The 72,089-nt window shown below is 37.1% G+C and overlaps 6 protein-coding genes across 6 annotated transcripts; 3 read left to right on the top strand and 3 right to left on the bottom strand.

The window, feature by feature from the left end:
* Positions 1-2,194: 2,194 nt before the first annotated feature.
* On the bottom strand, positions 2,195-3,130 carry LOC130873756 (olfactory receptor 10G7). Its single transcript, XM_057768700.1, has one exon. The coding sequence runs from the start codon at positions 3,128-3,130 to the stop codon at positions 2,195-2,197; it is 936 nt and encodes a 311-aa protein (XP_057624683.1).
* A 14,526-nt stretch (positions 3,131-17,656) lies between these two features.
* Positions 17,657-18,625, top strand: LOC130873479 (olfactory receptor 958-like). The gene has a single exon (XM_057768346.1). The coding sequence runs from the start codon at positions 17,681-17,683 to the stop codon at positions 18,623-18,625; it is 945 nt and encodes a 314-aa protein (XP_057624329.1). The 5' UTR covers positions 17,657-17,680.
* A 10,252-nt stretch (positions 18,626-28,877) lies between these two features.
* On the top strand, positions 28,878-29,846 carry LOC130873651 (putative olfactory receptor 10D4). The gene has a single exon (XM_057768520.1). It carries the CDS (start codon positions 28,908-28,910, stop codon positions 29,844-29,846), a length of 939 nt encoding a protein of 312 aa, XP_057624503.1. The 5' UTR covers positions 28,878-28,907.
* Positions 29,847-35,208: 5,362 nt separating this feature from the next.
* Positions 35,209-36,141, top strand: LOC130873653 (olfactory receptor 958-like). The gene has a single exon (XM_057768522.1). The coding sequence runs from the start codon at positions 35,209-35,211 to the stop codon at positions 36,139-36,141; it is 933 nt and encodes a 310-aa protein (XP_057624505.1).
* A 6,380-nt stretch (positions 36,142-42,521) lies between these two features.
* Positions 42,522-43,457, bottom strand: LOC130873478 (olfactory receptor 8D2-like). The gene has a single exon (XM_057768345.1). The coding sequence runs from the start codon at positions 43,455-43,457 to the stop codon at positions 42,522-42,524; it is 936 nt and encodes a 311-aa protein (XP_057624328.1).
* Positions 43,458-58,654: 15,197 nt separating this feature from the next.
* On the bottom strand, positions 58,655-59,587 carry LOC130872937 (putative olfactory receptor 8G3). The gene has a single exon (XM_057767344.1). It carries the CDS (start codon positions 59,585-59,587, stop codon positions 58,655-58,657), a length of 933 nt encoding a protein of 310 aa, XP_057623327.1.
* Positions 59,588-72,089: the final 12,502 nt, after the last annotated feature.

The following is a 72,089-nucleotide window of genomic DNA, read 5'->3' as shown; positions in this document are numbered from 1 at the left end:
AGGGGACCAGCCTTGTACTTCCCTCAACCATTGCAGTATACTTGCAATCAGACATTTATTGTTAATAATTCTTTTTCTTATGTTTCTGCACCTGAAGGATTCTATTTTGCCTGTTCCTTGGGTCTCACCACTTATATAGTTACCAATAATTTTTTGTTCTATGACGATTACTGTGTGCAGTGCGGTTGGTACCTCGTCTGACGATACATGAGTCAGAGAATCTCCTCCACTTTTGGGAACAGGGCGCTATTACTCCCCGATACAAGAGGGAACCTATTTCAGCCATTACCTTGGCTGTTATTTTGGGATTAGGAGCCACAGGTGCAGGAACGGGGATTGCCTCTCTTATCACCTCCCAACAGCAATATGCCCAACTTAGCCTGGCGGTAGACAGAGACATCCAGGAATTACAAAAGGGTCTGGAAAACCTAAAGGACTCATTAGTTTCTCTGTCAGAGGTGGTTCTGCAGAATAGACGAGGCCTTGACCTAGTTTTTCTTAAAGAAGGGGGACTTTGTGTTGCCCTTAAAGAAGAATGTTGTTTTTATTCAGACAAAACAGGCCTAGTACAGGATAGCATACAAAAGGTAAAAAACAGTTTAGAAGAAAGAAAAAGAAACAGAGAAAAGCAGGAGTCTTGGTACCAAAACTGGTTCTCCACCTCCCCCTGGTTGTCCACACTTTTGCCTAGTTTACTGGGCCCTCTTGTGGGACTATTACTACTATTATCCTTTGGCCCTTGGGCTTTTAAAAAACTAACCCGCTTTATTAAGACCCAGATTGACGAAATAACAAGGGACTCCATTGCTGTTCATTACCATCGCCTGAACACGCGAGGCTCCACGGAGGACCTGAGAACTCCAGAGGCAGAGCAACCTGCAGCCGCTCTCCAATTTTCTACCCTCGCTACACACCCCAAACCCCTTAGGTCTTGGAATCCCTGGAAAAGAATGTTTGGCAGGCAGCACTCGTAATCTTATTGTGGAGTAGGCATCTAGGAAGGAGGATACCTTAGGCCAGACTAAACGGTGAATACTGGGTTTGGAAAACGCCCTTTCTTCTGGTCTGGAGGATGGAGCTATTGGTGCCAAAATTATATCATTATATCTTTTATTTGAGGAGCTCCTCGTAGACTTTTCATTAATGACAAATGCAGGGGCCCAATGACGGGAGTTAGTGTGGACCCTCGCCTGAACAGCACACCATACAGAGGTTGTAGAAACCGGCTCAACAAGGCATGGTGCCAGGCACGAGGATTGCCCTCCACATGGCCTAAGACAGGGTGCCCTGTGGTCAAAGATCTGCTTACTTTAGGTCTTGCTAGATACCCTTTATTTGAGGAGCTCCAGGGACGGGCAACTTATGGCAGGACATCCCCCAACCTAAGACAGGGTCCTGGGAACCCGAGGACGGGTAAGGGGGAAAAAGGACCTGGTCCCCACTCGACCTAAGACTCATAAGGCACCCCTCTGTTCCCAGGAGAGGTAAATTGCTCCACCATCCGGGAGGAGGGTCCCTCCTTGTCCCAGTCCCTTCTCATTTAGACCTGACACCGGGGTTAGACTCTGACCTGGTGCCCTCCACTTGATAGATGCCTGCTTTTATAAAAGGAAGGGGGATATGTCAGGAGCCGTGTCCCCCCAAAATTTACAGGAAGCACCGCCGCGAGGAGTTTTTGCAGAGGGCTTCACTTCTCAATTGTATTGAGAATAGTCTTATTGACCAAGCCTATCCCACACCCAAATTAACTGTTAATAGAGAGTTATCTCTTAGCAGAACCTGCCTCACATTCCAAACTATCTAGGCAACTAGGTGTGTCACCTTGTGACTTCCCGACCAAGGAATCGTGACCCGACCCATCGTAACCTCTCAGACTCTGTGGACCACGTGGCAAGATCCCGTGCCCCAGCCCCCCAAGCTATTCAGGGGCTATATAAGCTGTAACCATGACCCTAATAAACGGAGGCTTTGACAAAATAAGCTTAGCCTTCTTCCTCTCATCAGCCCTTGCCTTTCAGGTGGTGCCTCTCCGTGACCCTGGAATAACTGGCCAGCCAGGCGGGTTACACACCCTAGACAGAGTGACCCGTCGAGGCGGCTACATTGAAGTGGTCTTTGAAAGTCTCATAGTGACATTGGAAGCATAATCTAATCAGAGATTTTGAAGATGTTAAACATTTTCTTCTTTACTTGATTATTTACCCCGAGTAAACACTGACCCATATTTTAATTTCAGCAGGGCTTTTTTCACCTCTTTGTTCCTTAAGGTATACACGACAGGGTTGAGCAGAGGTGTCAGCACAGTGTAGAAAACAGCCACAACTCCATCCACAGCATCCCTGGAGCCTGGCCTCAGGTAGATGAAGAGACCAGGACCAAAGAAACAGAGGACCACGATGCAGTGCGAGGCACAGGTCTGGAAAGCTCTGTGTCGGCCATCTGAAGTGCGGATCCTCAGGATCGAGCAGACAATGGACACATAGGACAATACAATCAGCATAAAACAGCCTGAGGCCACCACCCCGATATTCACAAAGATGACCATCTCATTGGCCGAGGTGTCTGCACAGGCCAGTTTGAGGATGGGAGGAGCATCACAGAAATAATGGTGGATCTGGTTGGGTCCACAGTAGGGCAAATGGAAGGTCAGTGTAGTCTGGACAGCAGAGTGCAGGGAACCAGTGAGCCAGGTGCCAGCTGCCAGGAGGGCACACACTCTCCCGCTCATCAAGCTGCTGTACCTGAGTGGGTAACTGATGGCCAGGTAGCGATCATAGGACATAACTGTGTAGAGGAAACACTCAGTGCTACCCAGGAAGTGGAAGGAGTAGAACTGTGCCACACAGCTATAGAAGGAGATAGCCCCACCCCCTGGGGTCACCAAGGTCATCAGCATTTTGGGCACTGTGACTGTGGAGAACCACATGTCAATAAAGGAAAGGTTGGTGAGAAAGTAGTACATGGGTGTGTGGAGGTGGGAATCCACCCTGATCACCATCAGGATGAGGAAGTTGCCCAGCACAGTGAGAATGTAAATCACCAGGAAGATTACAAAGAGCATGGTGTCCAGGGCTGTTGCATGGGGAATACCTGAGAGGAAGAACGTGGTCACTAGGGTCCCATTTGACATTTCTTCATATGAAATATGCTCATTGAATTTCCACTGATGGAGACCACAAAATACAGTTTTAAAATATTTTTATATAGTCACCCATACAAAGAAATGGTTGCTTCCTTATTCCAGCCATACCCTGCAAGAGTGTGAAATTTATATGAAATAGTTGACTTTTAACAAAAGGGTCCAATTTAGTATTCATTGTTTTCTAAAATCATAAAAATATGCTCAAGTAATAACTAGTGCTGATAACTTCTCCCACAACCAGCCTTCATTCTAATGCCTTTTCTTGTTTCTTTTAACATGTGCATGTGCACACACACACACACACAGAGCGAGAGAGCGAGAGAGCGAGAGAGCGAGAGAGAGAGAGAGAGAGAGAGAGGAAGAAAGAGAGAGATCTTCAGTCATTTATTTCCCCTATGATCATTAAATAATTTCATTTAATTGGATATTATACAACGACCTTCCTGTCTGGTCAGATACTGAGACTGAGTGTGGCTGCAATATTTTTGTGTTACAGAGAGCCTGTTTATAATCTGTTTCCTGTATTCTTGATCATATGAAGAGCTGGAAGCTACTACAGTAATGGTCAGAGCACATTTACTCCACCCGGTCTTATTTCACCAGAACTTTAAGCTCATGTTTATTCTACTGAAGTGTAGTCATACGATCTCTGTGCATTTTGAGATGCTCATGACGAATTGTGCTTAAATTGTAAAGAGAAGTAAACACTTTCATCTTTGAGTATCAGGTCTGAATTAAATATAATCATATATTTTGGTGGGAAATCTAAACATACAATCTGTATACACAGTCTGAAATCACTTTTATTTGCTTGCAAGATGTCTATTATTTCAGAGAAGAGAAAATGTTTTTTTTCTTCAAAGAGAAGACTATGTGTCTTTTAAGCAATATAGTTAAATTTAAAAAGTAGTGAAAAGTCATGGAACCTCAGTGGAAATCAGGTCAGAAATCTAGAGCTAGTCAATTAAAAAGGAGCATCACTTACCCAATTATTAGGGACTTCTGCCCTTTTCATCTTGGCCTCTCTGTCAGAAATAGCCTTTTCCTGTGTGGAAGTCAGCGGGAGCTCAGTTAGATGTTCCGAGGTGTAATGCTGTGGATATAGAGAAAGTAATTAATTGACTGATGTATTATATAAAAGACCTTTATTAAACTACACAGTGTTAATTAACTAAGGTACAATTAAGGCAATATGAACTGATTTTAAAGAAGACTAAAGAACCCAAGAGTTTACATATTAAATACTTTGTAGACTTTCCAGGAATGGAGTGTTGAATTTAGACAGTTTTAACTGCTTGCCAATTGTGGAACTCTGTTTTGGATCACAAGGCAGATATTAAGGTTTTAAGAAGTCCTTGATGAGTAGTAGCAGTTATTTCCCTGCCTTTTTAAAAACACAGAAGAAAAACTACAGAAACAATATCCTCTTGAAGTAGAATTTAAAATTGGGTTGATATCTCAGGAGACAATATGTTGGCCCTAGATTCTTCATATGCAAACATATTTCGACAGTATTATAAACATTGAGAATTCTAGCAAAATGCATATGTGTAAGGTGGTTCTGCTTTGATGAGCCATCATTCTTTTAACCTTTCAATTTTGCTAAAATGTAATGAATAACCATCAAAGTCGTCTTCAGGACTTCTGCAGCGAATGATTAATACTAGTCTTGATTTCTTCTGTGATTTCACAAGTAGAAAATAAGGGATTTCATGCCCTAGGGGCAATTCTCTGTTGTGGCTCCAAGTCTCTTTGATGAATCTTTACTTTTTGTGCTCCAGGGATCCTCAGAGGGTTATTCCTGAAGACATATCTTACTAATTAAGCCCCTCCTCCCCAGGGCTTTGGTCCTGGAATGATGTTATCTGACATTTGCATGCTCACAGATTTCTCTGAAACTGCTGCCTTTATTTCTTCTTTACATTTAAAAATATGTTTGGATTTTATGTGAAAGTGTTTTTCCTTGTTTGTTTTCACATGAATTAATGAAACTAAAGAAAAGGAAAGTGTTTCCTTCTGGAATTAATGCATGTCTTAACTACCAGGACAAAAGTGCCCATAAACTAAAAGGCAATCTAAAGCCTACACTGTTCTAAAAGCAATACCAGCAACTATAGATGAACTAGATTCTTCTCTCTGGAAGAGATTTGAGTACCCGAAGCCCCTTAAATTAACATTCCCAAAATTAACCTATCACAACACTCAATTTTCTAACACTTGGTGTCTACATAAATGAAGACATATTTGATCTACATAAGACCATCACATTTTTTAGAATGTTTATTTTAATAATCATTGACAGTTTAGTTCTACTTAGCATATCTCAATATTACTTTAGGAAATGCACACAGTTTTGGTATTTGATTCTCATGAGAGATGTATATCTTGTTCAGTATAGGTTTTTCAGCCAGAGGATCTCAATGATGGCATTGGATGAGTTTTATCTTTTTAGTAAAAAGAAAGGAAATTTTCAATTACTTTAGGCTCGCCTTTACAATATGGCAAGAAACTATATGATACACAAACTAGAACTTCCAGCATCAATAAGAGTTCTGCACTCAGGCAGGTGAGATGACTCAGTAGGTAATGTGCTTGTTGAACAACTTTGGCAAACAGAGTAAAGAGAACTGGCCTCCAAAATTATCCTCTGATGTCCACAAGTCCACCATGATGTGTGCACAGCATCGCATGCATCATACATATACAATAATGATGACAATACTAAATAAAATTAAAATTATGTATAATTTTTCACTTAAAGATTTTATATAAGGTAATGTTCCATACCCACAGACCATTCCCATGTGATGGTGCCCTCCTCTGATGCTCTGCAAATGACTAGATAAGAGCAGGGTTCTATTTGCATGTATTTAGCAACCATATTCATCATTGGGCTTGCTCTGCCAGTGTTTCTCCTTGAATATTTATTTTTTTAAACAACAGCTTTTGCTGTTCAGCATTCTTTGCACTTCCTTGTTAATTTTGAATCAACTTTCTAATTTCTACAGAAAGATTTGTTTAGGTTTTAGTTGGCATTGCATTGAACATATAGAGTGATTGTGGGGGAACTGACATTTTGGAAGCACCATATCTGATTAATGGATACCACATATGTCTTTCATATCTCTCAACAATGCTTGTGATTTCAGTGCTCATACCCGGCTCAGCTTCCCAGATTTATCATTAAGTATTTTCTGACTTGATATTTTAAGTGATAATTTTTATACGTAGAAGAATGATAGATGTTTTATCTCAGTGCTATATCAGTTCAGCTAAACTCACTGATTTCAGATATTGCATCAGATTCCCTTCTTACTTAACTGATCATGATGTCTGTTTGTTCTCTGTCTGAGACCTCTGACACCACAATCCAGAAAATTCCCCAAAACAAAACTGTTCAGATTCTAAATTTTCCTTCCTTAGAAATTTCGGCTATCTGCACTCATCTCATATCTGAAAGCACTTGTTTGTATGTATTTGGTCTAGTTTATTGCTGTGGGACGATGGTCTGTACCCTGTCACTTATATTTTAAATAAATTCTGATTGGCCAGTAGCCAGGCAGGAAGTAGAGGTGGGCAATGAAAATGCTGGGAAGAGGAAAGTGCAGTCTGCAGTTGTGACCCAGCCACAGAGGAAGAAAGACAGCAAGATATGACTGTCTCACCGAAAAAGGTATCAAGCCACATGGCTAACACAGACAAGAATTATGGTCTAATATAAGTTATAAGCGTTAATAAGAAACCTGAGATACTAGGCCAATCAGTTTATAATTAATGTAGACCTCTGTGTAATTTTTTGGGACTTAATGACTATGGGAACTGGGCAGGACACAAAACTCAGTCAACAGTTTATTATTTATGCGGGTTGGTTGATTAAATATAAACCCTGTTAATGTGTGGACCAGGATATAAAAGCTATAGCATATCTATTTTTGTCATTTGCTTTATATAATCACATAAAAGCATATGGATAAAATTTTATAAGGTTACTTATGTGGAACTATGAACTACATAGTTCATATTTATTATGAACTAAACATTCTTGTAATTATCATTGACATTAGAATGTTATACATTGCCAACTATCATTGGACATCTCATTTCCACTTTGTTTTAATTTCATTTTGATCTCACTTGTCTTTGTTCATCTATTCTTATGATTTCTTTATAGTGATTCTCAAATACTTTTCAAGGTTTTGCTATTTTATATTCTTAAAATGTGCATTTTTGAAATTTAATTAAGTAGTATCAAAAGGCAACATTAAAACACACAGTTTCTGTTACTTGACATTGTATTTTGAAGACATTTACATACTGATATATTGAATTAATGTTCTGTTGCTGAGACAAAATAGCTAAGATGATAAATTGCAAAAGAGGAAAGATTTACTTTTGTTTATTATTTCAGACATTTTATTTTATGGTCATATGATTTCATTGCTTTGTGATAATGGCTTGACTGATCTCTGTGGCCAGACATAGCAATTGTGACTGCTTGCCTCAAATGGCAGGAAGGCAAAAGAGTGATTCAATATTAGTATACCCTTGCTGGGCACACCCTTAGTGATCTCCTTGAAACGAGGCCCTGTCTTCTAAAACGTCTACATCTGCATAGTGTCATTGGCTGAGAATGAAATCTTTTACACAAGGAACTTGGGAAACTAAGTAATGAGAAAATAGAAATACATTTGCATGTATATGCCTCTTGAAAAAAAAAGCTCTCCTGTGGTAGAAAATGGGTTACAGAGGGAGATAATCTCTAATCTTTATAACTGAAAGACTGAATTTCCAAACAAAGAATCTTTTTGATTCCATGTCTTCATCCTTCCCTCTAGAAACCTGTTTTGTGAACACACATGTGCACACACACACACACCCACTCACACCCACACACACCTCCCTTAATATACACATATATAGTTTTATCCCCAGCATGTGTCCACTCCACTCTATTGTGTCTTCAGTGAGGACTTACTGATAGGTCCTGGAATTTGCCATGTGTAAGAATTTCTGCTTCCACTACTTCTTCAAACTTGCCCATAATTACACTGAGATTTTTATCCAGGGAAAAAGCTATTATCCAGGTCAAAGTGAAATAAAACAGGAAATGATAAGAGTAACAATTTATAACACAATGTGAATAAACTTATCTAATTGTTTCCTGTAGAAAACCTGATTACAGAAAAAGACGGCCATTTAGCTATAGGGGCACCACATGAAGGATTAAGATAAAACTGAGAAGATATTGAATCAGAAATCATAATTTCTATGAAATTCTCAAAGCCTCTGTTCAACTGGTGCTATACTATTTGGCTCATATGATGCCTGTGTTGACTTAGGCAGGCTATTGCTTTTTGGGGAAGATAGTGGGAGGAAGAACTGACTGCTGGCAGGTGTCAGGAAGCCTGATGGTGTTGTGAATGCTCTGGGGCTGGGCAATGTTTGCAGGAAACTACAAATGTTCTAAACACAATTCAACTTTCCATTTAAAGTAGGTAAATTTTATTACTTATAAATTATTCTTTAAAATATGCTAATAATAAAAATAAGTTGGTACTGATCAGAGAGTACATAACTATTGTTCTAGGGAGAGATGCGTGATAAATTTCTTTTCCCCCAAATTTTTATTGAAAATAGATTATTTTCTCATATAATATATCCTGAATAAGATTTTTCCTCTTTTCAGTACTACTTGTTTCTCTCCACCTCCCTTGTCGTTTCAGTCTCACTCTCTTTCGGTCTCTCCTTAGGAAAGAACAGCCTTCTAACAGATAATACTAAAACAAAAAATTTCTAAGATAAAAAAACCCATCACGTCAAAATTAGACAAAGACAACTAATAGAAGAAAAGAGACTAGAAGAAGGCATAAGAATCAGAGACCCCAATATCTTGCATATCACCATAGAACCTTCATCTGGCGATTGACGGAGATAGAGACAGAGACCCACATTGGAGCAATGGACTGAGGTCCCAAGGTCCAAATGAGGAACAGAAGGAGGGAGAACATGAACAAGGAAGTCAAGACCGCAAGGGGGGCACCCACCCACTGAGACGGTGGGGCTGATCTATTAGGAGATCACCAAGGCCAGCTGGACTGGGACTGAAAATGCATGGGATAAAACCAGACTCACTGAATATGGTGGACAATTAGGGCTGCTGAGAAGCCAAGGACAATGGCACTGAGTTTTGACCCTACTGCATGTACTGGCTTTGTGGGAGCCTAGCCGGTTTGGATGCTCACCTTCCTAGACCTGGATGGAGGGGGGGAGGACCTTGTACTGCCCACAGGGCAGGGAACCCTGACTGCTCTTTGGAGGGGGGAGAGGAGTGGGGAGTAGGGAGTGGGGGGAGGGGGAGGGAAAAGGGAGGTGGGGAAGAGGCGGAAATTTTTAATTAAAAAAATTTAATAATGAAAAATAATAATAATAAAAAAAGAATCAGAGACCCACTCTTTCACACACCCAGAAGTCTCATAAAAGCACTAAACTGAAAACTGTAATGTGTACACAGAGGACTTGGTGCAGACCCATGCAGGCCTTGTGCATGCTGCCTCATGGAAAGCACACTAAGGTGGTGAAGAAAAGACTAAGCTGAAAGCGAATTAGTAAGTTAATATTTGAATATTTGAATAATCCAATTCATTTGGCCTTAACTATATCCTCAAAGAAGTCTCCCAGGAATCAATTCTACAGTTCATGTTTGCACAAAATAAATTATATGGCTCACTAACATGTGTGTGCTTGGGAGCACAGTATCATATTCATCCTTGGAAATTCATTATTTGTTTCAATCTATATAATGCACAAATGACATAGTCATTAATTCTTAGCATGAACTACATAGAAGTCTTGGTAAGCAATGGTCTTGGGCTATAACCCTGCTTCATCTTGGCTGACTGACAAATAAAACATTTGCAGAGGAAACTTGCTTAATGTATGAAGGATTTGAGACTAAGAAGCAAAATTGTAACAAGTGATACCATTTCCAGCTATTACTAGCTGTACATTGGACATGGGAGTGTGGATGTATTTTTGACATAGACTTTTCTTGCTTTGTGTATGAATGAGATTGCCAGATCATATGGATCCTATTATTAATTTCTGATAACCCTCCAAACCACTTTTTTTATAACGGTTGTACTAATTTTTATTTCCAGCAATGCACAATGTTTCTCTTATTTTGAGTATCCTCACTAGCACCTGTTTTCCTTAATTTATTTAATGATAAATAGTCATTCTTCATGGGTAAAATGTTGATAAATGATACTGAATGCTGTGGGACAATGGTCTTTTATCCTGTCACTGATATTATTTTTAATAAAATGCTGATTGGCCAGTAGCCAGGTAGGAAGTATAGGCAGGGCAGGGCAATGAGAATTCTGGGAAGAGGGAAGTTTCAGCCTGCAGTTTTGACCCAGGTGTAGAGGATGCAAGATGTGACTGCCTCACTGAAAAAGCCACATAGCTAACACAGACAAGAATTGTGGGCTAATGTAAGTTATAAAAATTAGTTAATAAGAAGCCTGAGCAAATGAGCCAATCAGTTTATAACTAATGTAGACCTCTGTGTGATTCTTTGGGACTTAATGGCTGCAGGACTGGGTGGGACAGAAAAACCTCTGTCAACAAATGGTGCCCAACGTGTAGACAGCTGCATCCATATAAAGCCTGAGACAGGTTGTGAAGTTATTCTAGATAGAAAAGAATAGAGTTAAGCACGGCTTCTTGATAGCAGCACTTTCTCAGGAGGGCTCTGCTTGCTAGAGGCAAGTGCTCTCATTTAAGATAGGCTTCCTGACTCAGCTTTAGCTGCAAAGCCTTGCAGCTCTTTTAAGAGGTTCTGCCATGAAACACTTAAATGGTATTGATTAAAACCTGACCACATGCTTTTTGATGGTAGCAGGGACCTTGAAACACCATTGAGTTGTGGCAATAAACATAGCTCTGGCTGGTATCTCTACTATGAGGCTGGAATCTCAGAAAGCTAAGGAATGGATTGGATCCAGCAGTCAAAGCCAAAGCTTTGATTCTAGCCATAGTTCATAGCAAATTAAAGACTTGTGTAGTCAGAAAAAGAGAGCTATACAGTAAAGATAGAATCAAAAGCAAAGAAAACTTCTAAATGGTTTACAGTGTGTTTAAAAATATATGTAGGCTTGGAAGACAAAGGAAAAGGATAAAGTCCTTAAAATAAGAAAGAGAGTAGTTGGGTGTGGTGGCACACACCTCTATTCTTAACACTTGGGAGGCAGAAATAGGCAGATATCTGTGAGTTCAAGGACAGCCTGGTCTAAAGAGTGAATTCCAGGACAGACAAAGATACACAGAGAAACCTTGTCTCAAAAACCCAAGAATTAAAAATAAAAGAAATAGAGTTTAAAATAAAGCCACATGAAGATGTAAAATACACAGATTGTCTGGATACTGTATATTATTGAGTTGTCTTTGAATTATTTGATGGCTGAGGAAGGAGCAACAGCTGTTAAAAGACTTTTGTTTATAAATCCTCTGAATTAATCCAAGATAGGTATTTAAGAAATACCTTGACTTCAAAATTGAAGTCACAAGATAGCTTACTTTGGAGAAGAGGTTTTATTTTTGTTTCCACAGGAACTGAGAGGCTGTGGATTCATTTTGGATTAAGAAAAATAAGGTTAGATAAAGGTAGACCCCCCCTGAGAAATCATTGGTAGGAGCAGATGGCCCAGATGTCTGAGTTCTACATCCAGTACAGTTCAAAGACTGCTGCCTGAGATGATCAAGCCTCACAGGATACTCCAGTCAGGACTTGATCACAATTATAAATTTTCCTTAAGTCCCCATAAGATTATCAGTGCCCCCGATCACATTGCTAAAAAAATGGCTTATGGATGTTTGCCTTTGTCTAGAATATTTGTTACAAGTTGTTATAGATAATGGTCAGGAGAAAAGCTAAACAAAAGATATTAGATTCAGAGTTCTTGTTTTCTTATTTAAAAAAAGGGAAAAATGCTATGGGACAATGATCTTTTATCCTGTCCCTTGTATTATTTTTGATAAAATGCTGATTGGCCAGTAGCCAGGCAGAAAGTATAGGCAGGGCGGGATGATGAGAAATCTGGGAAGAAGGAAGTTTCAGTCTGAGGTCGTGACCCAGATGCAAAGGACACAAGATGTGACTGCCTTACCAAAAAAGGTACCAAGCCACGTGGCTAACATAGACAAGAGTTATGGACTAATATAATTTATAAGAGTTAAGAAGAAGCCTGAGATAATAGGCCAATCAATTTATAATTAATGTAGACCTCTGTGTGATTATTTGGGACTAAATGGATGTGCGACCTGGTGGGACAGAAACCTCTGTCAACAACTGAAGTATAATTAGATGAATTATGCTATGCTATTGGTGGTAGGATGACTATATACTAACACACTGTATATTTCTGTAAAAGAAAAAAACACATACATTTTCATAGTACTTCCATGATTAAAGTATTAGATTATAAAATTATGAAAAGAGCAATGGAAACAGTATAAGGCAAAAATTGAAAGCCTATAATTATGCCCTTTGTTTTTTCAAGCTTCTTTCATCTAGGGATAGAGCCATTGGGGACATTGTCTCAAAAGAAATCATGTACTATAATACTCAGCAACTTGAAGGCATTATAAAGTCAGACATTTGAGACCATATTAATAGCAGGTTTGTGTATAATCAATGTCTTGAGTTCAAGAGGAGAAGATGTAACCTCTTGCCTCTGTGCTATTTTATCTTATACAAAATAAAGCTTTCGATTAGAAACCTATTTTTCTCCCCTGACGACTATAGGAAGAACATCTCTATTTGTTTGCAGTAAGCTGGTATGTGGTTAGAGTTCTTCCTGTTTCTGATTGTTACTCTTGCTTTGTTTACTTGGCTCTTTCTTTATTCTCCTCTGTAATACAGGAACACAGTATGTGTCTGGTCATTTGACCTGTGTAAACAATGGAAGGACGAGAAACAGAGGACCACAGAGAACTCTTACATATGGACAGATTTTATAATGATTATCAAGCCCTCATAGGCAAAGCACAGAAGGAAGACATGTTGGGAATAAAGTGGTGTGTGTATGTGTGTGTGTGTGTGTATAGAATGGCTAGTAGGGAAAAATGGAAGACAAAGAAGGAGATAAGGTAGATTCTTTGTTTGAAAATATGAATTTTCAATTATAAAATTAGAAATCATTTCTCCCATTAACTTCTATTCATCTTACGTAAGAAGGTATCCTTATGCATGTGCTCATCTTACAGAACATACTCATCTTACATGAGTCTGTTCATAGCCAACAAATACCAAGAGAACAAGTCCAACTCGGTGACTATGGTGAGAGTGAAACTCACAACCTTTCTATGTCAGTCTGGCTTACCCTCTTTGTAGAAAACGCCAAACTCTTCTGTTTCCCTGAGATAGCCTAGCGGGTTTGAGTCATCCGCGATGGATACCCAGTACATTTTCAATTGACTCTCTCAAACTCAGGGAGAGCAGGTCTGGGATGTGTTTCTAGTAGAAGGACACCAGAGTCTTTCTTGAGAAGGGTGTGCAGGGGAGTGCAGTATTGAGTCAGACTTCAGGAGATGAGGATTTAGTGAAGTGATGGGATGTTTAATGTGGTAATTGCTCTTGTCCAATGCAATGTGCAGGAGATACCCATATCATTCAACACTGTGAATTTGACCATTGAGTTAGAAACAGAAAGGATCAGGTTAAAGAGAGTTTCTGAACTTTTAGCAGATATGGTGACCTTTATTTCTGATGGCATACTAACAACTAATGTTTAGAGTCTGAGGGAAATAACATTTTTCCTGACCTTGTGCACCTAATCCTATGACCTTCAGTAATAATCAGACCCAACAAACACACAGTTTTGATGTTTCAATTTACCAAATACCTAAGTAGACTGGTGCTCCAAGTCATAACATTATACGGTAATTTCTCAGCCATATTTTCATAGTTGACTTATCAGAACTAAGGGATCTGGTAAAGGCTAAACCAACAGGCAAGACTTTTTAGCATTATTGCTTTGTTGAGTAAAGTGGCTGTCTTTTGCTATCAATTTTTTTGCTGCAGCTGACTCACTTTTTGTTACATATTTAGGGATCAATTCCCACAGTTCAGAACTGTTTAGTGAAAACAGTTTCCCACTGCCAGACCTTCATTCCTCTCTCTTAGGTAAGTGCAGAGATCTGCCTTTCTGCAATTATCTTTATCAGCAGGCATTTGGTCAGTTTAGGGTATAGGCAAAGAGCATCACATTTAAGACATTAACAGATCTCCTAGGACATAGAATTACTACCTGCCCAAGCTGCTGTTCTGGTTTCATCCCATGATGAGAACGACTGATAACAACATAGCTCGAGGACAGATAATTTAGAGGCCTGGATCTCTTCTTCATTAAGTCTAACTCCAGACCTAGGCCCTTAGGAACTGCAGCATCTGGTGTGTGTGCTATCTGATCCAGAGCCATGGCTTCTGCCTGACTGTTTACGTAGATTGCTTGGTTATCTGATTCTATGCATGCTGGGAGAGGAAAAAAGTGGTGTCCTACATTTACTAAAAATATAGTATAGAGCACGCTATCCTTCTCCTCTAGAATTCCACGATGATTTAATTTCTTTCTTATCTAACTTTCTCCACTAAGGAGTACACTGGACATGTCCTAGTAACTCTCTCTCTCTCTCACATGTCCTAGTAACTCTCTCTCTCTCTCTCTCTCTCTCTCTCTCTCTCTCTCTCTCTCTCTCTCTCTCTGTGTGTGTGTGTGTAAACCCTTATTTGATTTTATATGGAGCAGAAGGATTCTGGCCCTGGAATCTGCTAGGGTTGGGGAATGGCTGGTTTTAAGGATATATATGACTGGGAACATTTGTAATGGGTAGAACTAAGGACAAGGAAGAATGATGTAGAACTCAAAACAACGCAGAACTAGAGAGAGCAAGAAAGAATAAGGATCGAGAGAAGAATAAAGAAACACAGATAGATGATTCCTGTTGTGAGTAGACTTTTCCACTCTCAGATTTCTACCCCCCCCATAGTTATTTGTGGCATCTTTAGTTAAATACTGTACGGGAGTCCTAAAGGCTAACCCCTTAAGGCTCTCTAAAGACTAGGTTCCTAGGCAGCACATGTCTGTTGTCCCAGCTACTGGGAAGGCTAATGCAGTGAAAGACCTGAGGACACAACAATATCTATTTTGAAAAGCCAGATTGATGAAATAATACTTTTACATAAATAAATAAACACTTTTAAATGCTACAAATACTTAAACATCAATTTCTAATTTATTTTTATAACATATGCAGCTTTTCTGTTTTTACCATATTATTCTGTGTTGCATTACAAGATTTAGTTGTTAAAAGTAACTTTCTTGTATATACACTCATTAGTGAGAAGGATTAATACAAGCATTTTACCCCAGTCTTCACAAAGAAGCTTATAGTTTAAAAAAATTCATTTTCTACTATCTGAAGGAAGGAGCTTAAAAGTTCTAGAGGTAACAGATAGCTCCCAGGTCAAGGCTGGACAGCAAACTGGACGGTAAATAAAGGATTTGTTGTTTATTTATTCAAAACAGGTGTTACTATGTAGCTCAGGCTGACTTCGAACTAGCAATCTTATTACTTCAGCACCCTCTGGGCTGGGATTACAGGTAGGGTTTATGATCTCAAACCAAATATTCATTTTATGTAGATCCACAATGAATTCTTCAGAAGATATGTAATTTATTCTTTTCCTAATATGTGTGAAATTGAGTTGATTACTGTACTCCAGAGTCAAATATGTTTTATTGTATAATTAACTTTGTTATATGATGTTTTCACACCTCCACCCCCACTATGATACACTGCTCATCTTTGTCCCCTCCCCCTTCCCACTGTTCATTACTCCAAACAGTTCCCTGTTTGTCTTTATATTATATGGTAGATTATTTTCAGTCTTTTGAGGAGTCCCCATAGTGGTCAAGCCAATTTACATTTCCTGCCGCAGGGTATAAGTGTCCCTTTCCTATACACCCTCACTAGCATTCATTGTCAATTGTATTCTTATTCATAGGCATGCTGAGTGGGAATCTCAAATGCAGTTTTGATTGACATATTCTTGATACGTAAAGATGTTAGTTACTTATTCATTTATTGGTCGTTTTTGTTATTCTGAGAGCTGCCTATTCAATTCATTTATTTGGATATTGTATGGTTTGATTGTATGAATGCATTAAATATTCTAGATTTTAAGCATCTCTAAGGTGCAAATGATTTGTTCCCCTTCTGTAGAAGAATGCTCGCCAGAGTACATATGAATAGCATCTTGTTTGGGTAATAATTCTATATACTAACTGTCTGTGTTTTGGGTAGAATGCCAGTTTATTCCAACATGTTGATAAGCAGTAGCTTTAGCCAGGACTTGGCTCCTCATTGAGATCATCAGTGGTACAAGTATCGGCCCCCTTCATTACTGACATTAATTATAGTGACAGTAATTATAGAAATCATATATTTCTACACACTGCAAAACACAAACTTTTACCAGTGTTAAACTTGTAATAATATAGATGAGAACACGATGAAGCAACAAAGATGGTTTATAAGGTGACTTTTCCTCAATTATACTCATGGTAGCAGGTACAAGAAGTTGGTTTTTGTCCAACCTATTGAAGGATAAAGTATAATCAGAAACATGAAAGAAAGTGAGATTTCAGAAAATGTGATGAAATTCGTTGTTTAGGCTTATGAAGTATATATTTCTATCAATAAAACAACAATATAGAAATTATCTGGCGTTCTATAGAAAGAAACCTTGAGGGAGAGAGAATATTAGGACATTGGAATTACTTGCACCATGTAATACTTTTTACTCAGTACACTTCCTATCTGTGTACTAGTGGGTTAGAATGTGAATTGTAGGCTTTTTTTTTTCCGGATGTAAATGAAAAATAGGACAACTAAAAGCGAAACTACAAGATAGTGGACAGACACAGAAAGAGCCAGAGAGGGAGATAAGGACTTGCAATGATGTATGCACAAGGCTAAGGGGTGAAATCCTCATATAAAAGTTTAAACTATCGTAAGAAGGGAAGTGTGGTTCATGTTTTAACTCAGTTTTATGCACACATACTTGAGTAACTAGTCTAATTACAGACTGAGTTGGCTGATGTTAATATGGGATTATCTCTGGGAACAAAGTTTTCCTTGATAAGATAGTAAGATCTGAATTGTGCCAGTTTATTTGAGGTTAGGCCAGATTTGAAGACAGTAAACAAAACTGGTGACAGGTGTTGATGACTTTAAGACAGTTTAAAATACAAAGATGAGCTATTCCCTTATATAACCTAACACATGAGGATACTGAAGTCAAAGGTGGCACAGCACTTAACTGAATGTCAAGGGCAAATTCATCTCTGGTCTTCTTTTCCCTCATTGATTTTACTTAGTTTCAACCACTGCCTTGGATAGGAATCCCTTGGTCAGGAAGCTGTTCTCAGTTACTCATGGACAACATTGCTTTACTTCTCCAGGACTACCTGTGTCATGAACATGAGGAACTACACCTTTGTGACAGAGTTCATCCTGCTGGGAATTTCCAACAGTGAAGGGCTAGAGAACATGCTCTTTGTCCTGTTCCTGGTCTTCTATGTCTTTGCCTTGCTGGGAAACCTGCTCATCTTCCTCACCATCCTGGCTTCCCCCAACCTCCACACCCCCATGTATTTCTTCCTGGGGAACCTGGCAGTGTGTGACATATTCTTCCCTTCTGTGAATTCTCCAAAGATGATGGACTGCCTAATGGGACAGAGTTGCACTATCTCATACCAGGGCTGTGTTTCCCAGGTCTTCTTCTATCACACTCTGGGTGGCACTGAGTGTTTCCTGTATACAGTGATGGCCTATGATCGCTTTGTTGCGATTTGCTACCCTATGAGATACATAGTCATCATGAACCACAGGGTGTGTACCTGCCTCACAGTGGGCACGTGGCTTGGGGGTTTTGTACATGGGAGCATCCTCACATTTCTTATCTTTAAGTTACCTTACTGTGGACCCAATGAGGTGGACAGTTTCTTTTGTGACATTCCTGTAGTACTGTCCCTGGCATGTGCAGACACTTCTCTAGCACAGACTGTGAGTTTTACCAATGTTGGCATTGTTGCCCTCATGTGTTTTCTTCTCATTCTCACTTCCTACACTCGTATCGTCATCTCCATCTTGAAAATCCGTTCCTCAGAAGGCAGGCGCAGAGCCTTCTCCACCTGCAGTGCCCACCTGACATCCATCATCTTGGTCTATGGTCCTGTGATTCTTGTTTATCTCAGACCTGCTTCTAGCCCCTGGATGGATTCTGTTGTTCAGGTGTTTAACAATGTTATCACTCCCTCCTTGAACCCTTTGATTTATACTTTGAGAAACAAGGATGTGAAATTAGCTCTGAAGAAGGTGAGGAATCAAGCGGCACAGTCATCAGGGGATACGGAGTAGGAGAAATTCCTTTCTGAATGTGTTTGGAGCTGCTTCAGGCCCACTGCCTATATGTCTCTTCCTTTAGAAGAGTCTTAACAGTTAAGTCAATGAATTTGTGTGGATATGCTGAGTTTTAGATTTGCATTTTCAGCAATGCTCTTCAAATTATGCCTGTACTTTCTCCATTTTTGGTCTGCTAAACCTTTATGTCTTTTCTGCTCCATGTACTCTGTGCCTGTTTGAACCATTTCAATTGGCTATCAGGAAATGGCCTGTTTCTGCTTCGTGTATTTAACGGAGCCTAAACATTGCTTTTTCTTTCTTTCTAGTTTCATTCCCTCCTTTCTTTTGCATTCAGAGAAATTGTGTTTTGTTTATGGGCCTTTATCTCTCAAGGGAGAAAGTGGCCATTGAACTATGTTTCAAAGTGTCAGAACAGAGACTGTAAATTTGTAAAATCTTGTTGAGCCACATTTTGTACACATTTTAGAAATTCTTTGTTCTGGAAAAGCACTATATGTGTAACTACGTAAAATTAAAATAATAACAATATTTATTCTTTATTTTGGGGTTGATTCATCATTTAGAGTTTTACATTACATTAATTTCAAAATTGTAGTTTTTATTTTAGATCCATCTACTCAAACACTTAGGATAACAGTAATCCCTCTTAATTTGTACATGACAGTGTTGGAAGTATTTTTCATTTATTGACTAAATTAATCACAGTGTCATAAATGATAGATTCTATGAACACACATCTTACAATGGGAGAGACTGTGAACAAGGAGCTATTCACTGCAGATGTTTGTGGACCTGTAACTAAACCTTCATCATTTCTTATGATAGTCTGTCTCATTAGGAGAACTGCAGAATCATGAGTTTCATATAACGGAGGAGGTTTTAAGTTAACATTCTCTGTATATCATTCATTGTCCTCATTACTTTTGTGTAGCATCTAGTATAATCTTCACAGTATCTGTGTATTTACAAGAGAGCTGAGCACAGGGCAGCTGGCATAGCAACAGCACCATGGAAAGTAGGGCAGGGAAAGACTTTAGGTAATATCTAACAGAGAGGCAATCTTGTGACAGTCACTTCAGGTCATTGCCACTTTAAAATAATATTCACTCATTCACTCTGATGCAAATTGATTGATTAGCTTAAAACCTCCACCCAACTGCTCTAATGAGGAGCTAGGCAGCATACTTACTAAATTATAATGATATAATAATATATTTATTATAATTAAATAAAATAAACATAATAAATTAATATATAATAAATTATACTATATATTATAAATACTATGATACTTGATGCTTATTCTGCTCCAACCATTTATTATAGAACCTGGCAGTTTAGAACAGAACTGAATATTTTAGGTGGTCAAAGATGGTCGGGACACTGGAGGTGGCTTAGATGGGGTTTTTAGCTGGGATCTACATTGTGAACTGAGCAGTAGTCTTCTGATAAGGCTTGAATGGGCATAGTGGCTCAGTGCTGGCCTCTTGTGAGGAGGCCTCAGCCCTTCGCCCACTGTGTGGGCATTTCCATTTATCCACCTTACAAGACTGTGTCTTCATAACAAGTAAATTCACGTACTTAGCTTTGGTTCCACACAATGAACTTGAAGAGGCTGAACTTGCTATCCTAAACAATAATCATTACACTATAATCATTACAAATACTTTTAAAAATTTGATAAAATTCTATTTATTTCTATCTTTATTTAATATATTTATTTATTTCACATCCTGACTGAAGCTTCCTCTCTCTCATTTCTTCCCATTCCCTCCCTCTACCTAACTCTACCTCCCTACCCTGTAAATTCAATCCTTTCATTCTATTCAGAAAAGGGCTAGTCTTCCATGGGTATTAACAAAAATGGTATATCAAATTGAAGTAAGACTAAACACCTCCCTTTGTATAAAGGCTGGGCAAGGCAATCCAGTATGAGGGATAGGTTTCCAAGAGTCAGCCAAAGCATCAGGGACAGCCTTTGCTCCCATTGTTAAGAGTCCCGCAAGAAGACCAAGGTACATATATTTGTAGAGGAACTAGGTTGGTCCCATGCAGGTTTCTTGGTTGTTGTTCAGACTCTGTGAGTTCCTATGAGCCAGATTAGTTGTTTCTTGTGATGTCCTTGACCCCTCTGGCTCTTATAATTCTTCCTCCCTCTCTTCAACAGGATTCCCCAAGCTCCACCCAATGTTAGGTTGTCATTCTCTGCATTTGTTTTCATCAGTTTTCATACTGGATAAAGGGTCTCTGATCACAGTTGGGGTAATCATCAATCTGGTCCCAGGAGATGGCCAGTTCAGACTACATATCCACTACTGCTAGGACTCTTAGCTGGGGTCATCCTTGTAGATTAGTGGGAGTTTTCTTTGCATCATGTTTCTGAACTGACCCCGAAATGTCCTCCCCTTTCCAGTCATCTTTTTCAGTTACCTCTCCTTCCATCCAGCCACAATCTGATATCTCAAGTTCCCATTCCCACCTGCCCTCAGTACACTCAAGAGATCTCTTCCTTTTTCCCTTTTCAGGGAGATCCTTGCTACTCCTCCACTTGTGCCCTCCTTGCTACCTAGCTTCTTTGGGTCTGTGGATTGTAGCATGAATACCCTTTACTTTACAACTAACATCTACTTGTGAATTTGTATTTGGATATAGCCTTAAATGCATTGGCATGGGAGACAATTTCCTAAATAGAACCTCAGTAGAAAAGACATTAAGATTGACAATTAATAAATGGGACTGCATGAAAGTGAAAAGCTTCAGTAAGGCAAAAGACACTGTCAACAGGACAGCCTACAAAATGGGAAAAGAGCTTCACCAACTTCACTTCCAACAAATGACTGATCTCCAAAATATATAAAGAACTAAAGAAATTAGACATCAAAAAATAAACAATACAATTAAAAATGGGATACAGACCTAATCAGAGAATTCTCAATAGTAGAATTTCAAATGGCTGACAGTCACTTATAGAAATTTTCAACATTTTTAGCCATTATGGAAATGCAAATCAAAATGACTCTGAGATTCCTTCTTAAACCTGTCAGAACGGCTAAGAAAAAAAAACAAAACACAAGTGACTTGCTATGCTGGAGAGAATGTGGAGCAAATGTTTGGTTTTGTGCCCCCTGAATTTCATTAGTGGAACACTCCTCCACTGCTATTGGGAGTGCAAACTTGCTCAGTCACTTTGCAAATCAATATGGCAGTTTTCCCGAAAATGGGGACTCAATCTACTTCAAGACCCAGTTATACCACTTTTGGACATATACCTAAAGGATGCTCAGTAATACCACAAAAACACTTGCTCAACTATGTCCATAGCAGCTTTATTCATAATAGCTAGATTCTGGAAACAGTCTATATACCACTAAACAAAAGCATGGATAAAGAAAATGTGGTGCATTTATACAGTCACTAAAATCAGTGACATCAGTAAATTTGAAGACACAAAGATGAAACTAGAAAAAATCATTCTGAATGAAGTAAAAATGACTACTTTTATTTGATTTCTTAAAAGAGTGCTGTGAGATGGTCCTGTGGTTTAGAGCAATAGTTGACCTTCTAAAGGATCTGGAACAGCATGCATATGACAACTGGCAGCCATCTGTGATTTTGGTTTCAGGGAATCCTGTACCATTTTCTGGCCTCTGCAGCCACATCATGGATGTGATGTTCAGGCATTCAGACAGGCAAAACACCAATACGTGTAAACAATTAAAAATAATAACAAATTTGTGAATGTGTGTGTATATGTGTGTGTGCATGCCTTGTATGAATGGGACTTCTAGAGGCTAGAAGATGTCAGATCCCCTAGAGCTGGAGTTACAGGCAGTAGGGAACCCTCTTAGGAATCTTCTTAGAGGGGGGCGTCTTAATTGTGCAATCATCTTTCCAGTTCCCATGAATAATTTTTATAAGGATCTGTTCATGACTTGGAAAAGGAAAAGTGTCTACAGGGATTATAATGTCTGGTTTTGTAGGGGAAATGATTTTCATTCTTTGTTGTCGAATCTTGCTCTTCTGTTTGATCTCTTTAAGAAAGTGAAGCTGTACCTGGGAGAGGGTGCTATTGAGCCCCAAGAAACTGGTTATACCTCCAGTGACCATGTTACTTCCTGCAGTGGTAATGACCGGGGATAGAATTGAGAAGATTCAAACAGTTGTGATGGAAATTGATGATGATGGTGCTGATGGAGATGATTATGACAATGATGATAGCTGTGTGGGTGTGGTCAACAAATGCTCATGGTTACTGCTGTTGATGGCAAAAGCATGTTGGTATCTTTCCAACGAACAGTTTTCAACTACTACTCAGTTGCTGCAGTGTATATGTTTGAACCTTGTCATAGATACTTCTCTGGTAGCAGAGATCAGCTGCAAGACACAATGTGTGGAGATAGTGCTGGCCTCTGAACCTATGTTATGTTTGAAGACTACAAAAGCGACTTAATGCTGTAGCTCAGGTCAGCTTCAGCACTCGCTCTCCTTATTTCTTATGCAGGAAGGAATTGAGTTGATCTCTTTCCCTCTTCCCTCTTTCCTCCCTCTCTCCCTCCTTCCCTCCCTTCCTTTCTTTTCTTTCTTTTTTGACATGTAAAAGAACTTGTTTCTTTATCAAAAGCCCAGGGATTATTTCAGTTTATTAAATTTTATGATATAAGCTTTAGATTCAACAAAAATGTTTCCTTGCTCTTAAATATTAGGGCTATTCCCTGACATCAATACTGACAATGGCTTTTCTGTCTAATGTGAGTACATGAGTCTCATCTATAAAACCCTTTTACCTCCCATGTTCAGAGACTCTAGTCTTCACCAGAAGTCCTACCCTGTGGCTTCCTCACTTTCCTTACTCTTTCATCTTTTAATTGCATTTACACGTTTTCTGTTTTCTGAATTAGGAACACATCCTAATAATCTCTTGAAAGGATAACTTAATCATTATTGACAATTTAGGTTACACTTAATAGTTTTTAAACTCTGTTATGATTAATTTTAAAATTTTAACCCCCATACTTCTTTACATACAATTATGGCTGCTATTCATTCCTTTCAATTCTTTTAGGTGATGCAGGTGTGAAATTATATATATATATATATATATATATATATATTGTTTTTTTTTTTTTCCAAAAGTGAATTCCCATCATGAGTGTTCTTTCTGGTCCTGCTGTATTTCTGCATTTACTTGCTACCCATCTGTTTGCTGCTCATAAGTTAGTACGGTCACTTGTGTGAATGGAGAAACAGTTGGAAACTTTCCTCAAGAAGAAGAGATCAACAGCAACATTTGTTGGATTTTATTTTTATTAAGAATAAGAAAAGAAGACTTGCAGGGGTGATGCAGGTCTTTAATTCCACCACTTGGGAGGCAGATCTCTGTGAGTTCAAGGCCAGCCTGATCTACAAGAACTACTTACAGGACAGCTGGGAATGGTACATTATCTCGGACCCCCCCCCCAAAAAAAAAGAACCATGCATATTTCAGGGGTATGATTCACTAAAATCCAGTGACATTTGTGTAATGAACAAGGCAGGGCTTCAAATATCGTTAATGGTTCTGTATTGGTAGTTGTCTTGTTTGTATTACTGGGAAAAGGCACATGTGAGCCCGCCTTGTGTTCTGGTGACTATTAATACTAACAAACAGTGGAGAAAGGAAGCATTCATGCGCTTTTGCTGTTACTGTTTCACTTTTTGAAACATTTTTTCCAAACTTTGACATTGAAAATCCTTTGAATTTTTATATGAATTTTAGAACTAGGTTGCTATTTTCTACAGTAAATCTGGTAGAGTTTTTGTTAGGAGTTTATTCAGCTCACAGGTCAATCATTAGTAAACTCAACTTTTAGCACTCTAAAGTGTCATTCATGAGGAATGTATGCACATTTTTCTCTCAAGATGTGCAATGTCAGTGTTCAGGTCCAGTCCAGTTTTATCATTATTTTCTATGTTGATGTTATTTAGAATGTTACTCTTTGATAAACACATGATTACAATTAATTTTCCTGTACCAACAATGTAAACAACTTTGCTAGCCTGCATGCTAATCATTGAAAAATTTTCAGAAAAACTTCAGATGTATATGGATAATTACATTGTCTACAAAACTCAGTTTACTTTTCTTTAAAATTCATCTTTTACTTTTTTCATACCAAATTGTCTTTCACAGAAATTGTTCAGCATTGAGTAGAAAAGGTGAAAGTATTAACTTGGTTCCTAATTCTAGAGATGAAATAACCACGTTGTTACCATTAAATATGACATTAGCTTGTGGGAATTTTTGATCTTGTTTTGTTCTTTGAAACTTTGGAGATTATTCCATTCATCCTTAGTTAGTGAAAATATTTTACCAAAGATTAAATTTGCAATTTGTCAAATTAGTTTTTGGCATTGTGGTGGGTTGAAAGAAAATGCATCCCAAAGGGAGTGACATTGTTGGGAACTGTAGCTTTATTGGAATAAGTGTGGCCTTGTGGGAGAAAGTGTGTCAGTGTGTGGGTGGATTTATTTTGAGGCCTCCTTTGCTCAAACTTTACTCAGTTTGAAATTACGACTCTTTCCTTCTGTCTGCAAGTCAAGGTGTAGGACACTTGTCTACTCCAGCTCCATGTCTGCCTGCACACCATCATGTTGTATCATAATGGTAATAGACTAAACATTTGAAAACATGTGCCACCCCAATTAAGTCTTTACTTTTAAGGGCTGTCATGGTCATAGTGTTTCTTCACAGCAATTAAAATCCTAACTAAGATAGATATTGGACTGGGTATTGTTGTGTTAGGTCTGGCCATGTTTCTTGTTTGGAAGAATTTGGAATTTAGGATTTCAGGTTAGGAAAACAGTGAAATGTTTTAAGTGCTGCCTAATGGGCCATACCAATAGGAGCATGGAAGACAGTGGTTTTAAAAGTGGTTTCAACTGTAGGGGATTGGCTCAAGGGGTTTCAGAGGAAAACAACTTTTCTATGCTGCCTAAAAATCATTCTTGTGATATTTTGGTGAATAATATGGCTGATTTTCCAACTTATTATAAAATCTTTTAAAATTTTTAGATAAATTTATATATAGCATTTGTCAAATTTGCTCCCATGGGCACTAGTGCTAACTAATTTGATGGTGTTCTTCCAAATTGTTGGATTCATATTTAATATAGTTCCACTTTGGCAAACTCATCTTAATATAGTCTTAAACATAGACAACTCAGAAATTAAAAGATAGTTCATATACTAATATAATGCCTACAAACCCATCTATTTTTTCTGTTTTCTACTTTTTTACTTAGCAAATATTATAAACATGTTCAAGAAACATAACTAACTATCCAGAATATGAAGATAGTTAAGTGGAGCATACACATACGTGCACACACACATGCACACACACATAGTGTAGATTAAATACGATTACTAAAAATAAATTATAGCATTGGAATGATTTTGAAAGTACTTTGAAAAATATGAATTAAAATTAGGTTAAACAAAAGGCAAAAACTACATACATATACAGTGTGATTAATAATACTTAAGAATACTTCAAAACTGGTGGGATGATTGGGAAAAATCACTTCAAAGTTACAAAACTGATAAGAAAAAGAAAATGCAGTTTTCCCTTGGGTTTTATGTATTTAATAAATAAGTTACAAATTGTTATATTACTTCTATAGTGAGTATATTAATGAGGGAGAAAGTAGGAAAGGGCAAAGGGTATAAGAAAAGAAATTTAAGCCTTTAATTATTCCCTATGCTTATTCATACATCTTAAGTCACTGGAGATATTGTCCCAAAAGAGACCAGTTCCATGAAATCCTTCTAGTTAGAAAACATTATAAATTCATTATTTGGAGGTCAAATTAATAGCAGAACTGAGTCATAGATTCAACAGGAGAGGGTAAAGCATCTTGTCTCTACATCAGGATACTTTCTGCACAATAGAGTCTTTTGTTAGAAATTTTTGTCTAGAAACTTTCAAGATAACTGTTTGTTTACATTAACTGTGATTTCTGGCTGTTGGTATGTGGGTAAAACTCTGGCTTCTTTTCACTCTTGGGCATGCCTTTCCCTCTTCCATTCTTCTGTGTTCATCGGATCATTTTCTAAAACAGAATCATAGAGCTAAAGATAAAGGTTTTTTATTTATTTTTTAAAAATGAGAAGCCTATGGTTGTTGAGGTTGGTCACCATCATCAAAAGCCAAGCAATATTTATGCTTCAACCCTCAGAGTGCTAAAGCTGGTACCCATTACACAGGTTTGAGTTCATTTCCCCAATCCTCTCAGAAGAGTGATTTCTTCTTTTGTCTTACGGTCATGTAAGTTTTAACATGAAATCTTCTATGGTAGGAATTTGAAATCTTCATGGTTAAGGAAGACACAATTCCAGAGAGTTTTCCTGGTATCATGTCTTTTCTTAGGACATTCAGATATGAAGTATGGTATTGAGTTCTGACTGCAGAGAATCGGGGAGAAGGATTCTGAGCACATGTCCAAAAGAGCTGTGAACTCTGTACTTTTCTTGGGGCAGGTGAGGGCCAGTCAGCTGTGCAGCTCTGCAGTGTGAATCTGGTTACTGGGTCACACACAGGAAGTCTATGCGGAAGAGAGCATCTGAGCACTTTTAACCTACTAAATATTCCTTCATGAAACACATTGTTTAAGTGAGAGGAAAATAATGCCCCCTCCCCCGATTAATGTGTCTTCTTTTGTCTTTAATTACAGGCTCCATAATTATCTATGGTTAAATAAATATATAAACAAATGGAATAATATTAAATGTGCTACAGTTCTTTATAAGCTGTTTTAAATTAGGTTTTCATCTTACCTGCAAGGCTTTTGTTGTTATTGTATGATCATTCTTACTGCAGGGTTACTTGCCGGAGGGTAACTTGTTAAACTTAAACTTCATTATGTATTTGCCACTAAAGGACCAACACAAACCACAGCATTATACTTTTATCTCACTCAGGTCAGAATCATTGGAGGCTGAAAATAATCCATTTTCCTTAGTGTAGGTGAGGTTCTGAGCCATGAAGTTACTCAGGGTCCAGAGGCCTACATTCGTGGAGGGAGGCAAAGGTCAGAAACCACATTAACATTTCTCTGTGTATTTAAGACATGAGACTTCCATTTACCTTTGTAATTATGGCAGGCTGATAGAAAATGAGTGTGTGAAATTACATTTATTGCTAAGGTCCAAAGTCAATGTCTAATAGCTAACACAGAGAATTTTTGCGTCCTGTCTACAACTTTGCTGCGATTTTAATCTAATCATATGGTTTGAATAAGACTAAATTCATACAGGAACTACACTAAGGACAATGATGACCTGAAACCTTATTTTTGTTTCTCTTCATTCTTGCCATCAATTATGCTGTTTGTATAGCAAGGATTTATTTGGTTAAAACCCAAATAACACACATCTGCAATGTATTAGGCACTGTGAATGGATAAGACTGCTTTCAAGAACAAATGTTAGATACAGTAGAAAAAAATTAGCTGCTGGTCATATGTCGAAGGTGCAATACAAAACAGAAGAAGAATTTTTGGTGATTATTAATTACTGATTAGTATCCCAATTAATAATGTTAAAAAGCACTAATGATATTGAAATTTCCATTTGTGAAATTTTTTAGCATAGAAATAAAATTTGACTGAGAAGATAGATCATGGGAATGTAGAAAGTGTTTCTATCATTGTACAGCTTCTACTTCTAAACTCAGTCCACCTTTTGCCTCTGTGTGTGTGAGTCTGTGTGTGTGTGTGTGTGTATTCTAAATAAAAGCAATATGCTATTCTAACTATGATTGATGAAGAGTGGAAAGCATATTTTTGGAGGCAAGCATTAAAAAGAAGAGTCTTACCTGATTTTCCTTTTCACATTTTGCATGCTCTATTGGAGCAATCATGTTATGTACAATTTAAGCACAGCTTAGCCATCCAAAGTGAAGTCGTCATCTGATAACACAGGTTTTATAAGAAAAATGGGTGCTCTGAAATATAACAGCTTTTTTTGTTTATTATTATAAGGCAAATGTGAAGAAACAGACTGGTGGTAAAAAGTGATCACCGAGTTATATTCTTTTCCCCCATCTAACATGTAAAGAAATGGAGACCAAATGTGATACACCACTTAACTGAATGTCAAGAGTAGATTCATCACTGGTCCTCTTTTTCCTGTTTATGCAGTCAGTACCTTAGATAGGAATCCCTTGGTCAGGAAGCTGTTCTCAGTTACTCATGGACAACATTGCTTTACTTCTCCAGGGCTGTCTGCGTCACAAACATGAGGAACTACACCTTTGTGACAGAGTTCATCCTGCTGGGAATTTCCAACAGCGAAGGGCTAGAGAACATGCTCTTTGTCCTGTTCCTGGTCTTCTATGTCTTTGCCTTGCTGGGGAACCTGCTCATCTTCCTCACCATCCTGGCTTCCCCCAACCTCCACACCCCCATGTATTTCTTCCTGGGGAACCTGGCAGTGTTTGACATATTCTTCCCTTCTGTGAATTCTCCGAAGATGATGGACTGCCTAATGGGACAGAGTCGCACTATCTCATACCAGGGCTGTGCCTCACAGATTTTCTTCTATCACACCCTGGGGTGTACTGAGTGTTTCCTGTATACAGTGATGGCCTATGATCGCTTTGTGGCGATTTGCTACCCTATGAGATACACAGTCATCATGAACTACAAGGTGTGTACCCTCTTCACAGTGGGCACTTGGCTTGGGGGCTTTGTACATGGGAGCATCCTCACATTTCTTATCTTTAACTTACCCTACTGTGGACCCAATGAGGTGGACAGTTTCTTCTGTGACATTCCTGTAGTACTGTCCCTGGCATGTGCCGACACCTCTCTAGCACAGACTGTGAGTTTTACCAATGTTGGCATTGTTGCCCTTACATGTTTTCTCCTTGTTCTCACTTCCTACACTCGTATCGTCATCTCCATCTTGAAAATCCGTTCCTCAGAAGGCAGGCGCAGAGCCTTCTCCACCTGCAGTGCCCACTTCACATCCATTCTATTGTTTTATGGTCCTGTGATTCTTGTTTATCTCAGACCTGCTTCTAGCCCCTGGTTGGATTCTGTTGTCCAGGTGTTTAATAATGTTGTCACCCCTTCCTTGAATCCTCTAATTTATTCTTTGAGAAACAAGGAAGTGAAATTAGCCCTGAGAAAGGTGTTAAGTCAAACAATGCAACCTTTGGGGTATAAGGAATAGAAGTAATCATTCTTTGAAGTTGCTCCATGTTTTCTGTCATCAGAACTGTTGCCAAATTAGTGAGATGACCAAAGCTACTCTGCTTGGTTGATGGGTGTCCTCACAGGCAGGGCTTATATGGGCTAATATGTGGGTTTAGCCATGTAAAAAAGACTTTTCAGATTAATCCAGTGTTTTTAATTGTAATTTGCCAAAACAATGAATCTTTCTGCCTTGCAACATCTACTGTGAAATCCACTTTTGACTGAATTCTTTTCATTTTTACATGCACCTATTGGGGCAATCAGCTTATGTACAATTTTATGAAGCTGTACCTTTCTAGAGACTATGGAGTATCTTATGCTCTCTTCAATTCCTCTCATCACTCCTTTCAACTATTATATCTTCCTATATTCTTCTAAGTGTCCCTTTGGTCACTCAGTTAAGCTAATCACCATTAATATGGTATGGAATTGGACAGCTGGATTCAAATAAGTAAATGCATCTCTATCCTGTCAATTTTGATGAAAATCACCAAATTTAGAACAAAAAAGGAATCCATAGATGGGAGATGCCACGTTCAAATAGCTTGAAGAATGTTGACTACTGTCTGATAAGATGCCTAAAGTCCAAGGTGTTTATTTGCTTGTTATGAACTGTGACTGGTATTATAAAAATTAAAATATGCATAATAAAGTACTCAGGCACTCCCAGGAAGCATGAGGAATTGATCGAGGATCCTGGTATGACTAGTCCCCATTCAAAAGCTGCTATCATGACACAAAGTTTCTGGTAAAGAAATCAATTTAATTCAGAAACCAGACCATGAGAAGGTGGATAGGGCTCATTTTCAAACACCACCTCAGGGACCTCAGACAGACCAATGCATTCCTGCAACAGTGGGGCCATGTGCAAGGGCTACATAATAGTGTAGTTTTGTCATCAGACACATGTGTTTCTTGTTTTTGTTACTGCAGATTTTTTGGGTAACAATCAGTTTCCTATTCTAGGCACTTCCCTCTGATTCTTTAAATGGACACATTGTTTTCCAGCAGGTTAAATACTATTTCACTTTTAACTCAAGAAATTAGCCAATTCTGTGGTTGTCTAAAGACTATAAATATTCTTAGGATTTGTAAAACAAAAAGAATATTATTGGTTAAACAGTCTTGGCATCCGTCTGCTCCCTTTTCTTGAAATATTTGAATCCACACCACAGTATTTTAACCATTCAAAGTTGATTTTAAAAACTGCAACATTTGTGAAAACAAAAACAAAAAATGTCAGCTATCTAAGAAACAATTCTCAGACCAGTTTGTCAGACCTGATAGTGTAAGATGTTGCTCAAGTCATTCTTTCAGGATGGCTTTACACATGATTGCAGCAGCTAATTAATTTCAGGCCAAAATTCAAAGACCTATCCAACCTCCAAGGCCAATATGTGTCTGGGGAAATCTGTACAGAAGATTTGTTTGAGAACCCCAAGTGTCTATTATCCTGTTTTAAAAGGCCCCTGAAATCCAATCTCAGTACTCTGAGCCAATGCTATTCCACTCCTCTGGATTTTTTTTTTTCTGACAGCACTCAGGTGGTAAATTCCTTTACTCTGTCTTTCTCCTCCTCATAAAAAGTTTGTGTTGACGATATGTCCTTTGGCTATCAATGACAGCCTCTGCTGTTATTCTTTCCTCATGTGTCATCAAAGGAGATAATCTTCAATCTATGTCTATAAATTGGGAGAATAAATTTTTAAAAATTGCAGTGTAAAAAATATAGTTTCAGAGTTCCTATTATATATAACCACTTATAATCCTTAAATACAACAGAATTATAATGAATAGACATTAAAGTATGAACAAAACTTACTTTGTATTTTTGTAATATTTCAAAATTTATTCTTTTAACATTTAATTAACTACTTTTGTGATTATAACTATCTGTTTTACCATAGAAACTATCTTGATTTACCACAGAAACACTTAGGATAAGACACATATAAAGTAAGCCATTTATGTGTTCTTCTAACCACTTTGCAAATACTGAAAATGAGATTTGAGCCACATATCTCCTTCTGTAGCAGCTCTCAATTGCCCTCACCAGCTTCTTAGCTAGTTATGGGATCTTGGGAGCACATTCCCCATTCATGCTTGAGTTTTAAGTTGTTTTATTTTGTACAGGTCTTATGTAGGTAATCACACTGTTGTGAGTTCATGTATTTAACATCCATGTGATGTCCAGAAGACAGGATTTCAGTATGCTTTGACATCCACTGGCTGTTCCATCCATTCTGCTTTTTCTTCCATGATGTTCTCTGAATCAAAGGAGTTGAAAAGAGATTGATAACAATGTTCCTACTATGTCTGAACATTCACAATCATTTTTTCTCAGTGCTTTCATAATTTATTCTTTTTTTCATTAACCATTGTCTACTGGAAAAAGAGGCCTGAACAAGGTTGCAAATAGTAGAAATCTGTGGACAGCAACACAGATTTCGCAGGCATTTTTACAAATTGGCAAATAACAGCAGTAGGTTCCACTTGGGGCTTATGTTCTTCCCAGCCATGAGCTTTTGGCTAGGTTTAAGGAACGTGGCATGATACCTTCTTGTGAAGTAGGACTCATATCCAATCAGAAGGCAGCTAGTTATCCACATAACAGTTATATATATATATATGTATATATATATATCTCCTAGTTTGATCAGAGTATCTGTAAAGTCCATTAAGTGATGAAAATATACCTAAATAAACATTAATAGTTGTCTTAAGGAAAAAATAAAAAAGTTTCCTGATAAGAAATAAGATATAAATCAAAGCATTTAAAGAAATATTAAAATGGGATATTACAGAAAACATTTTTGCAGAATAAAGTGCACTAGTAGCTTTTCTGATATAGTGATAATACTCTAGTAAAAAGTAAGTTAGGGAAGAAAAGGCTCTATTTTGGCTTACAGTTTCCAAGGGATCAAGTCCATAATGGCTGGGGATTTCATTTCCACACATTTCGTTCCCACACAAAAAGCAACAGCAGAGAGAGAAGAGGAAGTAGATTGAGGCTTTAACAATTCAAAGACTTCTCCCAGTGAGTACTTTTTCCAGATAGTCTACACCTCCCAAAAATTTCATGATCTCCACACAAAACACCACAAAATGGGGACCCACTATACAGATGAATGAGTTCATGGGAATATTTCTCACTGAAACCACAACAAAATGGCACATGATAGGTTATAGTTTTTTTTTTTTTCTTCTTGAAACAAGTACAATTTTGGATGTTTTCCACTTTCTTTCTAATCTGAATCCCCAACGAACTGAGTAATTGCAAGCATTTGAACCCAAGGGATGGTACTCCTCCAGGGAAAACTCAGTATTTGCAATAAAGGAGCTTTACCTGAGTGGCTTGAAAACCACTAGGTGAATACATCCTACTCTAGGGAGCATAGGAAGCAATGCAGAGATTAGGAGGAGTGAAGGAACAAAAGCAGAGATCTTCATAGCTAATCCATCTCTCCATTCTACTCTTTCTGGTCAGGGTCATTGTGGAAAAGAATCCCAAAAGAGACCCAAAGGAAACATCTATTCCTCCTCAGTGGCTGGCTAACTGATGCTCTTACACTCAGGGCATGAGTCCTCCTGCATCACAGATTCTAGGCATCATCAGCTAGCTGGGTCTTAGGCTAAGAAGATGCAGCCTCCTCCTCCCCTCAGCTTCATATGAAGGCTGTTCTGTTTCATCCCTTCCAATAACAGAGGGCAGATGTGGCCTTGGGTTTTAGCCCCAATTTTTCCATAATCTGCTTCGGTGTGTAAGTGCTGGTTTACTGGAATGTGTTTTTCTCTTAGTATCCTCTCTTCTGTGGTGTATGTCCCCTTGAAAGGGTAAGAGCCTGTGCTTACTTAGCTAGACTTGAGTTTGGATATTCATGTCCACTTTATGTACTACTTATGATATGAATGATGAGTGTCTTACAAACACTCATGTGGATACCACACAGCCATAGTTTGGATTATGGCTTTTGGGAACACAAACTCTGTATTCAATCAATTCATAATAGTGGTAACTGTAAATGGCTTTTCCCTATATTGTGTATTATGTTTTGTCTTCTGTTCTTTCATGTGCCCACCAGATGGATTTCAGCTTTCAGCTGTACTGACTCTGAAGACAGAGGTTTTTTTTTTTTTTTTTTTTTTTTTTTTTTTTTTATTATTCAATGGTTTATTGATTAGCTGCTAGCAATGAGCAATCTCTGAGCCAAACGAGATTGCTGTGAAGGAGGAGCATGGGGAAGGATTTTTAAAAATTGTTTTCATTGAGCTATATATTTTTCTTCTCTTCCCTCCCTTCCTCCCCTTTTCCCTTCTACCCTTTTTTATGATCCCCACTCTCCCAATTTACTCAGGAGATCTTTTTTTTCTACTTCCCATGTAGATTAGATCATGTATGTCTTTCTTAGGGTCTTCTTGGTTGTCTAGGTTCTCTGGGATTGCGAATTGTAGCCTTTATGTCTAAAAGCCACTTATGAATGAATAAATATTATATTTGTCTTTCTGGGTCTGGGTTACCTCATTCAATATGATGTTTTCTAGCTCCATCCATTTGTGAAGACAGAGGTTTTATGAATCACTCACCTCAGCAGGACACTTCAATAACTCCTAGTCACTGTGATTATAGCTTAGTTGAAGTCTCATTATTCAGAGTATTAGAACTTTGAATGATTTAAGAAAACAGTATGTGTCTAGACAAAATTGCTTAGATATTTTATGCACATTAGAACTTTGTACCTTCAAGAAATTTAAATTAATAATTTCCTCACAGAGAATAAAATTAAAATCAGAGATATTTAAGGAAACTCTCTAGATTCAGAATAAGGAGTCTATGTCACATTTGAACTCTGATGTATGTAATTGTGAGTGTTACTCTATACTAGTGGTACTCAACCTGAAAAAAGCCAAGCAATCCTTTCCAGTGGTCACATTTCAGATATCCTGCATACCAGATACTTATATTATGATTCATAACAGTATCAAAATTACAGGTATGAAGTAGCAATGAATATAATTTAATGGTTGGAGGTCACCACATATGAGAAACAGTGTTAAAAAGACACAGCATTAGGAAGGTTGAGAACTACTATTCTATACTGTCAATTTGATTCTATATTCTTAATTCAAGTTGACCTCTTTAAGATTTAGGGGAGAGTTAAAAATAAATAAATGGCCAATTTGTTATTAAATATTAATTAGACAAATTAGATGAAATCTCATATTGAAAGTTCTTTCCAATACAAAGGGTCCCAGTGTGATCTGCAAAGGCTTTAATTTCTTTGGGAAGTTCAGCTAAGTAGGTTCATCCTTTTGTCTTTCAGAAGTAAGTAAACTTGACAATGAGGAATTGCACTTTAGTAACTGAATTCTTCCTGATGGGAATCCCACATACGGTTGGGCTGGAAAAGATGCTTTTTGTTCTCTTTCTGGCTTTCTACCTGCTCACACTCCCAGGAAACCTACTCATTCTCCTGGCCATCCTCACCTCTTCCAACCTTCACACACCCATGTACTTCTTCTTGGGAAACCTGTCAGTGCTTGATATATTTTTCCCTTCGGTGAGTTCCCCAAAGATGATGTTCTACCTCACTGGACACAGCCACACCATCTCTTACCAGGGCTGTGCCTCCCAGCTCTTCTTCTATCATTTCCTGGGCTGTGCTGAATGCTTCCTGTATACTGTGATGGCTTACGATCGCTTTGCAGCCATCTGTCACCCTCTGAGATACACAGTCATCATGAGTTCATGGGTGTGTGCCTCCATGACAGTGGCTACCTGGATGGGGAGCTGTCTGCATGCATCTGTTCTCACGTTTCTAATCTTCAAGTTACCCTACTGTGGACCCAATGAAGTGGACAACTTTTTCTGTGACATCCCCGTGCTGTTGCCCCTGGCCTGTGGTGACACAGATATGGCGCGGGCTGTGAGTTTCATCAATGTAGGTCTTGTTGCACTGGTGTGCTTCCTCCTTATTCTCACTTCATACTCTCGCATAGTTATCTCCATATTGAAAATCCGTTCTTCTGAAGGCAGGCGCAGAGCCTTCTCCACCTGCAGTGCCCACCTGACATCCATCCTGCTCTTTTATGGCCCTGTGGTCCTCATTTACCTCAGACCTGCCTCCAGTCCTTGGCTGGATTCAGTGGTTCAAGTGTTGAATAATATTGTTACTCCTTCCCTTAATCCTTTGATATATTCGTTGAGAAACAAGGAGGTAAAGGTGGCTTTGAGAAAGGTCTTGACACAAGGGATGCACAGTTCTGGGGAATAAGCTTTATGTCATAATATCACTTTACAGTTTGTCTCTATTATCTCATAGAAGTTGCTCTTATTTTTATATGATCTTAAAAGTTGTTTGTGGCATACTTTATAATGAGTAGATATTATTTTGATTGAACCCTATATTTCTATTGCTTAAAATTTTAAACTTTTAATATAGTTACAACATTTATCCCTTCCTTTTCTCCCCCCAAACCTTTCTGCTCTTCTTCAGCTTCATGGTCTCTTTTTCCACTTATTGTATTGCAAATATATGTAATATGCATATATACATTCATATAATCCTATGTATGTTTGTATATGCAACCATTTTCTTAAATATAACCATTTGAATTCATATAATATTAGTTTTATGTATGTTTTCAGGACTGACCTTTTATCCATGGACAACTACTTGGTGCAATCCTCTCCTGGGGAGACCTCCTTTTGAGTTCCTCTCTTCCATTATCAATACCAATTTTTACCCTCATTTGCATTCCTTTCTTGTTTTTTTAAGGACATATTAATATTTACTTATATTTCACATATATGAATTCATACATTACAGGTTTGTTTTTAGTATTGGACTTACCCAGATAGAATGAATTTAGATGTCTTCAATTTAGTTTTCGTTATGTTTGTGGTTCATTTGGAATAAACTTGAACTCTATGCTCGTTTACTTTAGGGTCCTGATATGATTCTAATACTTTTTATGTTGTCCAGTTTTCTGCTCATAATTACTGAGAAGTTCATATTGAGCTTATGTTGTTATAGCAGAATTGCAGTACACTGAGGCTATTTAATACTAAGAATTATTTTTTAAAAGACAAAAGTTGTTAGTAAATACTTGAAAGTAGAAAAAATACAGAATAAATAAGAATTAATTGATATTAAAATGTAAGCATTCCAAAATTTTAGAAAAGGCATATATGATATGTAGTGGAATATGATATCCAAAATTACAATCACATTATATAGAATTGAAATATATAAACAGAATCTAAATTATCTGAGAAAACAAGGTGTCTTTTAATGCATGAGACTACCAGTCAGGTTACTGTTTGATAAAGAAGAAAAAAATGGAGTTTATAACCACACCACACACAAAAATATGCTTGCACACTAAATCTCAAAAGGGCACCCAACAAATTAGCAAACAATAAATAACAAAAAGCAAGGGGATTATCTATAAATGACTTTAGATAGAGTTCTGATAAAGGTGTACTATATTCCAGACCAGTGAAAAAAAACCTTATCTGTTTAATCAGTTATTAAGATGAAAACAGTACTAGCTATAACATAAGCACTCAGTGTAACTGACCTTGGTCCCCCTTGTGCTATTCTTCCCTTTCTGCTTGCTTATGTTATCTGTGAAGACTCTTCAAATGTTGTGCCTTATACTCTGTCCAGAGTTTATATCTTAATTAAGTGAAGAAAAAGGATCCCAGGTATTTCATGTGTAATAAAAAATAAAACATTAATAAGACTGTAAGTAAAAATGCTCTTATACATAATTAGTTCAGAATACCAGTTGTTACAAGTGACATAGGAATTCAGCAGTATCTAACAATATTATCTATGGTTACTTTTAAAATTCTTTACATTTATTATTATTATTATTGTTGCTATTAGTGTGTGTGTATGTGTGCATGCATACATGTGGAGGCTATCTTGAGTGAGCTGGTCCTCTCCTTCCACTATATGGATTCAGGGTTGGGGATCTAGGGATTGATTTCATGTTGTTAGCCTTACAAACAAGTGCCCTTATCTGCAGCTCTGTCTCTCCAGCCCTGTTAAGTACTTTTTGATGTAGAAGTTTATTATTATTTTAGTCTTATCCAGAGGTTGTTGCTCAAACAATATGAAAATTTCACATCTGGGTTATTTGTGTAGTAAGACCTTGGAAATTGTATAAATATTTAGATATAAGACAATACTATTTATCTAGCTTTACAGACTCACAGTAGTATTTAAATAAAGTATAACAACGAACAAAATACATTTTAATTTAGAAATATTAATATTTGCACAAGTCAATAAAAAGAAGTAAAACTATAAGGATGGAAACAAAATTGCATAAGATAATTAACAAAATATAAGTATTTAATATTTCTTTATGCATTTATTTTTGTTTTGTTTGAGACAGGTTCTTGTTCCATAGCCAGGCTGGCCTTGAACTTATGCAATTATCCTGCTTCAACCTCTTTAGTGATCATATTACAATCATATTTCATCATGCACATTGGGCTTAACTTAAATTAGTATCATATGCACAGCAAAGATAGAGTTAGCTTTGCATTGTAACTGTATCTTGTCTTCTTGGCTTTTTATCTTCAACAATGGAGTACTAAACAGCAGGAAAAAATACCAACATCATGAATTTTGCAGGAAAATGGATGGAGCTAGAAAACATTATTTTGAGTGAGGTAACCCTGACATAGAAAGACAATTATCACATGTACTCACTCATAGTTGGTTTTTAAACATAAAACAAAAAAAGCCTAAAACCACAGTCTCAAAGAACTTAAACAACAATGAAGACACTAAGAGGGACTTACATAGATCTATTCTATAGGGGAAGTAGAAACAGACACGATCTCCTGAGTAAATTGGGAGCATGGGGACTTTGGGGGAGGGTTGAAAGGGGGGGGGAAGAGGCAGGAGAGGAGCAGAGAAAAATGTAGAGCTCAATGAAAATCAATAAAAAGGAAAAAATTAAAAATAAGAAAAAAGGAAAAATAGAAAAAATTAGATAAAAAAGAAATAAACCAAGACTGAAGGTACATTAAAAAAAACCAACCAAAACAAAGCCATAGAAAAAATGATTAACTAGATCCATTATGGGAAAACAGATCTAAATCTCCAGTTACAAAGAGACCTGCACCATTTGGGCAAACTATTTTGGGAAATATTTCTTCACTGTCAGCTCACAGGATGTGGTCTAGGATGAGGCTAAAACTGTATCTGCAGCTGGTGCCTGAACAGAATAATGTGAAGAAGTCTCCCACTTAACACTTGTATTGAAGACATGAAGAATTCATGGAGAGCAGAAAGGGCTTGGCACCGTGTGGCACTGTTGGATTTTCTGAAGAGAAGACCCCCTGTTCTTAAAGGCACAGCTTCAGTTCCAGTGGAAACTCAGGGTATGGGGGATGCCAGGCATGTAGAGTGAACACCAAGGTCAGTGGCAGGTGTGGAGTTGAGTCAGTAGGAGTCTATGAGATAAACTGTGTGCACCCATGCCTTTTGGAACACAGAAGACCATGCATGAGACCAGGATACTAGTCTTTGGGCTACAAGATTTGATTTACATTGCTGGATGTTTTTTGTTTTGGATTTTTTTGTAACTTGGCTCTGATTCTTCTCACTTGGAATAAGAAGCTATCCTTGTAGTCTTTTTTTTTTTTTTTTTTTTTTTTTTTTTTAAGTTCAGGATCACACACTTTGTATATTTCAAAGGACTTTGAACCTTTCATTTGTTTCTAGTTTTTTTTAAAGACTGTGCGTCTAGGGTCAGTGAGAAGTGAAAAAGAGAAGGGAGTTGGGAAGGAATGGTTGAGGTCACTGGTGGAGGAAGAACTAAGGTCCGTGTCATTCACTCTCATTGCTAATCTACTCATGATATCCAGAAATAGGAAACAACCTAGATATCCATAAGCAGATGAACGGATAATGGATATATGGTGCATTTACACAATGAAATATTATTCAGATAGGTAGAATGTGAAGATATTTTTAATTAAAGATCTTTTATAGGGGTGACATAAGTAATTTTATGTCTTTTTAAGAAGTTATTAATCTTAATGAAACCTAGTAGCTGAGTTACACAGTCTCCTTTTTATTTTAGTGCTCTTCTTGTCTTGTCTTGGAATAATCTTCAAAGCTAAAGAAAACCATTTGGATAATAATAATAAAAACATAAGAACCAGATGGTGTACAGATTAATTCCCAAAGGAGTGCAATCTATGTATCTAAAAAATTGGCTGCAAATAACTCTTTTGATTTTATTTTGTTTGTATTTTTATGTACATAAATTCATTTATTCATTCACCTGGCAGTGTTTGAGCAGCTTTGCATCTTTGTTGTTCTAGAAATTGGGGGCAGAATATAAGATTCACACAAGCCCATGACTATTAGAGACCTTACTTTCTAGCTCTTATCAGAGTGTTAAATTAGATTTGAAACAAGTGTCATGAAGAAGGTACATAGTCTCTCTCCAATATATGGTGGCTGACTTCATTTATTTTGCTTTTAAAATCCTATAAACAAGAAAACTTTTTGTATGTCCTAAAGAAATGGCCACAAAGAGACTAAATAGAAACCTGCCAAATTTGATGGTGCTGTTTTGGAAAATATTCTTATAGATTTTTCTAAATCCCATTATGATGTGGGATTCCTCTCAGTATGCTGTGAATATGCTTTATTGCCATTGGTTAATAAAGAAGCTCTTTCGGTCAATGGCTTAACAGAGTAAATCCAGGTGGGAAATTTGACCAGAGATTGAGAGAGAGAGAGAGAGAGAGAGAGAGAGAGAGAGAGAGAGAGAGAGAAAGCAGAGTCAGAGAGAAGTCATGTTACTGCTGAAGGAGGAAGACGCCCACCAGGGTCTAGCAGAAATTTGTCGGTAGGCCACGACCTTGTGTTGATGCACAGATTATTAGAGATGGGTTGACTTAAGATGTAAGAGCTAACTAGACATATACATAAGCTAATAGGTAAAGCAGTGTTTTAATTAATATAGTTTCTGTGTGATTATTTCAGGTCTGAGCAGCCGGGAACTAACAAGCAGCCTCCTTTAACACCAGTATAATTACTGTCTTCTGATACTTTCAGATATCGCTTGAAAACAGGAGACAACACATTATTTCTCCTTCACATCTTCCTGCTCTTTCCAACTCTAGCTCATTGCTTTGGCTTTATCTAATTGTTGGTTCCAACCTCATTGCTGGGGAATGGGTCTATGTGAAATATGACAGTTATTTAGGAAATATGTACCACTCAGAATTGTGTGAGTGTGAGTTCAGTTATGCCTGTGCCTGCCCTGATCACACCCACAGTCAGTAGTTTTCTTAATGCTAACTAGTTTCAGGTGAACTCTATGAAGTATCTGTGAGTTTCCTGGAAAATATTTTCTTCAATAATAAATGTTGCTATACAAATAAAAATGAAATACTTGTTATTTCTTAAAGAGGAAATTTTCGTGAAGATAATGACCATAATTGTTGTTAATTGAATGTGTCTGAGAGTTAGTTAGGGTTTTTATTGCTGTGAAAAGACACAATGATCATGAAAACTCTTGCAAAGAAAACATTTAATTGGGGTGGCTCACTTACAGTTTCAGAGGTTCAGTCTATTCTTATTGTGAAGGGGAATATTACAGTCTATAGGCAGACATGATGCTGGCTAAGGAGCTGAGAGTCCTATATCTTGCAGGCAACAGGAAATCAACTGAGACACTGAGCAGTACTGTGAGCATAGGAAATATCAAAGCCTGCCCTCACAGGGGCACACTTCCTCTAACAAGGCCATGCCCACTCTAACAAAGCCACACTTCCTAACAGTGCCACTCCCTATAAGATTATGGGGCAAATTACATTCAAACTACCACAGTCCTCATAAGAAAAAGCTCATTCACAAGTTTCTGTGTCATTGAAAATTACCATCCCAAAATTCCAGCTGCAAACTCAAAAATATTTAAATGGTTTAAATGATTTCCTGTTATAATCCCCCTCTTGCAATCCTCATCAAAGTCATGTGTACATATTAGGTTCTCTTCAGTATATATTCACAATCCCGTCTCCCCTCACTATTGTTAAATTCTATCTTTCTCCATTTCATTTTCATAATTGTATTCCTCATTCTTCATATGTTTGTATATTTGTATTTAAAATACAGCTGTAGGCCATTGAGGAGGCTTAGTGGGTCAGTCACCAAGCCTGAAGACTTAATCTCCAGGAAAAGGAGACAGCCAACTCTCTCTTCTTGTCCTCTGATGCTCCTTTTATGGCACCCCTCCTTCCACAAATCAATAAATATAATTTTTAGAATTTACAAAATAGACCTATCTCTTTCACATGAGACTGCTAAGTATTTATTTGTCTTATTTTTTCTTAGTAGTATTTGGTAAGAATACAAATACACACATCTATACATATACACTTATATGTATACTTATCCGTCTATCAATAAGTAAGAAAGTAGGCTATAGAAACTAAGGAAAGTGAAAACCGCTGTGCTGGTAGTAGGGATATTAAAGGGTGAAATGAGGTTCACCAAAATAAACCACACAGACATTTTAATTTAAGATGACTCATCTGGTTGAAATAGCATTCTTACACAGGACAATTTAAAAGATAAAATGAATGTTTAAATTGCTAGCTTTAAGATGTGTTCTATAGAGACTGAGCGTGTAACCCACCATTCACAAGCTTTCTAATGGCTTCTTTAACATCTTTGTTCCTGAGACTGTATATAAGTGGATTAAGCATGGGAATCACAGTGGTGTAAAAGACAGAAGCCACTTTCTCCTGGGTTGTGTCACCTGTAGCTGGTTTCAAATACATGAAGATTATGGAACCATAGAAGACTCCAACAGCTACAAGATGGGAACTGCATGTACTGAAGGCTTTGTATCTGCCATCTGCTGAATGTATTCTCAGGATGCTGGCAAGGATGAAGGCATAAGAGATGAAGATGGCAAATACACTTGCAAATACATTGAATCCCACCAGCAGCATCACCCAAAACTCCTTGGTGTAGTCTCTTGAGCAAGCTATGTTCAGAAGAGGGAGGATGTCACAGAAGTAATGGTGAATGACATTAGTTCCACAGAAGGAACGGCTGGATATGTAGCTGGTATGGATGGTGGCCCCAAAGGCCCCCATAGCATATACAGCAGTGGATAGTATCACACAGACTCTGTGAGACATGATGACATTGTAGAGCAATGGGTTGCAAATGGCAACATAACGATCGTATGCCATGACTGTTAGCATGTAGGAGTCATCAATACCGAAGAAAGAGAATAGAAACAGCTGGGTCATGCACTCAGGAAAGGCTGTGGAATTCTTCTCTGATACAAAGTTGACCAACATCTTTGGGATTATAACAGAGGAGTAGCAGAGATCTATGAAGGACAAGTTACTGAGAAAATAATACATGGGTGTGTGAAGCTGAGAGCTAATCCTGATTAAAAAGACTAACCCCAAGTTTCCTGACACGGAGACCACATAGATCAGTAGAAACAGGGTAAAGAGTGGAATCTGGAGCCCTGGCTTGTCTGTTAACCCCTCAAGGATAAATAAAGTAGAGTGATTTCCTGGGCTCATTCTCCTCCAGCTTTCATGAATTGAATGAGTCAACAGATAGAGGCAAACATTACCAATTGGCAGTATTTGTCAGTTTGCAGTTTTTGACATGTTTTTTTTTTTTTTTTAAACAGAACCAATTTTTTGAAATCTAAACTCAACAATCTAGCAGTACTTCTTTGGAGTATCGCCTACCATGAAGATTACACTTCACTCAGTTTCATTTGTATTCCATGCATTGAGAAGTAAAACTCACTAGGTTTCTCTTTTATAGTCCTCATGTGACATTTAAGTGTGAAAATCATGTTGCTACCAACGAAGCTCTAGCTTTCCCTGCAAAAGAAGAATAACTCTGTTATTCATACACCTTCCAGGAGCACCCACTGAGAGATGGTCTTCCATTTGGTGGGTTGGGTCTCCAACAGTTGTTCAGTTGGACCTGAACTTTTTCACTGATGTTGCTTGAGTTTCCCTTCTACCTAGCTTATTCAGTCCCTGGTTCTAATCACAAAGACTTTGCTTCCTTCTAATCTGTCTATATACAATCTGAGTTTCTGGTCTTGAATTAGGTTTTTCTTGCTGCTACTCATGGGACATAGAGATGTGAGAAGAATGGGGGATAAAAAGTGCTGTGAGCAGGGAGTTTTCTTTTGCTGAAGGAAAGTGAGAAAGGGAAAGAAAAACACCACCACAATTGGTGCTTGTGTGCCAGGCAGTGTGCTGAGGACACACATGTGAACATTATTGATGTGAAAAAAGTCGGAAGAACAACACATGTAAGAGAGAGGCAGAGGAGAGAGAAAGAGAGAGAGAGAGAGAGAGAGAGAGAGAGAGACAGACAGAGAGAGAGAGAGAGAGAGAGAGAGAGAGAGAGAGAGAGAGAGAGAGAGAGAGAGAGAGAAGGTAAGTCAGTTACAGGTGAGAAACTAGAGAATGTTAATGTTGTTTGAAGGAAACCTTATTTTCCCACTTTACATGTATTTATATAAAATTTCTCAAATTTATCAAATCTTAAGTTCAGTTCCTATATCTTTACATGTTTTATTTAAAAAGCAATGAACCTCTGCTACAACAATTTCCTTTTGAGTCTGAGCCAAGAATGGATGGAAACTTCTGTGTTATGCTCATTATTATAATTCTCAACAATTCCCTCTGATATTGTTTTTCTTGGGATCTCTGACAACATTATGTTAGCTTACTGGACACTTGGCTAAGTACTAAAGACATATTGAGCTCGTGTTTGTTTAAATAAGATTGCATTGACCCTTATATCACCTTAAGGTAGGAAAAAGCAGTAGTGGAGAAGACCCACGGATATATTTCCATACTGAAGTTAACCTGGGGCAAGAAGTTCCTTGGTTCCTACCATTCTCGACAGAATAAGCAGAACCTAAGAGATCCTTGTGAAATGTCACAGGAAGTGAAATAGCACTGTAAACTTCCACACAGTGCCCTATCAGATTCTGGTATACAGCCTCACTGCTGCCATTCTCCCATTTGCTCTCTCTCAAACATACCAGGAATGGCCTCTGGGAACTTTTGAATTGGATGTGCTCTCCAAAGCAAACTGTATCAAGATACTCCCATGGTTGCCTCCTTCACTTCATTTAGAACTCTGTTCAACTTGAAGGCACACTGTAAAGCTACAATCACTGATAGTGTCTGAGAGTTGACAAGGAATCAATGGAACAGAATGTGTAACCACATACAAAACTAATTTATATGAGCATTTGATTCTTTGCATGCTTGCCAAAGCAGTCCAGAGGGAGAGAATATTTTCAGAAAATAAGGGCATAATAAATAATGTGTTTAATGTAAATGAATGCCAACTTTAATCCTGTGAAAATTAATTTGAGAAAAGTCAGAAACACAAATGTAACTATGAAACTATGAAGCTTAGAGAAGAACATATAGGGGAATAGATTCACTAAAGTGCTGAACTTTTTAGGATGAAGAAAGTTATAACTTTAAAGAAAAGAAGTGAGGAATTACTTGTCATCAACAGTAGATTTCATATCACTAAACATTTTAATCAAAATTAATGAAGGACTTGGGGTAGGTTTTGCTATAATCCTGTTCAGTTAGTTTGCTAATTCTAAAGTCTTTTATTCATGTAATTAAATACACCATTTTTTAAATGATTTGTCAGATTTAGGACTTTATTTTCTCAAGATTAAAAATATATATTCTAATTTACTGAAAAAAAAAAAGAACTATACTCAAATCTCACTTCTTCCAGAGTCTTCCTCCACTAAACTTCTTAGCTGTGGCCCAACAGTGTTTTAATTTTTTATAGTGACTTTCACTTCTCCATTCTAAATTACCTGCTTCTGACTATACTGATTTCCTCTACTCAAGGGTAGGGTTTTTGACAGCCTGATTCTGCCTCACTTGATATTGCAACTATGGGTGTAGAAGCCTCTCAAGAGAAAGAGAGGACAGATGAATAGAAAATTGCAAAAGTCACAAATTGTAGAATTACTCTTCTTTGTATATAAAAAAATCTGAAGTTTACACAAGAGAAGTGACAATTTCAGCATCTTAAAGGGGGAGGTGATCACAGAAATATAGGTGACCAAGCCTGAAAGTGGATGCAGTTCCATTTGACTTTAAATCTTGAGCCTATAACTAACAGCATTACTAAAATATGATAGCATAAGAAAGTATAGAATAGATGTTATTAAGGAGTTCAAAGTAGACTTGGGGTCTGTAAAAGTCAAAAGAAAAGAAATTTTATGAAATCACAAATTACCTGGCGACTGAGACGTTTTAAGTTGCTTGAAGAAAGATAAACTTTTGCCTGGTAATTGGATGGATATGAGAATAGGAATACTTCCACAATTAATTAATATTCATTAAGGGGCCACAGAGTATTTCTAGGGACTCACAGAGGTTTTGGCATGCAGAAAGGTGTGACTTCAGTATATTGGTAATGCAGACATGGTTAACTAGAAAAGAGGTGAGATTCCTTTGATGTGTATGATATATATGACTTGTATGAGCTCAAGAAGTCATCACTTGCTCAATACAGGATATACACACATTAAAGATGCTATTGGAGGGTGGGGTTAGGGAGCAATTTTTCTGCTTTGAACATACTTAGCTTGATGATTATCATAGACTGAATGGATATTTGAGTAGGAAACTATATATGAGTTTAGAATTCAACAGAGATGTCTGAGGGGATGTGATTGAGTGAATCATCAGAACAAACTTGAGGCTTAGGGACTGGATAGAGACATTCCTGCAGTGGCAGGTAGATACTAAATTATCAATATCATTTGGCAGTGCTTTTAACAGCTATTAACATAAATTCTGATGGACTGTAAGGATGCTTCTCTTTTTTCTTCTATTAATTTTATGTATTTACCATCTTGACTTACTCCCCATGGCTGTTTGTCTAGAGTAGTAGTTTGGCATTTTTTTTAACTCTCAATATAGTTACTGATAGTTTGGCATTTTTTTTGTAAAGAACTGGAAACCTCCAGAAAAAGTATGCAGCACAGTGGAGGAGGATGCCCTGCAATGGCTTGTTCTCTTTCTTCCTTCAGTGTGTCTCTGTGTATGGCTTCCACTCACATCCAGTTTAAACAGTAAGTTTGAATACCACATTCCCAGTTTAACACTTCTGTAAGTATTAAAAACATACTTTCATGTGGCCTGTGCCACTGACAAACATGATTTAGACTTTCTGTTCCTGACAAGGTATTAGGTAAAAATATCATTTGACTTTTTCAATATATTTGCAACACTGATCATAGTAATCCTGCGGAAAGGAAATATGAGGATCAGGATAGTGTCCAAGGCTGAAAATGCTTTAATAGTTTTTTCTTAAAACATCTGTGATTTGATATGAAAATTAAAATCAGGGGAGAAAGGTAATGATAGGAAAAATATGTAGAATAAAGGATTCTTACACAATGTCAGAAATGATTTGCTATTTTTTAAAGATTATCTTTGGGAACACCAAATTCCAGGCTGGAGAGAAGGCTCAGAGGTTGAGATCATCTAGTGCTCTTCCAGAGGACCTGTAATCAGATTCCAGAACCACATGGCAGCTCACAGCTGTCGGCAACTCCAGCTCCAGTGGACCCAACATTCATGGCACAAACAATCAATGTACATAAAATAAAAATGAATAAATTACTATAACTCCAAATTCTCCATTGTCAGTAGAGAAGGGTGTCCTTTCTGATATTGAGTATCACAGCTTATTAAGTGTACCAAGAGTTATAAATATTTGTGTTAGTTTACAGATAGACTCTGTTCTTATCTGGAAAGGTAGGAGTGGTACATTAATGTCAGTGTCTAGTTAAAGGGGTTTCTGACCTCACCAAGCACTGCACTGTGTGTTCATTTCACTGTTGATAATAATTATTAACACAAATGGGCTTGAAATAGGGGAGAAAGCAAAGACTTTGGGATTGGGGCAGATACGGAGTACATGGGAGTAGTGTTCTCTATGCACTATACTTTGTGCCCTCTGTCATGCAGCCTATGGTGCCTCCTTCCCCAACGGATATAAACAACAGTTCCACCAGTTTAGACAATAAGACTGTTTAACCATCTTCCAAAATTATATTTCAACTACAATACTTTATCAAACCAAGTAGAACTTTGTGACTCACCTGAATATTATCAACAGGGTAAGTGTAGCTGGTTATAGATGATTTTAATTTTAGTTTCTTAAAGTGTACGCATGCAAACACACACACACAATTACCAGATAACTTGGCCATCAAATATAGATTCCAATGGCTATCCTGAAAAATAGTGGAGTTGACCTGGTGTAAGATTTTATGGATTTGGCTGAATGAAAAGAGGAGTCAACTAAAAAGAGCAAGAAGTGTGATCCAGTGGCCTCTCAATTTTTGATTATTAAGTGCTAATTCCATTTGGATCTATTTGCACCCAAGGAGTTGATTGTGAACCACTGTTCTCCTTAGGGGGTTCTCATGCCAGTAGTTGAACCCTTAAGGGAAAATAATTGTCAAGTTCATTCCTGCTAATAATATAGAAGCACCATCTTCTTAACCTCTGAGGTGTATAAAACAGAAAGACTTTGCCCCTTGAGTGTTGGGGATATTAATAATAATTCAATAACAAATGTCAAATTTTTAATCAATATTTCATAAGATATATTCATTGTACATAGTATTGAGATAAATGCAGACAATTCCTTTCACATATAGCATGTATTTTGAGTATATTCATTGTCTATAATATAAATAAAAATCATTTGGATGTTCAGGTTTTCTTTCTAATCAAAATCTAAAATAAGCATTTGTCTTCAGTATTTTTTTAAAATATAAGCCCCACTTCATTCTTTACAAATTTGAGGAGTATCCTATTTTATTCTCAACATATTTGATACTTAGAATATTATTTATGGTAATAAAGAACAAGCTACCTACTTCCTTTCTATGATTAAAAGGAATGTTCTGGGGTTCAATGCATTTTCTCAAATGTATGATTGTGTTAGAAAAATGTACATGTGGTTTTCAAGTCACACCTAAATTCAAACTTCTATTATCTTTTAAATCTTTTAAAACATTGTGATTTATTTGTTCATTTCTCAAAATTTTAACAGTTTTTTTCCGTATGTCATTGTTACACAACATATAGCACATTTTGAGTACCTATTAGATAATTTGTCCATGAAGTCATTTTCCAGACAAAGAAACAAATTTGTCTCCCTGTCAATGATGTTTATCAAGCATCTTGTAATCCTTTTTTAAAATTGCATCCCTAGGCAATGTGAAACCTACACTTGTTTTAATAAATTACTTTTCACATTAAAGAATTTGTGGTGATTTTTGTAGTCAGAGGCTGTTCATTCATTCCTTGCCACTCAGACCTGAAAGAATCACTCAGAAACTATATTAATTAAATCACTGCTTGCCCAATCACTTAAGTGTATTGATAGTTAGCTCTTTTATCTTTAACAAACCCATTTCCATTACTTTACCACGAAGTTCGTGGCCTATCAGAAATTCTCCTGCATGTCTGTCTCCAGTGGTGGCTACATGACTTCTCCTGACTCTGCCTTTGTTTTACCAGCATTCAGTTTAGGTTTCCTGCTTAGGTCTACTCTGCCATGCCATAGGCCAAAGCAGCTTCTTTATTAATTATCCATTAAAGTCAACACATATACAAAAAGACTTCCTACATTATCTCCCCCTTTCTATTGAAATAAAAGGAAGGTTTTAACTATAACATAGTAAAATTACATATAATGAAACAGGTATTAAGCAAAAATTATAGTTGCAATATTTATATCTACTTTATCTTTAATCATAAGTAAGGAAAACTATAAATAAAATGATCTATTCTTCACTCCATCAAAGACCCCAGAAGGATATAATATTACCAAGCAAACAGGAAGTGCCTTGTAAGCAACTTCTAAAATTCTAGAATTGACAGAGACATCTCAATGCCTGAACAGTCACCCAAAGTTGTTCTGTGTCATTATGGCACACATCTACAGACCATAGTATCTGGCAGACTTTTCCATGAAGCAGCAAATTTCAAAGACAGTTCCACCTATATTGGCAGTTTGTAAGTCACATTCTTCTGTGTCCTGCAGAATGTCTTGCAGACTCTTTTATGAAACAAGAATCCTGAAGGACTGTCTCACCTTTAGGCAATTTTAGTAGTCATCTTTCTGTGAGTTCTCAATGTCCAATTCATACAGTATAACATCAAGCAGTCCTGGCAAGAGCAGTTTCTTGCCCAAATGGCTAACCAATGCCAGTCCAGCCCTCATTGTCAGCCACATTCAAAGAGTCCGATTTGATCGACATGCTCTTTCAGTCCCAGTCCAGTTGGCCTTGGTGAGCTCCCATTAGATGAGTCCCACCGTCTCCATGGGTGGATGCACCCCTCGCGGTTCTGACTTCCTTGCTCATGTTCTCCCTCCTTCTGCTCTTCATCTGGGCCTTGGGAGCTCAGTCCAGTGCTTCAGCACACATACACTTTAAATGAGACATATCTGACATCTTGTAGCAGAGAAGCAGAGACTGAAGAATATGTCTACCATACACACCAGACTATAGCACTCTGTCCTGTATAACCCAGCAAAAGTGAGGCAAAATTTCAAAGATTCCAGCAAGTGTTAATCTTTCAGTAACTAAGTTGTAAATGTAAGGAAGTCGAGCTTTCCTCTGGTTTGCCTAACTCTTTCAACTGTGGTGCTTCTTGGGACTGACCACTGTGGTTTCCCATGATGACAGTAATTGCAAACCAAATGCAATTTGATGAGTGATGAATTGATAGCCTAAGTCTCATAAATAATCTGAAAAATGCAAATAACATTTAAATAATATTCTACTTTAAATGGCTTTACGTATTCTTTTAATCATTATAAGAAGCAACAATGCCAAATATCAAGCTAACTGTTTAAAGAAAGAAAATCAAGGGTCAGTTAAGTTTATGTAAATAACACAGCCAGCCTTAGAAACAGACAAGAATAGTGTCAAAACAACCATTGTAGGTTGATGGGTTTTGTGCACTTAAAAACAAACACCTTTAACAAAATATCATTGACTGATTCCAACAATACTCAGAAGATATTGTACACCATTATGATTTAAGATGTATCAAGGTACTGGAAATTCTATTTAATATTTGAAAATAATCAAAGGCACTGATATCAACAGAGTATAAAGGCAGAAACCAGTAAGAGTGTTAATAGACATAGTCCATGTAGTTACCAAACCATTTCCTTTATTCATGACCCCACAATAACTAAATAAAGCGTGGGTTTCTTCAACTAAAGGAAGAATATGAAATGCCAGCTTATATCTATATGCTTAATGTTATGGGAACATTGAAAATTTTTGTATGAGTATTAGGGAAAAAGCAAGCATGCACACTTTTCTAATAATAGTCAATATTATATCAGGAATTTTTTTGCTGATAAAGAGTAAATGAGCCTAGTGGTGGTGGTGACACACACCTTGAATTTCAGCACTTGGCAATAAGAGGCAGGTGGATTTCTGAGTTTGAGGCCAGCCTGGTCTACAGGGTGATTTCCAGGACTGTCAGCTACACAGAGAATTTCTGCCTCAAAAAAACCAAAAAGAAAAGCAAAGGGAAAGCAAACATAAATATTACCCTGCTTTATAGTTACTATTGTTATATGCATGATACATTAAAAGTCATTTCTCCAAAATCCACTTAAATTAATTAATGAATTTAGCAAGAGTAAAGTTTAAAACTCAATATGTGAAAATAATTGTATAACAAATGAAATCAAGTACAATATAGATTTACCTGTGAAGGCTACTGTCACTTGTCAACTTGACAGACTCTAGCAACATCTGAGAAATAAGATTTGGCCATGCCTGTGGGGTATTACACCAACTGATATGGGAAGACTGACCTTATCTGTGGCCTGTTCCTTTCTTGGGTGGCTGTCCTGACTGTATACAGTGGAGAACAGAGCTGGGGATGAGTATGCACTCTCTTGCTGCTCTCTGACTCTTGTGATGGATGCAGTGTGGTCATGTTATTAGCTCCCTTGGGCTCCTGCTGACTTGACTCCTGCAATGATGGATTGTCCCTTGAATTGTGCAATGAAAAATATCCTTCCCTTATTAAATTGTTTTGATTAAATATGTCATCACCATAATGTGAAAAGAAGAGACAGCATAAAATTACAGACTACTTAAAATATTTTTTCCAAATATATATATATATATACATATATATATATATATATATACCTCTTCATTGAAAATTCTAGAACATCCTTGAGAAAAATGAAAGGAAATAAATAAAAGGTGTGCACCATGTTCATAGTGTGAAGTGACATTCCCATACTTGGAAGTGACTGGATGAATTTCTCATTACAAAAGCTGAACCTGATCCCACTCACTAACAAAGTGTGTGTGCATGCATGTACATCCACACACATATACCCAGCACCACTACCACCACAACCTCTACCACCACCACACAAAACTAGAAGTCAACTAAAGAAAATTAGGAGAGCATATTACTGTGTCTGGGAGGAAGAAAACTTTTATTAAGTAGAATACATGAAAATGATAAGTATGATCTATTAAGATTTAGCACATCAGATTATTGAAAGACATCATCTTTGAGGATAAAATGTGATGTGGGCTGAGAATATGTATACACATAAATGCCAAGCCAAAGTGCCTAATAAAGTACTTCTGCCATTTATTGCAAGCAATTAATACAATAAAGCATAAAAGACAATGGAGATAAATAGAATACTGCTTTAGAGAAAGAATATACAAGGATTAACAAAGGATTAAGCTATTCTGTGTATCAGTATTCATAAGGAAAAGTTATTTTTCATCACAGGGAGATATCATTGTGCATTCACCAGAAAGATGAAAGCACAACTAATAGTGAGATTTTACAGCAGTGATTCCTCTCAAGTATTATGCATGAGAGTATAAAATCATCGCGGTGCTGTATGAATAAAAATACAAACTTGACTGTTGTGATTGCATTCATAATAGAAACACAGAAAAAATGACAGATGATAAAAGCCATTGACCTTCATGTCTGTCAAATGAACCTTACACATGAGATAGGTCCTCTGATGATTTGATTTTTATACGCTTCAAAGGCAATGTTCATTTAGTAGAGATTTTATTTCAAACATAGAATTTTTGTATCATCCTGGGTTAATAATGTCATAATGTTCTTTGTGTTGCTAGGCAACAGCAGCTAACTGCAGTTCCTAGTCACATGATCACAAGTGCAAACAGTAGACTCTTTACCCGTGCTTTATTCTCTACTTCATGTGGACACGGAATGCAATAACTTCCATGGAAAAGTTAATGGTTTAATACAAAATAATCTTAGTGTTAGATGATTCTTTCCCAAGTATAAATTAATGAAAAGTTTGGAACATATTTAAGATAAGTCAGTCTATCTTTTGATATTCTGTAATACAGGGATATTAAGTGCATTTTCAACACATAGTGTTTTCCACTTTGAAAGTGTTATTAGGTGTTAGCCTCATCAGAAGAAGCATTTGTATGTTCTGTTTGATACAAATTATTTCAAAAATGACTTTATGAAAGCAGCATTCATAATGTTTGTCTTTAACTACATATGATTAGAGAAAACATGGAGAAGGTATATGGCAGGAATTAGCTCACAATGTTCCATAAAGAGCCTGTTGGATAATCCTTTAGGTTGTGTAGATCACAAAGTCTCTGTTGCAGTCAGTGAGTTGTCAACCTTTAGAGGCAATAGCTTCAAATGATATTGCAGTGAAGGTGTGTGACTGTTGACTGTGTTGAGTAAAATTCTATTTCTAAACAATGAAATTTGAATTTAATGTTTTTTTCTTAAAGCATTTGAAACATTTAAAAATATTTGCTCATGAATAATACCAAATTTGATTTGAATTAGATTTGACCAATGAGTTTAGCTTTCTTCTCTGCACTGGTATGGTTGAGCTTGCTAGATTTTTTAGTAAATATAGTTATCCAAACTCATTGAATTGTATGATTAGCCCTGTTACCTTTCCTATCGATAATAATTATAAATGATTACAAAATAAAAATTAAATGCTGAGGACTATAACGACTTTAGATAAAATAATCATTGAAGAAGTTGACTAAAATATAACTATATAAAAATCTGCATAACAAAACATTTTATGAATAAAGGACAAGCCTTTACTGTGAAATGATATATATAGAATCAGTGTTCTGAATTATAAAGCGCCCACAAATGAATAAAGAAAGAGTAAATAGCATAGCAGATACAAAGGTAGAAACATCTACCCAAAAGGCAACCAGAGTGGTTTACCTTCCTCAGGCTAGTGTGATTCTACAGCAAGAACATAGTTCTGTTCTGGAGGAAGGCTTGGTTTCCCATACCACCTTTAGCTCAAAGAGCATTTGCAAATTGGGAGAAAAAGAAACTTACTCACAGACTTTCCAGTGAATGTTAGTCCTGCCTCTACCTAGATTGCTTTTCAAAATGTCTCAAAAGGGAAATGAGTGATAAGTTCTCAAATGGTAACATAGCACAGCTGAGATGGGCTTGGGTAAGCTTTCTGGAAGTTTCTTTGAGGAGCTGGGAAAGGAAGAAACACATGATAGAAATGTATTGACTAAAAAATTAAAAAAAGGAACACACACAAGAAAACAGATTGTACTTGTCTAAGTCACATGCGGAGGTGAACTAGATATGGGTCCCCATCCCTTATCCAGAATCTGTCTCCGTTTGACAAATGCTTTCAAGGGGAATAGAATTCTCTCCAATGGAGTTTTACTGGGTACACAAACCACACTTAAGGGAGGTCCCATGCCCAGCAGTAGATGGCCAACACAAAATGAGCTAAACAGATAAAAATCCAACAACACAGAGCAACAAAGTCATGGAAAAGTCCTTAAAACCCAAGTAATGAACACATAAAAATATTGACACATTAATAAAATATTATTCATTTTGAATCTCAGAATCTACAACAGGAATAAAATGTATCTACAGAGAACAAAGCTAGGAGTCAGAAACTTAATGTTACAATTTGTCTCCCTTCTCAAATGGTTCTAAGAAAATATTATCTTAGAGGTTAAGAATTCTCATTCATCATGAGAGAATCTTTCTCCAGAAACTGATGAAAGTAGATACAGAGATTCAAAGACAAACATTAAGTAAGTGGAGATTGGGAACCCTGAGGAAGAGGGTGGGGAAGGAAGGATTGTACAAGTCAGAGGGATCATGGGGACTCAGAAGCTGAAGCAGCATTCATGGAGCCTACATTGGTCTGCACCATGCCCGCTCCATACATACTCTCATTTTTTAACTTATAATTTTTGTCAGACTCCTAACAGTGAGAGTGGGTGTGGCCCTGACTGTTTTGCCTGTTTTTTCATACTGGGTTGCCTCGTTCACTCCTAATATGAAGGTATTTGCCTAGTCTTATTTCATTTTGTTATGCTGTTTGGTTGTTATTTTTAGTGATCTATTCTTTTCTGAAGGAACATGGAGGAGCAGTGGATTTGGGGTATAGGGAAGGTGTGTATGTATGTGTGTGGGGTGTTGTTGGAGGAGGGGAGGGAGGGGAAGCTGTGATGTATTGTATGAGAGAAGAAAAAAGAAAAGAATTTTAAATTAACGACTGTGTTAAATAGCTTTTCATGGACTGGAGAAATGACTCAGTGATTAAGTTCATGCTCTATTCTTCCTGAGAATCTGAGTTCAGTTTGCAGGATCCACATAGCAGCTCATCATCATTGGTGACTTCAGTAACAGGGAATGCAACACTCTTTTCTGATCTGCACCTGTACCAGACATGCTCATCATGGGACACATATGGCCATACTCCAGACAAAGAGATACTATGCTATGCTATGCCATGCTATACTATGATAAAAGATATAATAATAAAAATTAGTTATGTTAAAAAAAATTCATCTTAAAAAAATTCATCTTGAGGGTTCACTAATGACAATGAAAGCTGATGGGTTTTAAGTTAATAGTTGAGAAATGGATGCTCACCTTACTAGACCTGGATGGAGGTGGGTGGTCCTTGGACTTCCCACAGGGCAGGGAACCGGGATTACTCTTAGGGATGATAAGGGAGGGGGACTTGATGGGGGAGGGGGAGGGAAATGGGAGGTGGTGGCGGGGAGAAGGCAGAAATCTTTAATAAATAAATAAACAATAAAAAAATAAAAAAAACAATAAAGGCCAAAATTAGTATTCACATCAAAAAAAATAGTTGAGAAGTGACAATAGAATTAGAAGATTCCAAAGTGCATTTAAATAAGATGTAGGGTCAGAGTGAAAATGATGGTGATCATTATAATATGAAAAGAAGTATAATGTTAACTAACACATACACTGAACAGCTCATATTTACACAGTGAGGATTTTTTTTTTTTTTAAAGATTTATTTCTTATGTATACAAGATTCTGCCTCCATGTATGCCCGAATGTCAGAAGAGGGCGCCAGACCTCATTACAGATGGTTGTGAGCCACCATGTGGTTGCTGGGAATTGAACTCAGAACCTCTGGAAGAGCAGCCAGTGCTCTTAACCACTGAGCCATCTCTCCAGCCCCCACAGTGAGGATTTTTATGTATATGTATGTATGTACATATGCGTGTACAAAAAGAGGCTGTGAATTTGAGAGATTTCTGGGGACAGTTTTGTTGAGCTATGGGCCATTCACCCGTCTTCCATTCAACTAAGGTCATGCTCAAACTACAGTTTATATGATGAGGAGACTGTGAATAAAACATACAGATAAAGTGGACTGCACATCTGACCAACAGCTTGACTGGATTAAGGAGGTCCAGGAATAATTAGGCCTGCCTCTGGGAGTGTACATGGCACATTTCCATAGATGATTTATGGGGGACATTAGCATAAGGGAGAAAAGTCCCCTCTGAAATGGGAGGCACAAACCAAAGGAGCTGTTCCAGGTGGAAAAAAATTGGAAGAGAGGAGGGCAACATTTTAGTTGCTTTTTCTTCTGATTATGTCTTGCTGACTATCTTCTCTATATTGCAGAGCCAGCTCCTTAGAGCTTTGGCATCGTGCTAGTGACTCTCCAGGGAGCTTCCAGGCCCTCTGCTGAATTGTAGCTACTGAGACATTCTGATTCTTAGAATGAATACTGATTTTTGTTTATGATTTTACTTCTCCATCATAGAAATAGCATTTGTTGGATTATATAGATGCCATAATACATCCTGTCATCATATTTATTAAATCTAACCCTCAATAAATTATATCTATTACATTATATTTCTGTATTCCCATGACACATGAATTAAAATATTAAAAAATAAATATTGAATCAGTGTCTTATTAGTTGTTAATAGAATATAAAAATCATTTTACCCCTTTACTGGGAATTTTCACAGACTATGGATTTAGCCTTTTGTATTTTTGTACATAATCCATAATCAATATGAATGTCTTCATTATCTTGAGGATCCATAAGGGATTTTTGAAAGTTAAACTTTATAGAGTTTAACCATACATTAATTGTTACAAAATTTTTAGATACTCATCTTAAAAATAGTATCCAATTTTCCAGAAGTGGAAATAACAATTATAGACTTAAATTGGCAAGAAGTATTCTAGGACATAGAGGAATCGACAGAGACATATTACATCAATTAATTTCAGTGCTGCTAGGTAATAAAGAGACAAATACAACATTGCAGATTTGACATAGATTTCAAACTAGAAATTGAAGTTATTATTGAACTCTGATTCATGCTGAATCAAATAGTAAAGTATCGTAGAATTCCCACTTGGATAATGAGATTATCATCTTGGTCGAGAATTTGCTTGAGTTTCTATCAATTGGTTGAAAAAGACAGGCAAGATGAATGGATTTGGGTCTAATTTTCTCATGGGATTTTAATATATATATATCCCTCAATGATACAGTTTTTCTCATTAAGTCAATAGTCCACATAAGAAATGATATGAAAGTTCATAGGAAGACAAAGTATTGAAAATAGAACCCCAAAATAAGAGACAATGTTGACATATGCACCAATATGCAACAGATTATTCAAATAATATAGTCACTAACAGATTTACAGCATCATCTCTTTTTCACTAATGAAAATTTTTTGTTAACAATATTATTTCTATTATTTTAGGCAACACTGATCAGTTTTTAAATACTATATATCAGGGAATTCATCTGAACATAATGCTTTATATCTATTCCTAATTACCCAAATCAAAAATCATTTTGAGTAGTATCGTGGTCTAGCATCTAAACTCTATAGGCTCAATCACTTTTTATGTTCAAGACTCTGAGCATACATTTTTTTAAATTTTAAATATGTGACTAACACTGAGACTTGATTTGTGAGTTACTGGTATAATTATGTAAGGGATCCATTTGAGGTTTTGGGTGCACGTTATATTTTTTAAAAATCTCAAGGATGACTATTACAATTATCATCATTATCCTTCTCACCATAATAGGTTTCATAATTATCACTATCATCATTGTCATTATTATTTAAAAATATAACTAGAGGACTCTTAAGCCTCAAGATTTTTTATTCTATATACCTTTTGGACATTGCAGTGCAGGTTCAAAGATGATACAAATGGGAACTGAGGAAGTGCTACATAGAAAAACATCACTGGTATTCTAAAAATATACAAAGTAGGGCCAACAAATATTATGCACAGGCAAAAAACCTCCCTTTTCTAACATGGCAACAAATGAATTCCTGAGTCTACAATGTTTCCCTGTTAAGAATTTTCTTAATGGCTGATTTGACATCCTTATTTCTCAGGCTGTAGATCAATGGGTTCAGCATGGGAACAACAGTAGTATAAAACACGGATGACACTTTCCCTTGATCCATTGAGCTGACTGAAGATGGCTGTAAGTACATGAATGCAGCAGAACCAAAGAAGACAGCGACAGCAGAGATGTGGGAGCTGCAGGTGCTGAAGGCTTTGAACCTGCCCTCAGAGGAACGGATATGCAGAATGCTGGTAATGATGAAGATGTAGGACATAAGGATGGTCAGGGCAGGTGTCAGGATATTTAATGCACTCAAGAAAAGAACCAATAGTTCATTGATGTATATACTGGAGCATGATAGCTCCAAGAGTGGAAAAAGATCACAAAAATAATGGTTTATCACATTTGTCTTGCAAAAAATCAACTTTAACATAAAGCCTGTATGAACGGATGACCCAATAATACCCAAAGTATAAACTGCCACTGTGAGCCAGAAGCAGAGATGATAAGACATGATGACATTGTAAAGTAAGGGATTACAGATGGCAACATAGCGGTCATATGCCATTGCAGCCAACATGTGACATTCAGAAATGGCAAAAACAAGGAAACAGTAGAGCTGAGTCATACATTCAGGGTAGGAGATGATGTTCTTCTCTGTTACAAAGTTCACCAGCATTTTGGGGGTAATCACAGTAGAATGGCAGAGGTCAATGAAAGACAGACTGCTGAGGAAGAAGTACATGGGGGTGTGCAGGTGGGAGCTGAGCAGGATCAGGATGATCATTCCCAGGTTCCCCAGCACTGTGAGCAGGTAGATTCCAAGGAAGAGGAGGAACAGGGGAAGCTGCAGCTTTGGTTTGCTTGAGAGTCCAGCCAAGATGAACTCAGTTACCATTGAGAAGTTTCCAGGCCCCATTTTCCCAAGCTCTCACTATATTGTCTAAGGTTCTAAATTCAAAATAGAGACATGAGTATGCTTTCCTGTATTATCTGTTTTCTTTCTTCTCACCCCATGTGTCTCTTGTGTGCATTTTGGAGAGATGGAAAAATGGAGAGACAGAGACTTAAAGAATTCTGTGGAGAATATATTATCCCTTATAGCAGACATTCCATATAATTTTTTCTTAAGTTTCTCCTGTTTCCTTGGGGCAATCAATGATTACAAGATTCAAGGAGGAGTAATAGACATCTAGGAAATTGAAATTACTACTAATCATAACATTTTAAGGAGAGTGCAAGGTCTATACTTTCAACTTCAATTTAAAGTAAAGACTTATTATACTTACTTTTGAAGCATTTTCTTCCCCCTCTCAAATTCTCAGTAATGTATGATATCATGCATATTAATATTTATAATACATAGCGATTAAATTTTATCAGAATCAGAACTGGCAAGAATAATAAGCATTTTTCTTCATTTCTATTTGTAACTGGAATCATAGAACTAGTTTTCATGCTTTAATTGACTTGTTACTACAGTAGCTATCCCATTGAAATGCTGCCCATTGTATCCCATAAACTTCATGTAATCCTGCTGCCCTTCAAGGTGTTGTACTTATATCTCAACAGCAGAGGGACTGTGCTTTCTTCTAACCTGTATAGTTTCTGGGGAGAAATACATTGGCATACATTTATTCATATTCTTTACCACTGTGGAAAAGAAACAATGGACCAGGACTGAATCCTACTAACAGGACTTCATTATTAGATTGGCAGAGATCAAAATACTACTTGTATTATGAGAGCAGTTTGGAAGACCAACACAGGATACATTATTCACTGGTAGATTCTGTGATCATGAGGCTTACATGTATCCTCTAAAATGTTTATTGATGGTGGCTTTTGATTATCAGAATACTTACAAAATGCAATTTGAAATTTTTATTAACTCACGGTAGCTAATGCTTTGATGTAGCTTTTTAAAATGACTGATACATATTTAATTTATATTTTAAAGGTAAAAATGTAGATATTAACACCAAAAAAATTCAAGCAACATCTGTACTATTTACTATCTTTACATTAGAGTGGGGGTACTTTAAAGGGACATGGAAACCAGATAATTTCAGAAAAAAATCAACAACTCTTGTTAATTGAGGAATTTTTAAAATAACAGAGAGTAATTTGACAATATAGTAAAAATGCACATATCACATGACATGTGTATCAAAATATTCAACTTGTTGATTTATTTAAATCAGTATTGTCCTCACTGTATTTGTCTCCAAAAGTTTAAGGCAAAATTAATGTCATGTGCAGGAGTATGTTGCTCCTGAACCAAATAGGACACCTCAATAGTAGGACACGCTTTGATTTCCTCAAAGCCAGGAATGTTATAATATTTGGTGTATAGTCATTTTTCAGGTATTGCTCAAGGATATAGGCATATTAAGCCACCTTTGAGATCTTTTCCAACTCTAGTATTTTGTGACTTGATAATGCTAATGTCATTAGATTAGGCAATCTAAGTTCAAATCTTTTCTCAAAATACTATTTGCTGTATGACCACCGGAAAATTAATTACATTCTTAAATTCACCTAGAAAGCAGAAATTCATATATTTGACATGTAAAAATTAAATTAACTGGCACATCGTTTCTAGATTGTGGTATGAACTTAGTTGATGCCCATGTGATTTACATCGCAATGTGTTGAATTTCTCTCTGAGATGTCCTTCATGAGTTAGTCAGTAGTTTTTCTATTGTTTCATATCGTAGATCTGAATAGTGTTTGGTATATTGCCTTGTGTGTAGGAAGTGTGTCAAAAATATGTTCAACAAAACTGTCCACAGAAGTTTAACATTCAGTTAAAACAAATCTATAAGAAGGGAACACCATCTTCACACTGATTGAGTTAAAAATGAGTAAATAATGACATGTCTGACAGGAGTCTGTACTGACAAAGACATTGGGGAAACAGACTTCTCAGCAGAGTATGGTCTTTAGAATGAGCATGAGTATAGACGGATAAACTGCCATGAACATCTGTGTGGACCAGCAGAGATATTTTAGCAGAAGATTGGGAGGTTTTAAAAGATAAACTATGGAGTTTGTACTTACCCTTTCTTTGCAAGAAATTTAGTGTTGGAGGTTTTTATTCTCCATTTCACTGGATAGACAATGGTCTTTGATAATGTGAGAAGATATCGGAGCCTCTGATCTTGAACTGTGATTAAGCTGATGTTTCAGTCATTTGTTCACTGCAAAGATGGGTTGATACCCATGTGTTAGAGTCAATCCCAGTCTCATTAGAAACAAAAAATTATAAACTCTCAGAAGATCCCTATCCCATATGTATTAACTGTGAGGAAAAAAGTCAACAATTAGAAGTTCCCTTTCCCCAACCAATGTCAAGGGATTAATAACATCTAAGAATTTTGTTTTTCTTGTTAGATTCTGAATTAAAACAAGAACATGAGTGTTCTCATTGTTAGAGTTTTGGATATCTTAAACCAAGGCACTTAAGACTTCAAAATTTCAGGACAATTGTAAAACATATGTTTAAAGAATTATCTCATGTGCTTTCTCCAAAAGGGAAAACAGGAAACCAGAGAAGCTATATGCTTTTAATTACCTTTGTTGACTTCACTGCTCTTACTCTATTTAAATATTATAATACATACAGAAACAGTGATTTTTAGAATATTTTCAGTTATGGAGTGAACACAAGCATGCTTCATTTTGCTGCCACTTTACAGATATTAGCCGGGCAGTGGTGGCGCACGCCTTTAATCCCAGCACTCGGGAGGCAGAGGCAGGCGGATCTCTGTGAGTTCGAGACCAGCCTGGTCTACAAGAGCTAGTTCCAGGACAGGCTCTAAAAGCCACAGAGAAACCCTGTCTAGAAAAACCAAAAACCAAAACCAAAACCAAACCAAAACAAAACAAAAAACAATGTTCAGATATTATCAAAGACCCTCAAGGAGTTCCTAACAAAACCAATAGGCAGAGACAAGGAGTTTTTTCTTAATGAATGGACAAGATGAATATATTTTTGTAGATTTTATTTTTGTACTAACTTATTTGTTGAAGAAAAATCACATTTAATGCTCTATTCGGTAATGTAGAGTTTTGAGAAAATAGTTGCAATAAGTTTTTGCTTACGTTGAAATTCTTTAAATATTTTGAATGTAGAATAAAGTTTTAGTACTCTTTTTAAATTTTTTTTGCATGTTGTAACATACTATTAAATTTATTATCATGGCCCTTGTTCAGGTGTAAGTTCCATCCCCAACACCCACCTTAGTTCCACAGTTTATTTATTCTCTTTTCTGACTTGAGTAAGTGGTTTTATACATCTCTGAACACAACTTACTTATCTTAAAGTTAACATGGCAATAATTGGATAATGGTATTATTTTAGTATTCTCACCAAAAAATAAATGATTATTTAGAGATTGGCCAAACAGTATTGCAATTAATATAGTTTCTGTGTGAGTTTTTTGAATCTGGGTGGCCAGAAATGAATAAGAAGCCTCTGCCTACAATATTGCAGATTGATGACCAAAAGCAGGTTAATAATTATCAAAACTCTCATCTTGTTTTAGTACTCTTTTAATGGGTATTTTTCCAAACTGTTAAATTCTACCACCTAAGTTTTAACTAAGATTAGTAAAATTAAAACTATCAGCAGTTGATGGGTGCTGGCAAGGGGAAAATGAAGTATCTCTAGGTGTATCAACCACACTCCTGGACAGGGCCTATTCCCTGGAGGACTTGGGTGACATAAAATGGACTCAATTTTGTTTTTTCTGTTGTTTGTTTGTTTTTCATGGACTTTAGGCTTCATTTTGTTGTTTTGGCATGTTTTGTTTTACTGGTCTTTGTTTAATGGAGCCTTGTTTTTTCTTTTTTCTTTTTTTCTTACAGAGCGAGAGAACATAAAGTTCTGTTAGCAGGAGGTGGGGAAGATGATCTCAAGGGGTTCAAGGAGGGGAAATTCGTGATTAAAATATATTTCATGAAAAAGTTTTACATGAAAATAAACTAGTTAAAAATAGCAAGCAATCAAAAAACAGACATTAAGACAACAAATTGATGCCAACATGGTCTAAAACATTTGGGGCTGATGCCTGCCACCCACTTTGGGTCCAGATGCTTTTGTACCCACTTTGGGTCAGGAGGAAAGCAGCTGAGTCCATGACCCTGGCTCAGTGCTTCCAAACTTTGGCAGGTGGTCAAATCAGTTCTGCTAGGAGTTCGCAGGCAGGAGAGCATGGCAGATTCCTGCTGCCATACACAGAGATATTTCCAGGCTATGCCCTGCATTGCATGACAGATTTAGCTTTTATTCATATAAAAAGGATTTATGTGTTGCACACTCCCTCTCAGAGTTAAAGCGGTGAGCATGACTCCTACCCAACAGTCCCAGAGCTGATGGTAGTGGTATCTCTACCATATTGAAAGGTGGGGGAAAGACACAGCAAGCATCCAGGGCTACTGCAACTACACTGCTTACCACTTTACTCCTGGTCAAAAAAGTATTACAAATACACAATAAAGACACATTTAGATGAGAAAGACCTCTAAAGGAGTCACAGTGTATTTGAAAAATGTATGTAGTTTTGGGAGAGAGAAGAAAAAGAATATAGACAGTTATAAAAAGAAGTAAATGGTTTTAAAAAGTAAAACACAATCTTTAAAGAGCCAGAATACAAAATCATAAATTTAAAGGAATAAAAAGAAAAATAAGCCACATAAAGATGGAATATACACAGAGACTCTGGATTATGTATATTATTGTGTTTTCTTTGAATTTTTGACTGTAAAAGAGCTAAGTACAGAGAGACATTTCATTGTATGGGATACTAAGCTAAACACACATATATATTTTAAAGGGATCTTGACTTAAAAATTTAGGTCTGCCAGGAGCAGATGAGTCTCATTGTCATGAAAAATCCTAAGTTCTTAAAATATTTTAAATGCCATATTCTTTACATCTTTGAAAGATATGAAGAATATCTATCCATCTGAAATATAAAGCTTGACTCTTATAGATGACTTTATTAACCTATATTTCTTAATTATACATTACATTTTTTTTAGATTGTTTAAGGCATATTTATTTATTTATTTATTCTCTTTTTTTTATTTTTTTTTAATTAAAATTTCCAACTGCTCCCCGTTTCCCATTTCCCTCCCCCTCCTCCCACATATTGCTCACTTCCCCCGCTCCCCTCCCCCTATCCCCACTCCTCTTCTCCTTCCCCCAGTCCATTCCCCCTCCCTCTCGATACTGAAGAGCAGTCCAAATTCCCTGCCCTACAGGAAGACCAAGGTCCTGCCACTTCTATCTAGGTCCAGGAAGGTGAGCATCCAAACGGGCTAAGCTCCCACAAAGCCAGTTCATGTATTAGGATCGAAACCTAGTGCCATTGTCCTTGGCTTCTCATCAGCCTTCATTGTCCGACATGTTCAGAGATACATTACATTTTTAAATGACCTGCACAAACACAATATCTTAATCAGGAGCAGAAATAAACATATAACAAAATTGGCCTTAAATTTGCACCAATAAATCAAGGTTCATACCAAGGCAAAATATTCATCTCTATATCATATCTCTCTTTAAATGTAAATAAACATTTAAAAAATCATTTAGAGAATTTGGGCATCATTCTCTAGCCTACTTCCTGTTGTTTGGGGTGCTGCTAATTAGATCTTTTATGGGGCATCCTGTATGGTAGGTCCATCTCAGCGAACAGGTCCTGAAGCTGTCATGGATGCTGAACCATCTGGGCCATTGCTTCAGGAAGTCTTGTTTGATCAAACCATATTAACTGGTAAGGAATTCATAGCTTTCTATCCTCTGTGGAAACAAAATCAGAACCCCTTTTACAAAAAAACGAAAAAAAAACCCTTAACCTTAGACTCAAAGTTTGAAGTCAAGATACCTTTAAAGTGTATATGTTAGTTTAGTTTAGCAGCCACTGGAATCAAATATTTCTCTGTACGTAGCTCATTTACAGTAAAAAAAAATTCAAGGAAAACACAATAATATATAGTATCCAGATTCTCTGTGCATTTTCCATTTTTATGTGACTTTCTTTTAAACTCTATTTCTTTTATTTTTATTTTTAATTTTTGTTTTTTGAGAGAAGGTTTCTCTCTATATTTTTGACTGTCCTGGGACTCACTCTGTAGACCTGTCTTTGAACTCACAGAGATCTGCTTTCCTCTTCCTCTAAAATGGTGTGTGTGTCACCACACCCAACTACTCTTTTTTTCTTTCTTTCTTTCTTTCTTTCTTTCTTTCTTTCTTTCTTTCTTTCTTTCTTTCTTTCTTATAAGGACTTTATCCTTTTTCTTTTCTCTCCCATGCCTACATATATTTTTAAACACACTGTAAACTGTTTAAAGGTTATTTTTGTCTGAATCCATCTTTACTGTATATCTCTCTTTTTCTGACCACGTGAGTCTCTAACTTGCTAAACAATATGGCTAGGATTAAAGCTGTGACTTTGATGGCAGGATCCACCCTATTTTTTAGATTTCTCAGAGTCTACCTTCATGGCAGGGGTACTGCGAGACATGTTTACTACCACAACTCAATGAAGCTTTAAGGTTCCTGCCACCACCAATAAACATGCTGAACCCTATTAATAAACACAATTTAAGTGTTTTGAGGTGGGGCCTCTTAAAAGAGCTGAAAACCTTTTTGCAGGTGAAGTTGAATCAGAAAGCCTCTCTTAAATGAGATGCGCTTGCCTTTAGCAAACAGAGCCCAACCAAGAAAATGCTGCTACCAAGAAGCCATGCTTCACTTTGTTCTTTTGTGCCTAGAATTACTTTTCAAGCTTTCTCAGGTTTTATGTGGATGTAGTTGCCCATATTGGCATTCTATGAAACGTGATTGCTCCTGGCAGCACTGGTATATTCCTGAGAGAATGTTGGGCATGGAAGATTCTCCACTTGGAGCTTGTTTTCTTCTTAGCAAAACTAGCCTTTGGGCAAAGAACTGCCCATGCCTCCGTCAATGACAAAATGTATGGTATCCAGACAGGACACGCAGGATACAAGAGAAAGACTGCCAAATCTTGCCAAGACAGGGTAGGATGGTTTTGAAAATTTTCCTGTCCCTGAAAATGGCCAGTCAGTTACTCTAGGCTTTAGCCAAAGTTGGTTACTCCAATGTTGCAAATGAAACTTTGCCAGGTAGCCAGTTGTTGCTATCATTTATTGTGCATTCTGGAAGTTGCTTGATAGCACTTCCTGTTTACTCACGTAATATTACTTCCTTTCTCAGGTCTTCAATGGGTTTGAGAACTATATAGTCATAGTTACTTTTCTTACATGACTTAGCCAAGCCATTTCTAATACAAGACTTTGACTCCTTAGGATGTGATAATTAATTAAATATTTAGCATATGTTTTTTTTGCTTGATATTGTTTATGCTTGTTGTAATTCTAATTTTTATATTTGATATTTGTTCTTATTTTGTATAGTTTTGTATTGGGTTTAGAATTCTCTTATTTAGACAAAAAGGGGAGGTGCTGTGGGAACTCCTTCAATCAAAAGCCTTTAAGATATTAGCCCACTTGGGTGTAGTATCTTGTACTATAAATGCAGGCCTGAAGTTTGCACAATAATTTGCTCTCTCTCTTTTTTGGTTGCTGGATTCGGTTTCTGTTCCCCTCTTGTGCAGAGGACTGTTGATCTGTAAGTCTACCCATAAATAAATAACCTTTTATTATACTCAATTCTGAGATAGTGTGGGACTACTTTGTGACATTTTTCTATACATACAAACCACCACCACCACCAAAATACAAAAGTCAATTACAGAAACATTAAGAGAGAACATTACTGTGTCTGGGAGGAATGCAAATTTTTATTAAGCAGAATACAAGGGAAATGATAATTATGAAATATTAAGATTTAATACTTCTAGTCATCAAATGATATCTTTAAAGGACAAAATGTGAAATGGGCTGAAAAAAATAAAATGTGTACAAATAAAAGTGCCTATAAAGGACTCTTGCCATCTATACAAGCAATTAATACAATAGACTATATAAGTCAAATGAAATGAATAAAATACTGCTTTAGATAAAGAATATAAAGGATTAACAAAGCATTAAGCTATTCTGTGCATCATTATTCACAAGGAAAGGATATTTTTCATCACAAGGTGATATCATTGTGTATTTCCCTAGAAGATGAAAACACAAATAGTAGCAAGATTTTAGAGCAGTGATACCTCTTAAGTATTATGCATGAGAGTATAAAATCATTGTGGTGCTGCATGAATAAAAATATGAACTCATCAGTTGTCATTGCATTCTAATAAAAAACATATGAAAATGACAGATGATAAATGCTATTGACTTTCTTGTTTGTCAAATGAATCTTACACATGAGAGAGGTTCTCTTATGATTTGATTTTTATATGCTTCAAAGGCAATGTTCACTTAGTAAAAATTTTATTACAAACATTGAATTTTTGTATCATCCTGGGCTAATAATGTCACAGTGCTCTTTGTGTTGCTAAGCAGCAGCAGCTAGCTGCAGATCCTAGTCACATGATCACTAGTGCATCAATTGACTCTTTACCCTTGCTTTACTCTCTGCTTCATGTGGTCATGGAATGCAATAACTTCCTTGACAAAGTTAATGGCTTAATAGAAAATAATCTTAGTGTTAGATGATTTTTCTACAAGTATAAATTAACTCACATGTTGGAGCATGTTTAAGCTATATCTGGCCAGCTATTGAAATTCTGTAATAGAGGGCATTTTCAACACATGGCGTTTTTCTCTTTAAAAGTATTTATTAGGGCTTAGCTTCATCAGAACAATTTGTACATTTTGTTTGATGCAAATTATTTTTGAAATGAATTTATTAAAACAGCATTCATAATTTTTGTTTCTAACTACATATAGTTAGAGAAAAAACAGAGAGGTGCAAGCTAGGAATTAGCTCATAATGGTCCATAAAGAGCCAGTGATAGAATACTTTAGGTTGTATAGATCACAAAGCCCCTGTTGCAATCAGTCAGGTGTCAGCCTTTAGAGGTAACGGCTTCAAATAATATTGCAATAATGTGTGTGAGTGTGTTGAGTAAAATTCTATTTCTGAACACTGAAATTTGAATTAATGTTTGTTTTTTCTTCTTAAAGCATTTGAAACATAAAGAAATATTTGCTCATGAATAATATGAAATTTGCTTTGAGTTAGATTTGGCCCATGAGCCAAGTTTTCTCTCTGCTCTGGGATGAATGGGTAAGCTAGGTTCTTTGGTAAATATAATTATCCTAATTCATTGAATTGTACCATTATCCCTATTACGTTTCCTGTTGATAATGATTATAAATGATTACAACATAAAAATTAAATGCTGAGAAACATAATGATATCAAATAAGAAAAAATTTTAAAGAAGTTGACTAAGATATAACTATACAAGAATCTATACAATAAAACATTTCATGCATAAAGAAGTAGCTATTTCCTGTGAAATGATTGAAACTTATATACAAACACAAATAAAAATCTGTGTGCAGAATTATAAAGGCCCCCACAAATAAATAAAGGGAGAGAAAATAACATAGTAGGAAACAAGGCAAAAGATAGCAACATCCACATCATACAGATAATAGGAATCTTAACAGCCAAAGGAAACCAGAACAGTTTACCTTCCTCAGCCTATGGAGGTGATATGGGAGGAAGAGAGAGTATAATTGCCTGGAAGTCCATGGACAGTATGCCTGGAGTATGCAGCCCAGTAGTAAAGCATGAAGAGAGGTCCTGCCTTCACATGGTAGAAGGACAGAACTGACTCCTGAAAACCATAACGCTCTCTCTCTCTCTCTCTCTCTCTCTCTCTCTCTCTCTCTCTCTCTCTCTCTCTCTCTCTCTCTCTCTCTCTCTCTCTCTCTTCTTGTTTCTCTCTCTCTCTTTCACACACACACACACACACACAAACACACACACACACACACACGACACCATGTGTTGGTTAGTAGGCATGGCAGGTTAGAGCTGTAGTTATAAGATTCTATGTTGACGTTGTATTGACTTGATTTCAAAGTCATTGTGGGGTACACAGTGAGATCCTGCTTTAAAGAAAATAACAATAATAACAATAACAAAGACATCAAAAGAAAAAGAAAAACAAACAGAAAACTAATCACGGTGAAAACCTTGTGACTTCATACTGAAAATCACATGCCTAGGAAATAGAAAATAAGAGTCTCTAAATGTGCAGGAAGACTCACCTGTGCTCTTCCTTCATCAGGGCAGCCTTGCCTGCTTGTTCAGATACTTCAGTGAAAAACAAAGAATCTAGGACCTGTATTTGAAAGATTCTCATTGGAAACCATTTCACTACGAAACGTACAACGTTGATTTCTTCCAGCTCTAGCAGGGTAATTTTGTAGCAATGCTACGCTTTATACAGGTCAGCCCTTATCAGAAAGGCTTGGGAGGGCTGTCACAAATGGCTCTTTAGAATAACTTCAAAACCCTGTTAATCATCCCATTTCCCCTTTGCCCCATGCCACCTCACCCGCAAGTTCCCAGTTTTTGCCCTGCAATCTTGTCTACTTCCCCCTCTCCATGCGGATGACTATATGATTTTCTTTGGGTTCACTTTCTTATTTAACTTCTATAGGATCACAAATTATATGCTTAATGTCTTTTATTTATGGCTAGAAACCGATTATGAGCGAGTACATCCCATGTTCCTCTTTTTGGGTCTGGGATACCTCACTCAGGATAGTGTTTTCTATTTCCATCCATTTGCACGCAAAATTCGAGAAGTCATTGTTTTTTACTGCTGAGTAGTACTCTAATATGTATATATTCCACACTTTCTTCATCCATTCCTCCATTGAAGGGCATCTAGGTTGTTTCCAGGTTTTGGCTATTACAAACAATGCTGCTATGAACATATCTTGCATATCACCTTAGAACCTTCATCTGGCGATGGATCGAGGTAGAGACAGAGTCTCAATTTGGAGCAACGGTCTGAGCTCTTAAGGTCCAAATGAGGAGCAGAAGGAGGGAGAACATGAGCAAAAAATCAGGACCACGAGGGATGCACCCACCCACTGTGACAGTGGAACTGATTTATTGTGAGCCCACCAAGGCCAGCTGGTCTGGGACTGAATAAGCATGGGTTGATTCCGGACTCTCTGAGCATGGCGGACAATGAAGGCAGATGAGAAGCCAAGGACAATGGCACTAGGTTTCGATCCTAATACATGAACCGGCTTTGTGGGAGCTTAGCCTGTTCAGACGCTCACCTTCCTGGAAGTAGATAGAAGACCTTCGTCTTCCCGCAGGGCAGAGAATTTGGACTGCTCTTCAGTATCAAGAGGGAGGGGGAATGGTGTGGGGGGAGGAGAAGTGGAGTGGGGATAGGGGGAGGGAAGTGGGGGGAGGGGGCAATATTTGGGAGGAGGGGAGGGAAATGGGAAACGGGGAGCAGGTGGAAATTTTAATTAAAAAAGAATAAAAAAAAAAAAAAAAACAAAACCCTGTTAATCACAGGATAGGCTTTGGTCCTGCAACCTTAGAATCCTCATTTTGTCTGCGCACAGACAGAAGCATTTTCTTTTGGGAACATACTTGACAGAAGCCCCACATATTAAGCTGACTCAAAGGAGCACAATACTACTTTTCAAAAGGACAGAAAAATTAGGACACTAGAAGATGATTTCCATTAGTTGACTCAGCCCAGCTCACGGGGAGACAGGTCCCTAACCGGAAGGGCAGTGCATTGATTGAATAAAGAACTCTGCTACAGGAACCTGCATAACTCTGTCTGCATGACTCATCATTGTCCTAATAACTATAAAGGGTTAGGTTAGAAAATGAAATGAAATGAAAAAAATCAGTTTCTAGTACTGGAAAGAGACTGCTTTGTGTGGGACTAATGCTAGTGAGAAGAAAATGCAGTCACTTTGAACAGTAGTCTAGAATTTTCATTTTGATAATACAGTCATACATTCCACATGACTCTCTTCCTGATTTATGAAATTTTACATTTTTAAGAATAAACTTTATATATAACAGAACATATAACTGTTGGGTTAATACAATGCCTATAAAAAGATATTCACAATAAAAATATTCCTGTTTCAATAGAAGTTTCTTCCTGTGTCTGCTCTCCATTAGTGCGATTCTTTTTTTAAGATGGGAAATGGGCTCACATCCTTTTACATGGTAAGCAACTGTTTTACTTCTGAGCTCTAGCCCATTAGATTCTTTTACTCTCGGTTGTGTAAGATCACTATAACTTCTGTGAGGTTTTTTGTTGTTTGTTTGTTTGGTTTTTTTTTTTTTTTTTTTTTTTTAGACAAAGTATCTCTGTGTAGCTTTGGATGTCCTAGAACTAGCTCTTGTAGAGCAGACTGGCCTTGAACTCACAGAGATGCACCTGCTTCTGCCTCCCAAGGGCTGGTCTTAAAGGCATG

This window comes from Chionomys nivalis, chromosome 4 (genome assembly GCF_950005125.1).
Source record: "Chionomys nivalis chromosome 4, mChiNiv1.1, whole genome shotgun sequence".
In the NCBI taxonomy this organism is placed as follows: Eukaryota; Metazoa; Chordata; class Mammalia; order Rodentia; family Cricetidae; genus Chionomys; species Chionomys nivalis.
This window is presented reverse-complemented; position numbering and strand designations above follow the sequence as displayed.

Bases quoted from the DNA above. Each gene is read 5' to 3' on its own strand.
- LOC130873756 (XM_057768700.1), bottom strand. From the start codon at position 3,130: ATGTCAAATGGGACCCTAGTGACCACGTTCTTCCTCTCAGGTATTCCC.
- LOC130872937 (XM_057767344.1), bottom strand. From the start codon at position 59,587: ATGGGGCCTGGAAACTTCTCAATGGTAACTGAGTTCATCTTGGCTGGA.
- LOC130873651 (XM_057768520.1), top strand. From the start codon at position 28,908: ATGAGGAACTACACCTTTGTGACAGAGTTCATCCTGCTGGGAATTTCC.
- LOC130873479 (XM_057768346.1), top strand. From the start codon at position 17,681: ATGAACATGAGGAACTACACCTTTGTGACAGAGTTCATCCTGCTGGGA.
- LOC130873653 (XM_057768522.1), top strand. From the start codon at position 35,209: ATGAGGAATTGCACTTTAGTAACTGAATTCTTCCTGATGGGAATCCCA.
- LOC130873478 (XM_057768345.1), bottom strand. From the start codon at position 43,457: ATGAGCCCAGGAAATCACTCTACTTTATTTATCCTTGAGGGGTTAACA.